This window comes from Astatotilapia calliptera, chromosome 15 (assembly GCF_900246225.1).
Source record: "Astatotilapia calliptera chromosome 15, fAstCal1.2, whole genome shotgun sequence".
NCBI lineage: Eukaryota > Metazoa > Chordata > Actinopteri > Cichliformes > Cichlidae > Astatotilapia > Astatotilapia calliptera.
The window spans coordinates 24,822,253-24,893,950 of NC_039316.1; the positions used below are offsets into that span (position 1 = coordinate 24,822,253).

General features: G+C 42.5%; 3 protein-coding genes across 8 annotated transcripts; all 3 read left to right on the forward strand.

The window, feature by feature from the left end:
* Positions 1-6,403: 6,403 nt before the first annotated feature.
* LOC113006397 (uncharacterized) lies at positions 6,404-10,751 on the forward strand. The gene is made up of 3 exons (XM_026142351.1): positions 6,404-6,772; positions 8,054-8,329; positions 8,487-10,751. The coding sequence occupies exons 1-3, from the start codon at positions 6,643-6,645 to the stop codon at positions 9,158-9,160; spliced, it is 1,080 nt and encodes a 359-aa protein (XP_025998136.1). The 5' UTR covers positions 6,404-6,642; the 3' UTR covers positions 9,161-10,751.
* Positions 10,752-11,564: 813 nt separating this feature from the next.
* On the forward strand, positions 11,565-55,778 carry pex7 (peroxisomal biogenesis factor 7). 6 transcript variants are annotated; one of them, XM_026142410.1, is made up of 11 exons: positions 11,565-11,589; positions 12,239-12,372; positions 12,703-12,760; positions 13,327-13,477; positions 13,545-13,622; positions 13,699-13,807; positions 26,218-26,324; positions 26,563-26,676; positions 30,132-30,187; positions 41,766-41,865; positions 54,757-55,778. In XM_026142410.1, the coding sequence occupies exons 2-11, from the start codon at positions 12,258-12,260 to the stop codon at positions 54,838-54,840; spliced, it is 972 nt and encodes a 323-aa protein (XP_025998195.1). In that variant the 5' UTR covers positions 11,565-11,589; positions 12,239-12,257; the 3' UTR covers positions 54,841-55,778. The 6 variants fall into 6 exon arrangements, with proteins under 6 accessions (XP_025998195.1, XP_025998193.1, XP_025998190.1 ...); XM_026142408.1 differs by having other exon boundaries at positions 11,572-11,631; XM_026142405.1 differs by lacking the exon at positions 11,565-11,589 and adding an exon at positions 11,638-12,058.
* A 3,605-nt stretch (positions 55,779-59,383) lies between these two features.
* Positions 59,384-67,790, forward strand: slc35d3 (solute carrier family 35 member D3). Its single transcript, XM_026143438.1, has 4 exons — positions 59,384-59,912; positions 62,606-62,816; positions 66,786-66,943; positions 67,024-67,790. The coding sequence occupies exons 1-4, from the start codon at positions 59,688-59,690 to the stop codon at positions 67,753-67,755; spliced, it is 1,326 nt and encodes a 441-aa protein (XP_025999223.1). The 5' UTR covers positions 59,384-59,687; the 3' UTR covers positions 67,756-67,790.
* Positions 67,791-71,698: the final 3,908 nt, after the last annotated feature.

The window sequence follows — 71,698 nt, forward strand, 5'->3', positions numbered from 1 at the left end:
TATTTGTATCTGCGCCTAAAAGATAAAAAGTTTTCCATGCTAAAACACAGCTCCACCTCCTGCAGTTCTCCCTCTGAACCACTAGATAACTCTATTATCTAAATGAAGACGTGCAGCACAGCAACCACAGCAGCCTCAAATCACACGAGTCCGGTTTTATGTATAAAAGCATGAAACAGGTGAGACAGGTGGGATCAATATTAATGTTGTGGAAATATATGAAAAAGCAACAGAAGAGCGAAAACATTTTGTATTTCTAGAAAGATCTTTCAGCTCATAGTTGCTCACAGACTGTATTTACAAGTGACAAACTGCAACTCTAAAGTACATCTACAGTATATATCAAATATATTCTGTATTCAAATCTATTGAGTGATGTTTGAAAGTCTTTCCAGGTGAGTTTGATCCAGGAGGATCTGAAGCCAGAGTCAGACAGAGACTGTGCAGAGACTGTAGAAGGACAGAGCAGCAGCAGAGCAGTCCAGATACACTGATGATCCTCTGTCAGATCCAGAGGGACACACAGGGATGATGCTGGACTCTACATTGTGTCTGATAGTGGAGCTGTTCTCAGAGCAGTTCACTCTGCAGCACTGACAGTCATCTGCACTTCTGCTTATTCCTCTGTCAGTCACTGCTGGATGAAGCTCTCCTCTCCACCTCCCAGTAACATGGCCCAGTCAGAGCATCTCTACACACAAGCTGCTGCTGCTTCAACCTCTCTGGATCATCAGGACACAGCTTCTCCTCCCTCAGCACACACACCGTCCTGTTTACCATCATCACCTCCACCTGCAGAGAGAAGAAGGAAGAGCAGAGGAGATAAACAAGTGTTTCCAGATAATCTTCATCAGCAGTCAGTCAGTGATGCAGCACATCCAGTATAAAGAGCAGCAGGGACTTCAGTGCTGGGACTGTACTAGGACTCATTGTTGCTTCACTTTTTCTAATCTTTGGATTTTTATTGAAGTTGATGAAAATGTTTTTCCCTCCTAGTTTGAGTTTGGACTTTCATTCATTAGAAGAACCTTGGTGTGTCCACTGAGCTCTGTAGGAACCCCAACAACAAGCCCAACAATCCAGATGGACGGTTCCAGCTGTTAACTGGAGGAATTCCATCCAAACATCTGCTCTCACTAAATTCTTCCTCACCTACAGACTGTGTTCTTCACTGCTTTAAACTTGGAAATGAATGCAGTCATTGGTCTGCGTGCTGCTTTGTTCAGAGAGCTGATTGGCTGTTGACAGTGTTTGATCAGAGCGTGTTAGCCGTTACTATGGTGACCATAAACTTCAGAAACAGGAAGTTTTTGTGTCCAATCCTGAAGCCTGTCACCATTCTCCTCTCACAGCTTCACTGAGAAGCTGCAGCTTTACAGGAAACACTGGATCTTTGTTTCATACTGACTGTGTTTAGTACAATACTGCTGACAGCACCACCCACTCACTCCATCACTCTACTGACCTCAGAGTCTCCAGTCTGTAGTCTGGACTCTGCTAAAGATCCCACAGCTGCTTCACATCTGGATCCTTCAGGTTGTTTCCCCACAGGTCCAGCTGTCTCAGATGGGAGGGGTTGGACTTCAGCGCTGCTGCCAGACAATCACAGCTGATCTCTGACAAACTACAGTCCATCAATCTGTATAAAGAATGAAAGATGTAAGTTTATTAGACAAAGTGTGAGCTTGAAATCATTCATTGTTTCATCATCTGTTCAGAGCTGAAGAAGGTTCAGAATGTAGAAGTTTAGAAAATGGAAACTCCAAACAGCTGAAGCCAACAGGAAGGAGATTCAAACAAACACAACAAGAGAAAAAACTCTGAATGTTTCACATTAAAGTCTTACATTTATCATTAAAACAGAACATAGATTTTCAAAAGTCGTGTTTTTCCAACCACAAGGCTTCACTTTTAAACGTGAAGTGTGAAAGAAATGGACATATTTGGAGTCACACTTTTTTCCAGTCACATTATTAAAGCAGACAAACTACAAGCTCATTTTCATTCCAACAAGTCATGTTCTGACCTGGACTAACAACACTGGTCTCTGTGTGCAGCTGGCTGTGAGACCAGTGCTCAGGGACCGTCTACAAAGTGCAACACTGAAAGAACATCACACACTAATTTGCTTCCAGCAATTTCACACAACCATCTACTGTCATTATTGTCACCAAACTACGGAGAAAAAAAACATGGGAGAAAAAAAAAAATTAAGACGGACTTTTGCGAGATCTCGCAAAAGTTTTAGCCGCATTCTTCGGCCTTCGACCTCCCGTTAGCTTCGAGCTAACGGGAGGTCGAGACCTACTACAGCCAGGAGGAACACCGCTTTCCCATCACATCGTGCCTCGACCTCCCGGTCGGCTTCGAGCCGGCGTCCGAAGAATGCGGCTAAAACTTTTGCGAGATCTCGCAAAACTTTTGCGAGATCCCGAGTTAGTTTTGTGAGATCTTGCAAAAGTCCGTCTTAATTTTTTTTTCCTCCCATGTCCCCTGTGGGGCTCCGTACCAAACTCTGTGGATCCTTTATTGCAAATTCAAATGGGATTCAAATGGTCAGACAAAAGAGGGTTATGAGGAAATATGATGAAATGTTGTGTATTAGCAGCAAGTTATTAAATCATTTTCCTCAGAAACCAAACAAAATGATTGACAAACATGTTTTTGCAAACTCAGTGTTGGACTTGGATCAGCAGGATAAGCTGATGTTTAAAGGCATTTGAGTCCCGCTGTATGAGAGTCCAGTTATTACTCAATATTTATGGATGACGTTTTTTCAGTGTTGCACTTTGTAGACGCTCCCTGAGCCTCACAGCCAGCTACCCATGGACCAGCTGACATTACCCAGCATTAGAGGCGGGTGTAAAAAAATGGATTCTCCTATTTAAATCTTTTTAATTTGAATAAAGCGATGTTGATTCATTCAATCCTGAATCGATTTTTAATATTAATGTATTTTGCCAGGATCTCAGGTTAATGCTCCCAAAAGTATTTCAACAACAACCAAACAGATAAAACAGTAAATGAGAGCAGCTAAACACACAAAGATGGAAACACAGAGCGTGGATCGTTCACTCGACAGCATGTACACGGACACGCCGTCGGAGCTGAAAGTGGACAGCTCACAGATCCTGAAGCTGCAGGTTTCATCTGTCTCCAACCAAAACTGACCCAACCAGCAGCAAAAGAAGATCCAAACTACGCTTTACGTTTGATGAACATCATCATGAATTCTCTCTGACTTTGACGTTTACTTCCTGCACAGCTCTCTCTCTCTCAGTGTACTTCAAGAACAGTTTACCTTCAAAAATCTGTTTTCTGCATTATTCACTGCTTATTACGCACCAGTCTGCTGTTGTGTTCACTGCTGTCGGCCTCCGAAAACAAAGCCTCATTTCTGCTGTTCAATACTGAAGAAATTTAAACCTTTTAAAATGATGACAGATTACAAACTCTCAGCTGTGTCTGTAATCAAACCTCTGTAACTTTGCTTCACTTCAGCAGCATCAGGTCATGTTCACATGTTGATTCATGTTTGCTTCAGAAGAGGTCTCTCAGTCTGGACAATCCTCATTGATGGCATGGCATGAAACAGCCAGGTCGCTGGACTCGCTGCTCCTGTGTCAGCGCAGAGCAGAGGCACTTTGCTCCCTCTTCCCCCTCCTGTGTTTACATGTTGCGCTGTCACGTGACTTGACTTAGACGCGTTGGGGGTTGTTAAGTTGTTTACCAGGGCCGTGCAGAGAGGTTTAGAGGGGCAGGTGCTCAGAGTTAAAAAGGGGCACATTGAACCAGGCTGAATAACAACAACACACATTCATCAAGAATCTAATATGGGCAACAAGGCAAAGCAAATGTAGCCGATGCTTTACCTGATGGGTACAATGTTGCTGTTGAGGGGTTGCTGTGGATAGTGCTGGAGGGCAGGGCTGTGTTGATCTGAGACTGTAAACATTAAAAAGTCCACAGGAGAGATGGTAGCTGATTAAACAAGTGTCATGAGATAATAACAAAATGCAAAGATTGGTGACAGCGCTTGGAACCATAAGGCAACAAAAAACTGTGAGAAATAATTCAGGCTCTGCCTGTGAATCACTCTTTGCTTCTCTTCTTCCTTCCATCCCATCATTTCATATATCACTCTCCACTTGCTGTCTATCTGAGAACAAGGCACAACTTGCTATTGCAATAAACTATAATCTAATTATCCACACCTAACAACTCCTGCACTTAATCTTTAATAAAATGATGACAGAAAAATGTTATAGCACTGCCTTTAGTAGCCTCACACAGCTCCTGCTGTTTCCTCCTCATGTCCTTACCAGGCATGTCTGGACAATGTTATATCATGAGTAATATTTTTTTAAAAATCCATTTCATAAAACACACACATGCACACACAGTGATATTTTAGACCTTCTTCAGAATACTGTATATACTATGGGCATCATGGTGCTGATCCAGAATCCTTACATTATTATTTATTACTAGAGCTACAATAATAAAGCAATGAGGAGGGGGAAGTAATAAATATGAAATAATGTATTTATGATGATTCCATTTGTTTCACTATCCACTCTGTGCAGGGGCAAAGCTTATTACATTTTTAAACTGTAGCGATACAATAATTTTACTGCTGTAAAATCCAAATTTTGTCTTATTTAAAATATAAATCTAATATAATCTGCTTCTTAATGTATGTTCTTTAAAATACAGCGTGTGTTTTTTAATATATTATAATTATAATAATGCATAATTATGTGGACATGCATATTAGATCGTTTTTTAGTGAAATATAATCCCCCCAGAAAGGCAGGAAAAGCCCTGTAACTTACTTTAAAACTAAATATGTTCTAAATACTTTAAAACTAAATATGCTTCCTAAAACGGTGGACAGAGCTGCAGACCCATGACAGCCAGGTAGCCAGCAGCTATGACAGCACTACTTGTAAGCCCATACTCCTAGGTGGTATACACTACAGTGTACGCTGTACACCTACTTACTGGTTTTGTCGCATCAGTCTGTGTCTCTGAGTTAACTTGTGTTTCTCCTACAGCTCCGGACCGGAAAAAATGCGCGTGCTCTTTGTGAGCTCGTTCCCGGCTCGTAACCAGCACGTTCTGCCGTCGAGGGCGATCATTGGTTAAATGTGATCATGTGACTGATGCAAGCCAGATCCTTTTATTTAGCAAAACTGTGATTAATAGTTAAATATTATTGTTGAGGGGCACAGACAGGACTCCGCACGCACACACATTAAAAAAAAAAAAAAGAATTAAAAAAAAAAAAAAGCCCCTCTAGCTCCCCCTCTGCACGTGCCTGTTGTTTACATATTATTTATATTTTTACCAGTTATTGTTATTGAGAATTTTAATTTTAAATTTTGTATTATAGTTTCTCAACAGTACTTGTTTTGATTTGTTTACTGGTTTGCGCAATTTATTGAAAAATTTTTATTAAAAAAAAAAAAAAAAAAGAAAAAAAAAAAGTAAACTGCCATGGCAGACCTGATGGCATTTTCATGCTTCACAGCATGATTTATTCTTACAATAATCACATGGCTGCTGTAACAGTACATTCTGCTGCAGCTTTCCTGCTGCCAGCTGTACACATCACAATCAACAACAACACAGAACACAGCACAGGTTTTACGCCGGCGAGGCATGATTGTAGATGCCGCTCAGGTAAGTCCATCTCACCTGCAGCGCATCGCAGAACGTACTCCGCCACATACCCCCTTCGCCCCTGAGGCCGAATCTAACCTACTCGCCCCCTCCGCGAGCAGGCAAGGGAATCGGCCCGGATCATCGTCGCCCCAGGTAGCCTTCCATGTGGCAAACAGCCGCGGGGCAGCAGGCATGGAAGTGAGCCGGGGCTCACAGGCAGCTGAGCAGGCGGTCGGCGCGCAGTACTGCGCAGCGTGCTGCCTCTGTTGGAAGAGAGGCTGGACCGGACAGCACGCTGCCCTCGGGTGTGGCAGGACCCCTGCGCACATCTGTCTCCAGCTTGGCAGGTCCCGCTGACGCGCCAGCCTCCGGCTCACCCCAACCGGTCCTTGCCGTGCGCTGTCCACCGTTACAATAATCACACGGTTTCTCTAACAGTACATTAGTACAACCGCTGCAGCTCGCCAGCTGTACACATCACTAACAACAACACAAGTAGAGCACAGGTTTTAAGCCAGCGAGGCGTGATTGTAGACACGGTGCAGGTGAGTCCATCTCACCTGCAGTGGCATCGCAGACCAGCCCCAATAATAAAGCATTTTCTATTTAATTATAAATGTTGTCGTAATTATGTCCTGGGTTTTAACTATTTAATAATAAAAAAGGAAACTTAACAAAAAACACTTAAGGTCATAAAAAGTAATTGAGATTTAGCAATTCAATGACGTATCCACCTTATTTATTGGAAAGTATCGGTATTGATATCGGCGATACTGGCCCGCATTTACTTGGTATCGGATCGATACCAAAATATGCAGTATCGCACACCACTAGCGAACGAAGGACTGAAATCTGGTCACTTTTTATACAAATGAGCTGTGACGCACCGGAAACGGAAGTAGTGTTTCCCCCCATTCGTTCTTTTATTTTCTTTCCAGTCCGGCTCCGCTCTGCCAGAGTTTTAAATACAGGAGAATGGAATACAAGCTGATCATGGCGGTCTCTGGCTTCCCGAGTCTCTACGACATGAACTCCCCGACCTATCGGGACCTGAACATGCGGAGCGACGCGTGGCGGCAGGTGGCGGAGATCGTCGGAGTCCCCGGTGAGTTTCAGAACAGCGCCGAGATCCCGGCGCGAACTTCAGCTCTCACACGGGAGCACTTTCGATGTGGGCGAGAGGGAAAACTTTCAAAACATGTCAAACATTCAGATTTTCATCAGAGAAAAGTTCAAAACAAATACGGTCCGACCCTTATTATGTTCCTACGCTCGTCGCCTCTCGGCTCCAGCACAATGGTTCCTCTTCAGAATTATCAGCACAGATTTATGAAAGAAACACTGTAAGAAAATCTACGACAACTTTAATCAGCAGCTTTTACTCATATATTGTAATTACTGGGAAATAACTGGTCGTAGTGGATTTTTCTAGTAATCAGAACTGGGGGAAAAAGGTGATGACGACCAAATATGTATGTGTGTTTGTAACACAAGTATTTAAGGTTTTACTCATGTAGACAGTCTTTGTTAACTGAACTTAAAAATTTTCAAATACAGTAAATTATGGTTCGCTGAAGAAAAGAAAGGAAAATAAAATAAAATACAGAATAAAGGAGCTGTTAATACGCTTTTGTTATTTATGGGTTTATATGTTTTAACATTAAAAATTAATAATAACATGATAGAAATTACTGACGTTTTAAATTATATTTAAAAGCCTTTAAAATAAAATTCAACAGAAATTTTATTACTTGGATTTTTTTTTAAACAAACAGCCTAATATGTTTAATCATAAATGTATGGAAGGAAACATAATGTAAATTGTAAAAAATATCCCAAAAAATAGTTTGAATGTTTAAAATTTATCTGGATTCTGCATTTGTTTTTGTTTTTTTAAAAATTGGTTGTTATTTTATTATTGCCTTTTTTTGGTCCTTTTAATTAATACTATTTAGTTAATTGTTTGTATTATTTTTAATCATTTTTTAAAATAACCATTGGAAGCAAAAATTATGATTGAAATTCATATTTGGCTAAAAGTCACACAGGAGTTTGGAGCCGTGAGTATTTTCACATGTGAGTAGTACTGTTTGTTATTTTCAGTCAAATTGCTTCAAATGTTGAATATTGTCCAAACACAAGTTTGCTGTGAAATATGACCAAGCAAACAAAAATAGTTCGGTTGTTTGGGAGTTTGTTTTAGTTTTTGCAGAATAAACTAAATTAGAGCAAAGATTAGTTTTAGTTTTTGTATGCAGGTGAAAATAAAGCGTTTAATGTGACTCTGTGTGTGTGTCTCTGGTTGTGGACACAGCAGGATGGTTTAACTGTTGGATTTGATGGTTTTATGGTTTAATTAAAGCAAACTTGTGGTTTTCCACATTAGAGTCGGAGTGCAGAAGGAAGTGGAAGACACTGAGAGACCAGCACAGGAGGGAGAGGCAGCGTGAGAAGGAGCGGCGCGAGAGCGGCATCGGGCTCTTTAACTACCGGCCATGGAGATACTCGTCCATCCTGTCGTTCCTTAATCCATTCATCGATGCCCGGGCAGCCGGTACCAACGGCTGGGCCCTGGACCCACAGCCCTCTCAGGTCCAGGTGGCCGAAATGGTCGGCTGCAGCACGACCACGGAGACGCGGAGCGACGACGACGAGAGCTACGGTTCGTACTGACACTTCCTTCTGATTGGCCAGCCTGCAGTACTTCCTCATCAGCTTTTCCATGTGCAGTCCGAGCACCCGGGTCTCTGATGGCTTTTGATTAATATTTTCTCGTGATTCGACATCGATTTAGTTCTAATTGTTTTGTCTGTTTTCAGGGTTCGCCGTAGCTGACGCGACCACGACGACATCCTCGTCCTCATCCTCAGAGTTCCCGCAGAGGAAGCGGCTACCCTCTGTCGGCTTGGACCCGTCCAGGCCCAAAGAAGCAAAGGTTGAGGTGAACTCAGGCGCCACAGAGACTGACGACGGCCTGCAGACGCAGCAGCACGCCAACATGAAGGAGCTGTTTGAGATGATGATGCACTCGGTGACATCTCTTGCTACGACCTTAGCTTCGTCACGCTCTTCCTCGCAGACCCCTCTTCTGCAACAGGATCCGCAGAGTCATCATCGCAGCCCGCCGCTGTCCTGGACCGTGGCGCGGCTGAACCAGCTGAAGACAGAGGAGCCGGAAGGCGACGTGGACGAGCTGCTCGTCCAAACGGACGATGAGGAGGAGGTGGAGGAAGAGCGCCGCCCCGCTTCTCCCAGGCCGCTCTGGCCAAAGAGGAAGAGCGTCGACGGCCTGCTGGAGGAATTCCTGACGAAGACAGAAGCCAGGGATGCGCAGAGGGAGCGTGACATGGAGCAGAGGGACGACGTGACGCTGTTCCTGCTGAGCCTGGCTCCGGCTATGAGGAGACTGACAGCAGAGAAACAGTCATGGGTCCGAACCAAGATGCAGCAGTTTCTGCACGAGGCCGAGTTTGGCGCCACAAAGTTCCAGTGAGCCCACGAACGTTTTGATGGAAGCTCATTCAAAGGGGAAGGACTGAATCCTCCCTGTAGACTCCACACGTGCCGACTCTTCTTACAGGTGATTCAGGTAGCTCCAGATTTGATGGTCTGTCCCTGACCAATGACTCCAGATACTGGGTTTCTGTTTTCATCGATGACTAAACGGATGTCTGCACAAAGCAGGACTTCGGGCACATCGGGGTCACTGCAGGGTTAGCGCCACGCTTCAGTGTTGATGTCTGATTACTTAATGGGAACTTAAACTTCTGCACAGAGGACTCTGTGCACGTGCACATCCGTGTTCAGCAGCAGGAGACTTTCTAAAGTTTAGATTTCTCACAAGAATCTGTCCAGAAACAGTTTTTCCACGACCGACTTTATTCCTGCAAGAAGGCCGTCTGCAGATGTAAAACCGCTTCATCGGCTTGTAACTGTCAAAGTGGTGATTTGATACTAAAGTGTCTAAAATTTGAACCTTTGTAGATGAAGCCTACATCTGAATACAGAGTATTTATTCTGTCGTCTTACTCAGACGGTCAAACAGCGCAGCCGAGGACAGTAAGCAGACGCCTGTTCTCTGACTGTCTGCGTTTGTCCAGCCGTCAGTTGATCACAGAGCTAAGATGAGTCTGTGATCGAGCACCGTCAGCGTTCATACTCACTAAAGCATTCAGAGCACACACTTTAATACTTCACTACTGTACGTGCTGTACACACACACACAGACAGACATGAACGGGTGCAGCTTGTATCATGTGTTTAATAAGCTGCAGGCTCCGCCTCCTTCATGTGTCCATGTAGCCTGAATCCTGATGCAAGCAGGTAAAGTGATAAAGATCTGCTGTTAAGATCTTTGTAGCAAATTAATTACTGTTGTTAAGTTTGTGGTCCAAAAGTGTCACACGCTACGTCAGGGCAGGTGGTGCACTCCAGCACTGCAGACACACTTTTCCTCCTCTTCTCTGTCCCCGACCAAAATACTTCTTTATCTGACGTGAACAAGGATCTTTTATGACTTTTGAATGATGCGAAGCTCAAACAGAGACGTGTTGGTTCGTGTTCCTCTGAGATCATCTCAGACTGTTAACACCACTCAATGTATTTTATGTACTTTTATTTTGAAAGGCCGGTCACACTGAGACCAAAGTGTGATCTTTGCTTTCTCCTCTGAATCAGGAATTCAGTGATGATCAATGAAATTGTAAATAATATTTGTACCTGTTACCGGTAACCAGTTGCAGCTTTCTCCTGGTTTCCATGGCGACGCAGTATTTATGGAGCTGTGGTTGCAATCACGGTTTCCTCCTGGCTGTGAGAGTGTGAGGCCACAGCGTCTTTGGTTATGTGTTCTGAGTGCAATGCTCCATGTGTGATGCAGAAAAGCACATTTTGTATTACAGAAAAGTTTCTGTCTGTATTTCTAAACAATCATAAGAGCGTGATTTTTCCCAGATAGCATTGAACGCTTCAGCAAAGGATTCCTTTCACTCTGGTTTGTGTTCACTACTCTCCCATGTTATTCAGTCCTGAGTTGGAACATTTTTTATGTTTCAGAGTCCTGCAGCTGATTTTATTTTCTTTGTTTGTCCTGTTTTTGTTTTTTGTTTAAAAACAAACAAACAAACTCTTCTTGCAGTCATTTGTGTTTTTATTTTAAAGTGAATGCTCACAGCTGAGTCATGCTTAGAGTGAACTTCATATGCAAACATCTGAGCAGACTGCTGCAAATATTATTGCACCACTCATAAAGTGAGCTTCAGGAGGAGCCGATTAAAACCTGATTACTGACTGAAAAGAGCTCTTAGTGTGCTGCTGTGAATATTTCACCTTAATTTGAAGTTTTCATCCTTGTGCTGTAACACCGATTCAGCAGGAAACTGCTGCTGCAAGGATGTTTTCTTACATATACAAACTATCATTTTCTGTTCTCTGGAATAACATGTGGATTACTGAACGCGCACAGACTCTGAACACAGTTTGAAGTCAGTTTCCAGGAAATTGCTGTTTTAAAAATAAAACTAATCTTTGGTCATTTCTGAGGAAATGAAAACTAATATTTTAACTGCACGAAGCACAAAAGCAGTGACCATTACTCCTTCAGTGAACGTGCAGATGCTCCATCTCGTAAGAAAAGATGTCATTTAATAGAAAATTATAATTAATAAAATATGAAGTTTTCCAGTTATTTAAAGCTTTTCTTAAATTTAAAAATGAAAATAAATTTTTACAAATGTAAGTAACATTACCTGTCTAGCTTCATTTACCTGAATGTCGTGTTTTTAAAGAATTATAATTTCTAATAAGCACACTTGTTGGTTTTAAGGTAAAGAAATGTCTCCACCTGGCGGCAAACTGTACAACTACAAGTATAAGCACGTTCAATCCGGAGTCAGCTGATCAAAACACGGAAGTGGAGAAGCAGTAAGTGGAGTGAGAAGAGCAGCAGGAGCAGCGGGAACTTCTGTGGGTCTCTGAAGTTTTGAAGCTTTTTTTCTCTCGATCCCACGAGACGACCTGGTTTCTATGAGTCACGTGACAGCCATTTTCAATTTAAATGTGATCAGGGTCCGTGAAGTCACTCTGTCACCTGCAGACCACACGAGAGCAGGTGCTGATCAGACACGGTCTGAGTCATAAAACGTTACTTTAGTCCCGCGTACTTCTTACGTGTGAACAGATTAACAGACTCAGAGCTTCACATCTCTGAACCCCACGGATTATTTGATAAAACACAACAGGGCGGGTTCAGAGCGCAAACGTGGACCGCGTTAACCGGAATCCCCGAGTATTAAGTTTTAATTAAGACCCTATCGCACCTGCTGGAGGACGAACGAGAGAAAGATTAATACGTGTGTGAAAAACGTGGTTAGAAAACCGCCCCACTGTGAATGTAAATGCACTGAATGTTTGTTAGGAAATTTGGCGTCTTACAAGTTTTGTGCACATTAATTGTCATATTTTCTAAAATATTTCGCCTGAGGGTCATAAAAAAGCTTCAAAGTAACAGTACATGCTGTAGTAAATAGTCGATGTCGTCTTTCCAGACTTTTTAAACCTTTCTGTCCATCAGGGTTTCTTTGTATGTGACGATGATGACGGTGAAGGTGTTTCGCAGTCCGGCCCGTCACGGTTACGCAGTGGAAGTGTCTCCGTATATCCCCAGCAGAGTGGCCTGTGCTGCCTCACAGTACTACGGGATAGCAGGTCAGTAGAGTTCAGTGGTCACAGTTTGGAGAACACACCTGGATGTGATAAAGAATGAATGCTCACTGCTGGAGCCTCGTGCGGACGTTAGAGGAACTCCAGTTTGTGGCTCTTCATCACTTCTGTTTCCTGACTTTTGATCCGTATAAATATTCTGAAATAAAATAAGACGTGCTGTTTGTTTCTGAACGTCGACCTCAGCGAGCTGAACAGACCCCGATGACGACGATGATCACGCGGTTTTCACACCGAAACACAGATCTGTGCGTTTCAGCTGTTTTTAAACAGTCAGCTTTCTCATTCCTATCCACTCTGTCTGTGTGTGTACAGGCTGCGGCACACTGCTGGTCCTGGATCAGACCGAGACCGGGCTCACCTTAGTGAGAAGGTAACATCTGTTTCCTCATCTCTCTCTCTCTAACATCTGTTTTTGTCCTTTATGCTTACAGATGATGATTATAAGAAGTTGCAGGAGGTTTAGGGCTCGGTTTCATCTAATTTCAGCACAGATCAGATTATTATCAGACTGCGAGGAAACCAGATAGAAACCCCTGGTTTTATGTGACTGCCACTGACTTCCAGGACTTCCACTGAGAGAGTGACATGGTCTAAAAACTCAGAAAATAATAAAAATGCAGATGATATATACAAATCAGTAGGAGTCACATTCCTCCTCATCTGCATTCTGAATGATGACGCATGTGTGATTATTCAGTAGATATGAAATCTTTGTGTGAAGTGTGCCATTTCTGAGGTTGTTGACTCCACATCTGGGGAAGACTGAAACACAGAGACTTGTCGGAAGCTGCATAGCTCCGTGCTGGAGGCGACTGCTTCACAACACCATTAAACCCCCCCCAGAAATAATCCTTTAAAGTCGAATAAAGGAAACAAGAATTCAGTCAAAGGTCAAAGATTAAGTTTTTATGTCATCCTCGTGTGTGTGTGTCTCAGCTGGGAGTGGAGTGACGGCCTGTTTGACGTGGCATGGAGTGAAGCTAATGAGCACATTTTGGTGGCAGGCGGCGGCGATGGCAGCCTCCAGCTGTGGGATACAGCCAATCACAGTGCTCCACTGAGGGTGGCCAAAGAACACACACAGGAGGTAACGCACACATGCTTACACACACACAGACACACACACAGGTGTTCTGACTGTGACGTGTGTGCAGGTGTACACTGTGGACTGGAGTCAGACTCGAGGAGAAAGCCTGATAGTTTCTGGATCGTGGGATCAAACGGTGAAAGTGGTAAGATGAAAGTTTCTCCTTTCTTCCCCTCTCCGTCTGCGTTCTGTCTTCTTCATGTTAGTTTTATCTCTGTCAGTGGGACCCTGCTCTCAGTCCATCGCTGACCACCCTCAGAGGTCATGAAGGGGTCATCTACAGCACCATTTGGTCTCCTCACATCCCAGGTTGCTTTGCATCTGCCTCAGGTGAGTCGGCTGGCCTGTCAGAGGGGTTTAAAGTGGCTGCTTTCACCATTAGATGGCGTTGTTGTGATGGTTTTTGGAAGCACGTCTGAACGTTTTTTGAACTTTGCTTCAGACCGCTCAGATTCAGCTTCACTTTGGATTTAAAGCTACAAAGGAGGAAATGTTTGATGTCATGAAGCTTTTTCTCGGTGTCTGTCTGCGAGCACGAGTGCACCTGAGCTCTGGAGGTTTTCGTGGTATTCACTCGTGTTGTTTGTTGGAGGTTTTCCTCATCGTGTGCAGTGTAGGAAGTGAGGTGAGTCTGCATGATGCTAGTAAGTATACTACTGAAGGTTTTAGTCTTAGTAGGAATTCATAGTTACGAACGTAAATCTGTAATTTAAACACGACGTGGAAAGAACTGTGCTTTAATAATGTAATTCTTAAAGCACAGTATATTCAATATTCTTGATATTTATAACTGGGTGATTTGCATATTAGTGCTATTTCTTAAATTTGCAAATTCTGTAACATATTGTATTAGTTAATTAGTTTAGTCTGTTATTGTTGCTGCCTTGGAGCAACTGTAACCCACATAATTTCCTTAGAGTTAGTTAGTTCTGATTCTGATTTAAACCTGCTTTGGTGCTGATGCAGACACAGGGGTGTAGTTTGTAGCAGGAGGCGTGTCTCTGTCACTGTGATGTCATCGCTGGGTGCACGAGTCTGCCGTCCAAGATTGAGGTTGCATGTGTTTTTAGATTTTCTGCATGATGCACTTCCTGTTTCCTGTGGCACTTCTGTGGCTAATCAAGCAGTGAAGCATTTTAGGGGTTTTCTCCCATTATGAAGGAGACTGTGGTAATAGGTTGACTGCTTTGGGGATCTCCTCCAAACCTCTGTCACAGTGATTTTTCTCTGTCGTTGTGCTTGATTGTTGAGTGGTGGGATCTTTAAAGCAGTCCTCCTGGCTCTGTTTGCTGCTTCTGCTGTAGCAGTGCGCTCCACAGTGACGTCAGACTGCTGCATGTCTCATTGGGTCATGCTGGAGACATCGCCATCCGCTGTCAGAGCAGGACTTGACAGATTCTCAGAGACTCTGCAACAGCTTGAAACTTAACTTCCTGCTCTCAGACCTACAGATGTTTGGGGTCAGCGACAGTAGACAGTAGCCTGAAGTCTATAAAACTTGTCCCACACGAGCATAAATCAAAGGCATCATCTTTGAAGGATAAGTCGAAGGTGCTGCGGTGCAGGGCTTAAAGAGTTAGTTCCTGGTTGGGTGGAGACTGTGTGGAGCTTTCATGTGTCCTCCAGCAGATGTGCACTTTAGGTTAACTGGCCTCAAGTCTGGATAAAGAGTGGTCAGTAAGACCAGAGAAGCATGTAAAAGTCTGAGAAGTCGCTTTCTTGTGTGTCTGTCGAGAAAGTTTTCATCCACACAGTGATGTGAGTGAGTTTGTAGCCAGAGGGAGCATTTGGATGATCTCCTGGGAGTGTGTTTAAACTTCATACAGGGGCAGCAATTCATCATCCAATCTGCAGCAGCCGCCTTCAGCTCGAGCTCGGTTTGGGAGGTGCTGTCTGTCACGTGACTCGGCCAATGAGTTTGGGTTAATTGGTTTGTGAGCGAGCGGAGGTCTCTGATGAGATTCTCAAAGCAGGAAGATGTTAACCCCCCGCTGCTCACGGGGTAGTCCAGGTCCAACCATTTGACCTTAAATGAGTCTTTATTTTTGATTGAGTGTATATAGAACACACAGCTGGGACAATCCGTGAGGGTCCTAACTGTTGAATCCTGTGTTTGTGTGCTATAAAAGGTCTGTTCAGGTTGGGTTCAGTTATTAGAAGTGTGCTGCAGTGGACTCATGCATGCACCAGCAGTCCTCAGATGTGATTTTTAAGGAAGTTCTGGATGTTTTTCATTTGATTTTTGAACAAATTTCTGAGAATTTATTTTTCATGATGGCTGTGCTGAATTAAAACAAGTAAAATATGGTGTTTGTGTTCAGATCTGAGTTCTGAGTATGTGTCAGTGATCCCTGTGACAGATGTGTGATTAATGGCTCCTTGTTGTTGGCACCATATGATGACCAGTGCCACAGATGAACTTGGAGGCTGTAATTCTGGGGTTTGTTGTTGTGGTTGATGCTTCATATTTGTTTTCATTTGATTTGATTTTTGATCTCTCCGCTTTTTTTTTTTTTTATTGACTTATTCTCAACTCTGGGAACTCATAATATTTTCTGGTCTGTAAAATATCAGGTTACGGCTTCAAACTGCCCAGGACAGTGTCTCGCAGTCCTGACTTACACTAACCGGCTTTAATAACAGCTCTGCAGCTAAATGCTTTACTGAGAGCACGTCTCCATAATGAGACCTTCAGAGTGTCCGTGTCCGCCGCTTACAGCGGTTCAACTCCATGTTGGTCTCGTACATCAGCTCAACCGAACGCACTGCATTTGATATTCTGCCAGTCAACTCGCCGCACGCTCACAATTAGTAAAAACGCACAGTGTTTCTCTTAATGTGGTCCTAAAACACATAAAAGCCTCGGCTTTTACCTACAAGACGTCCATTAGACAACAGATGGTTTGCATGTGTGACAGATTTTCCGTTATTGGTGTCGATATGTGAGAGAGTAGCTTTATTCTGCTCTCACTTCTAATAGGTTCCTGTTATTAAGATCTCCGTGAGGTTCAGCAGTGCAGCAGCTCTGCTCTATAAAGACCAACACACAGAGCTGTAACATGACAGCAAACAAAACACTAATGATGCCCCTTGTCAGGATGATCTCCTCCTCACAGTTTTCTTTTATATCGTCTGATTCCTCAAAAGTTCCCTCACAGTTTTGGTAGATTTTTATCCTTAAGTAACTCTTTAAGGAGTGATGCCATGAAGTTGGAGGGTTTCCATTTTTCAGGATTTTTCCGTAGTCCAAACACTTGGCTGTGGTTTTTCCGAACATTCTCTTTATACGTCTTTGACTTTTGGAGTAACTCTTCTGGTTTCTGAAGCATGTTTAGCTGACCCTCACAGCCAAAAACTAATCTTTAAAGAACCGTTTGAATCCTTATAGATACAAACAGTTATTCAAAAACAGCAAAGAACCAGCCATCACTGACTCCTACAGGGGGTCATAACATAGCTCCCTAAAACGTTCCAGCTTCTGCTTTAGGAAACAGTTTGTAATCCCTGCAGCACTGTGGATTCAAGCTGCTGGAGCTGGAAGAGGAAACACTTTCTACGGCACAGGGATGAGGATGTAAAGCACTTGTCTTATCGGTCCTCCTCTGCGGTGCTGAGTGGTGTCCTCTCACCAAGAGTTAAGCTCAGAGATTTGAATGAGGACGCTCAGGCTCTTTGAAAATGTGTCTTGATCCAAGCACATCGGCGCCAGGACCTCTCAGCCGCGCGTCTGCCGCTAAAAAGACAAAGCCGACGATACCGGCTCAACCACAGAGCCGAACCTGAGGAGACTCGTTCACGTGCAGCTGTACCCCCTATGGTAGAAACAGCTGTGAAGGCGCCACTGTGCTTCCTTGGTGGGCGATGCCTTTTGTCTTTACCTTTGAGCCGGAGGTCACCTGCTGATGTCAGGACTCTGAGCAAGGTGCATGGACTCCATTTGCATTGAGACTTGCCTGTGAAACCCACGCTGAAAATCTGCAGCATTACTGAGCTGTGCTATCAGCACACAGCAGGCTACAGTAAAGGAGCCAGTGCAGTATTTATTTTGGCCTCAGGGTCTCATGAAGCTCTAAATGCTAAACACCTTGTCTGTACTTTTGTGTGCAGCTCTGCCTCCCAGAACCGAAGCAAGTATTTTAATGAAACATGTTGAACTTTATTGCTTTTTTAAGCTTTTTAAAGCTAATTGTGTTGGATGTGTTGCACGCAGGCACAAAAACTGGCAGAGAAGAGTGAAGCCTAACCTAAAAGTGGTCTGAAAGCGAGAGGAGAGTTGCTTGTGTTAAAGCTTTATTTAATGCATCCAGTTGCCAGTTTGTTTACGGCAGCAGCCGGAGGCGAAGCTCTGCTGTGCACCGCTTTCTGACCTGCAGCAGGAGTGATAAAACTCGGCATCAAATTAGCCTCTGCGTTTATCTCTGTGTGCTCCTGCTTCCAGCAGGCGCACTCACGCTCGATCCAGGTTTCTCGGCGTTCTGCTCGTCCTTTTTTCTTTTCTTTAACTTATAGACTTGGTCACAGCTTGCTTCTGCGATCAGGATGTGAGGTGGGCGGTCAGTTGTGGGTTTAATGAGGAAATAATGAGCAGAGCTTTGCTGCAGTTATAAGCTTGGTTATGTAGTTATGTAAAATTTGAGTGATGAGCCGACATTCTGAATATTCATTTAAATTAGAAATGTCAAAGTTTAGGTTGCTGTCAAGGGCTCCTGGAGGATGGTGGTCCACAGGAGACGGGCGATGATTGATGCTGGATGGGTGCGGTCTATACAACCTTTATTTCCCCCAAATAGTGTTGGCATCACCGTGAGCCTGGCGGGTCCCTGTGGGGGCTCTTGAGACATCTGACATGCACAGGCATCAAAGACCAAAAACAAGGCAAGGCTGTTAAGACTCATGGGCCCTCCTGGGCCATGGCAGCATGTTACCTGAACAGTGTGACTCCTTAAAGGTAAGACTGTGTATGATGTGAACCCTCAGAGGGGAGTTTTCGTCATGCATCCATGTTGCCCACTTCCTAAAAATTAAAGTCCAGCTGAGGGATCATCGTGTTTACACACTGGAGGAGATCCAGTATCCTTTGTAGAGGCACACATAAAACAGCCGAGCTAAAAGCTGTCCAGAGGTGCCCGAAAAGATGATCGTGAAGTGGAAATCATCATTTATTTTTTGGGGACGTCTTCTCAGAAGGTTCTGATCATGCCTGTACTCTCAGCACACTCTTAGCAGAGGTTGGAGTCAGAATGGAAGCTCTAATAAAACCTGCAAGCTCACCGCAGTTTAGGAATCAAATATCAAATCTGACATCGCATTTTGAGTTCTGTCACACGCCTTCAATGTTGGAATAAAGGTTATTCAAAGCGGCCGGTGAGAGGTGAAGGTGTTTAAACTCCAGGCCGTCAAGGGCCGGTGTCCTGTAGGTTTTATTATAAATCACCTCCTCAACATATCTTGAAGTTCTCCAGAGGCCTGGTAATGAACTGATCATTTGATTCATGTGTTTTGACCCAGGGTGAGATTGAAAACCTGCAGGACACTGGTCCTTGAGGCCTGGAGTTCCCCACCCCCGCTTTAAAGCGTTAAAGCTGCTTCTGCTTCTGCTTCAAATAAATCTTGACACACATTATTTTTACCCACATTTTCATTTCTGCCTCACAATAACAGATTTATGAGAGTTTATGGTCAATTTCAGTGAGATTCATTTGTAATCACTGATGTACTGCTGAGCCTCTGTGTTCTCCATCGCTCCTCACAGCCTCACCGCCGTGCTCTTGTGTTTTGTTCTCCAGCCAAATGATATTTGCTGCAGGACACTGAAACACACACACACACACACACACGGTTTCATACCGCTCAGTGTATGTGTGTGTTGGACTTTGTGAGCAGGTAGTGTCTGTTTAAATAAGTGATAGCAGGTGTCCACCAGATACAGCAGGCTCTCTGTCTCTGCTACACACACACACACACACACACACACACACACACACACACACACACACACACACACACACACACACACACACACACGTACGTGTGTGCGCGCTGAGCAGTGTTTGGTAGGTCCTGGCCTCAGGGAAACTTTGGCCACACTCGTTCTCTGTATCTGCAAACCTACATTAGGTCATGAGCTGTGATAACAGACACACACACAGACAGAGAGACACACACACACACCGGCTGGTGTCGATGGAGGCGCCGCGTCTTGCTTCAGAGAGCGCTGCTGCAGGCCTGGTCACAGCTGTAATGAGACGATGGCAGCGATCAATGGTGAGAGAGGAGCGCTTGTTGTGATAACAGCATCGTTTTTTTTTCTGAGTCAGTAAGCTGTGAAGAGTTCCTGTCGCACATGCTCAGTGTGTCCTCTCTCTATTTGGGTTTACTCAGGTGAGAAAAGAGACGAGGCGTTACCGAGGTTGGAAACCCAGAGGTCTGCTCACGGTCATATTTATGATGAGAGCAGAGGACAGATTATTCATTTTTTCATGTTTGTAACTGAACAATGTTTGTCTGAGAGTTTCAGGCATCTCAGAAACATCTGAAGAGAAAAGGTTTGAATCATTTTGAAAAATGTGATGCCACTCTGGATTTTGGAGCTCAACACAATTTAATGACGGTGTGTGATGGTGTAATTGTCAGGCTGGTGGAGAACGGCTGAAGTGGGTCCCAGTGGTGTTTCTCAGTGGGTGATCTGACCTTTTACTAGTGTACCTGTGTTCCTGTGATGTCAGCTGTCTCAGTTGAGCTGGCCTGTACACACACAGAGGCTGAGCGGCAGTTTGGAGTTTTTTGTTTTTTGCTGAAGTCAAAAAAAATACTGGAGTTTTTATCATTATTTGAGACTTTACAGTGTTGAAGATCGGTGTTGGCGAAATATTTTAATGGTGCTCATGTTGAAGCCAGAGAAGACTCTGCTCGTGCTCCAGAGTGTTTAAACAGACTGGTGGATGTCAGCACCGTGCCTTCATGGTGAATCACTGGTGGAGCGCTGGATGCTCATAGATCAGTGACCTGTCAGTCAGAAGCTCTGTTTTTTTTTTTTTTTTTTTTTTGTTTAAATGACTTTAAACTCAGCATTGAGACCATCCAACCTGCTGTTTGCAGGGATAACCAATCAGAAGACGGCTGCCTTAAAGGGGGGAGGAGCTAATATCACTTATTTGAGACAGAGGATGAACTGAGGAAAGGCAATATGAGATCCATATGGATTATTTTGACCTGTGAATCATGCAAAGCTACCCTACAACAGGTCGCCTTGGATCATGCTCTCTGTGCATTATTATTATTATTATTATTATTATTATTATTATTATTATTACTTGTTATTAGGGGTTTAAATCAAAATTCATATTTTTGTATTTTCTGTTATAACTTATGAGTCGGATAATAACTGAGAGGGATGGCTGGATGGATGAGTTTTCAAGCACAGCTACCTATGATTAGTGTATGGTGGAGCTTTGCCACCTTATCTCTATCTTACGGCTTCCCCTCTGGTGGCACTTAGTGTTAGCTTGAGAGGCTACAGCCACTCATGACTTTGAAGAGAAAGGAAGTGACAAACCGGGAGAAGCAGAGATACGGTGAAGGCGTGGTGCAGATGGCGTCTCATTCCGATAAGCTTATCTGGGTTTCCATGCTCCTCACTGCTTCTCTCCCTTGCCTCCTCTTTTGTTCCTTGCCTCCTCCTCAGTCCTCTCATTTCTCTTTCCGCTTAGCTCGATTCAGTGGCAGACAAAGATCCCCACCTCCAGCCTGAGAATCAGATGAGGGTCTGTGTCTGTTTGTTAGGCTTCGATCTGCCCTCCAGGTCTCCTCTGGAGTCTGCAGTGCTGGTTAGTCGCTCTGAGCTCTCAGTGAATCAAAGCTTCAGTAATCATCAGTTAAACTCTGACCTTTCAATGAACTGTGTTTAACTCAGACTCCACCTACACGTGTCATTCCTGTTTCCTGTATTTAAAAAAAGGCCCAGAACGACTGAGGTTAAATAAACAATGGTCACTCACGTTCTGTCCATCATATTGACAGAAAGCCTGTAAAATTACAGGTGCGATCAAAAAGTTCAGCCCATGAAAATATAAACTGGATTTAAACTTTGTCTGATCGCTCCTGCTGGTGCACGCTGGATCTACTCCAGTGTATCGAAACAATGATCCTAGAATATGAACAATAAAGGTTTTTTTTTTTTTTTTTTTAAATGAATGAAATTGCAAATCAGTGTGCAAATGGATAATTATCTCAGAGACAAAGTAACCAATGGTTGATAACAACTTACCAATCAAGGCAATTCTTCCTTCAGTTTATTTCCTGGTCATTGCATTAAAGTTTTAAAGGTTCATCTCAGCACTGAGTGCTCATGCTCACATCTCTGCCACTTTTAAACTGGATGTGCATCCAGGGAGCAGCTACATGGACCCATTGTTACCAGAAAGGAGAGAAAATCCTGTTTTCAGTGCACGCTCTGGGTCATGTCCTTCAGATGCTTCAGGATGTTGAAGCAGACTCTATGCTAACAGTCTGACCCGGGGAAGGAAGTCATGGTGCACAACCCTGCGAGTGTTCCTCACCTTCAGGCAGCTGGCTGGATGTTTGATCTCTGCAAGTGTGAAGTCTGTGCTGAAATCCCAAAATGGATGAGTAATGGGCCAAATTAAAAGCAGGTATGGTAGATTTTATGGACTCATTCCACAAACTTGTTGAACTCTGTGCAGCATCCTTCATTTTAATGAGCTGATTGCATTTCGTGGTTTTTACTGGAGACAAAGCTGCTGAGATGCTTGGATTTTTGAGTCAGCGAAGCCCACATTTATTTGTGTAGGTTGAAGGCTTTACATTCATCTACCAGCCACCTCTCTTTGTTGTCTCCTGCACACGAGCACAGCTGTGACGGAAAGTAATCTCAGAATATAAAGAAACTGTTCGTCTGCGTGTAATTCCTCTGCTTGATTGCTGCTGTGCCAGGTCGCTCTGATCAAAGATGCGATGAAACTGCACACGTGCTCGTTTGAACCAGTGGTCGTGGTGCTTCAGATAAGCTCTGGAGGTGGTTGATCTCCGTCTGCTACTGAAAACAATCATGTAAATCTTTGTGTTTGCAGCTCCTCCTGCAGCTTCTTATTTGCACCCTCTTTGCTACAGTCTCCCACACACTCGCTGTGATCACATTAAGCCTGGACTCTGGAAATTCAAGTGAAACGAGAAAAAAGGTTTTAAAATGCAAATAGTAAGGCGTGAAGAGAGAGCAGTGCTCCCCCGTCCAGAGGAGGTTTGGAGCCAGCAGAGATGCCATCAGCAGCTGGAACCAGTTTGGAATCAGACGGCTCTTTTTGACCACCAAGTTCTCCAGAGACCTTTTTTAAGTGAGGTTTAGATGTGAGGTTTTTGTTTAAGCATTTTAACCACCTACATACATTATGTGTATAATAATGCTTATATTAGTGTTGACAGGGGTGTATTCAGAAAACAGTACATGATGACTTTGTGTGTGTGGACCAGAATGATGTACCCACACTGTGGTCCACACAGACGTTCTACACACACAGTTCAACACAAAAGAAACTCTGGTGTTGAAACAAAGACTTTCCTGATGAACTGTAAAGTCTTTAAGTGAGATGAGTAGAGGAAATCACCCCCGCTTTGCTGAGTGTGGATGGACCAAACTCTTCAAGCTTTTATCAGCTGTTGGGCGTCTTGACTCCTCGTTTCTGATCTGCAGCCACAGCAGCTCTCTCTTGCTTGCTCGCTCTCTCTCTCTCTCTCTCACACAGTTGAAGAGCTTGAATTTCATCATCCTTAAGTGAAGGTTTGCTGTGGTTGGAATCAAACACAGAAATCTGTTTCTCATTTATTTATTTGTGTAAATGATCCTCTGTGGCTGTGCTTACAGCTAGTGTCCTTGTTTATTTGTGTGCTACGATCACTTTTGTTACATAATACGAGCTTAAAGCGCAGACTCTCTGCATTCGTGTCCAAACTGGAGGAAGTGTTTGGATTTGTGACTCTTATATAATTATACATGTCCCCCTCTTTACAAAGAGCAAGCGTAATTGGACAGTTGACTCAAAAAAAAAAAAAAAGTGTTAGACGCTAAAACGTGGCTGCAGGTGTGTCTGTGTGTATTAGCTGAACCTGCTGATACAGCAGCGATTATAGGTGTAATAAACCGTGACCCTTTCACAGAAGTCAGCACTGCAGAACACACACACACACACACACACACACACACACACACACACACACACACACACACACACACACACACACACACACACACACACACACACACACACACACACCTCAGAGTGTGAATGAGAAAAAGAACCAGAGAGGAAGAGGATGATAAGGGTTAAAATGTTACTCAAAGAATCGATGAAGAGCCGTGTGGAGGGATGCTGGGGGAGGGTGCAGAGCCATTGCTGGGATTAAAGAGGAGGTGCAAGGAGTGAAGTAGAGAAGGAGATTAATGTGCTGGTCAGCAAACAGGAGGTGAAGCCTGGGAGAAGCGACTCCCCTCGGCCTGCTCTTTAATCAGTCCTGGAGCTGATTATTCAGCCTGTTGGCCTCCAACGGGCTTCAGGTGGCGTTGTTTCAGGAGAGCCGCTCACACAATCCCATTAGCCACATTTATTCTGTTCCCAGATACGTGGCCCCAACTTTTATCCCCTATCCTTGTTCTTTGGCTCTTTGACATTATTACAAATTTAAATAAAGCTCTGCCAGAATAAATGTCAACACTGGGTTTATTCCCAAGCTTCTAAAGCTTGAAACCATCACAGCTGAGAGCCAAACCCTAACCCAACTCTGACTTCACGCCTCAGTCCTTCCATCATTACAGTGACTCAGGAACATGCAGACAACACGTTTGACTTCATCACTTGTGCTGTCTGATAAAGCTGCAGTCCTTCATGTCATGCTGGTCTGGTTGCACCTCTCAGTTCATCCTCTGTCTGAAACAAGCGTTAGGATGCAGCGTTCTTCTGTTTGGACGCTCCTCACAAACGGGTGGATAGCCATCTTGACCAGGTTAAGGACGCCCACCCTCCTTGACATCACTCAGAGCCAACCCATATTGAAAAGATATATAAATCTTGTAAAGTTTGTATCTGTCTTGTGTGAAACTTGTATGAAAAGCATACAAGTGTGAAAACAGATATAAGATCCCTTGAAAAATTATATAAATGAAACTTGCATGTTTTGGATACTTCTTAAAACAATACATGAAAGTAATGAGAAAGTGGCCACTTTCATGAGTAAATCATATAAGCCTTATATGATTCACTATATGATGCAAGTCTTTTAGAAGATTTCTTTTCCCTATGGGAACAGTGGAACACACGGTGTGCAAACTGACTGAAACAGATGTACTGTGCATGACAGAAATAAGGACACAAGCTTTGGGACTTGACTCACGGACCGTCAGCACAGGGAACCAGGATGTAGTCATAGAAGTAAAACTGATATTTCAAGGGTGAAGCTTTCTGAATGGGAGTCGGTTGGAGGTTTTAACTCCGTCAGTTTTATTTGGAGGTTTTTCTGCTGTGGCTTCAGCCTTAGTCTGTGACAGTCAAGTTTTTTTAAGACGGAAGTAAAAAAAACTGCTGCCAGGTCGACGTGAAGAACACCGAGGTCTTCACTGCAGTTTGAATAAACCTCTGAATGAAGAGGAGGAGGAAGAATAGGAGGAGGAGGGGTGTAAAAGTTCTGCTTGATGATTGTCGCAGTGTGTTGGCAAACCCTCAACCTCTGCCCAGAAACTCACTTACACACACTTTTCTGTGTGTGTGTGTTGACCAGTAGGAACATTCTGGTCAGTCTGAGTTTATCACGTTGGGAAAGAGGTTCAGATTTAAAATCAGCTTTTAATTTGGAATTCGCATTTCGTGGAATTTTGTCAGACTAACACACACACACACACACACACACACACACACACACACACACACACACACACACACACACACACACACACACACACACACACCACCTCGACTGGACTGGGTGACAAAATGAGTACACAGATCTGTGTGGATGCCATAATGAGTGGTCCCTGAAATGAGTCCCATAACTCATGAGAGACGATGAAATGAAGGAGCTCATGCGCTAAAATAAAAGCTGACGTCAGCAGGAACTCGAAACACTGGCAGCAGTGTTCCCCTCAATTAACCTCCTTTTACTTTCAGTCTCCACCTCACTTCTTTTAGATTTCTCTTCACATCCTTCTCTTAAATTCTTCACCTCAGAAGTTTATTTCACTTCATGGCTGATGGCGAGTGAGTTGGGATCAGCACATTGATAATGGGACAAATGTAAATCCAGTAGAAGGTCATATTATAAGCCCTCCATTTCCATAGTTTGTCTTCATCATTGAACGTTTTTCAGTGGTATGTGAAGTTTCTGCCCAAATCTCAGCTGTCTGGACGCCTTTTCTTTCTTTTTCTGCAGGAAATGTGTTTTCAGTCATTTTCAGGCGTCCTGAATTGATTTTTTCCCCCCATGTCAGCAGATATGATAAGAGAAGCTCTCAGAAACTCCTGCAGGTTGAGCAGCTCTAACCAAACACTTTTATTGCTGACTCTCAAACAAATAAAGATATATTGGATTGACTGTGTGTGAAATAAAATAGAACAAATACTGAGCGAGGTAAGGCGATAAAACTGAGGAAACACAGAAAAACAAGGCATATTTACACAAAAACACCTGGATATATTATATAAACTCGAATACTCTTCTCTTTCTATTTGTACTCTCAGGTGACGGGACGCTCAGAATTTGGGATGTGAAGGGTGCGGCGTGCAGATTGGCCATCCCAGCGCACAAGGCAGAGATCCTCAGCTGTGATTGGTGCAAATATGACCAGGTACAGGCCCTCCAGTTGGTTAAAAGGTTCCATATATTAAATGGCATATTTGGTTTAAAAGATACTTAAAAACAAACAAACAATACATTTAAAAACCTCTATGCCAGCCTTCATTTATACAGAGAAGTGTGTTTGTTTAAATGCATTTTACTATCTGCATCAAACACTAAAATTACATCTGATTTTGTGACCTTTAACCCGGTTAGCTTTGTAAAGATTAGCTGGTGTCTGTCTGCAGAATGTTGTGGCCACAGGTTCAGTGGATTGTACTGTGTGTGTGTGGGACCTGAGGAACATCCGGCAGCCTGTCAATCAACTGCTGGGACACACGTACGCCATCCGCAGACTCAAGGTACACACACACACACACACACACACACACACACACACACACACACACACACACGTGTTGGGTTTTTATATCTTGTGGGGACATCTAATTGACATAAAGCTTTCCCTAGCCCCTTACCCCCAACCCTAACCATGAAAAATGTTTTCGCGTCACACACAGACTGCATAAACGGAGACTTTCGGAAACAATGACACATTTTAGTCATATGATGCAGTCATGTGACCAATGAAACTAAGATAGCAGAGGGCATTATAGGGCAGATGTTTTGTTTGCTGTCAATTTTGACGACCCTATTAAAGATTAATATCAGTTTGTACTGATAGCTTTTCTTTAAATTCTTTAATTCTCAAATAACAGAGGTTGAATCGTCTTTAGTTTCATGAATGCGCAATGCAGGAACGTAAGCGTTTCAGCCGTTTCAGTGTGGATGAACAAATGTTCTGAAACGACTGAAAATGATAGTGTGGACGCGGAGCATTTTTAGATGAAAACACCGTTTTCAAATTTATCCGGATTAGTGTAGACGTAGCCTAAGTGTGTGCCGCTGAAGCATATTCACTGTAATCTGCATCAGTGTAATGTCCTCCGTGTGTGTGTGTGTGTGCGCGCGCGCTGGTCGAGATGTAGTGTGAAGTCTGACAGCGTCAAAACACCCAACCAAATGGTGGTAATAAGACCTCACTCTGTGTGTGTGTGTGTGTGTGTGTGTGTGTGTGCAGTGATGTATGTGCTGTTCTCACACACACACACGCGCACGCACGCACTCTCTTGGAGGACATTACACTGATGCAGATTTCGTGCAGACTTATTGTGGCATCGTCGCTACGTCGTAACCACAGACCTCTCTAAAACACTGCACGTGCACTTCCCTGAAACATAACCACATGTCGTGCCTCTTCACTACTGTCGATTCTGCCACCTTTTCTCTGTGGTTTTTACATTTATAATAATAATAATAATAATAATAATAATAATGGATACTTTATTGATCCCCATGGGGAAATTACTTGTTTTTCTCTGCATTTGACCCATTCACTCAGTGAAGCAGTGGGCAGCCCACTAAGCAGGCGCCCGGGGAGCAGTGTGTAGGGACGGTACCTTGCTCAGGGGTACCTCAGGGTAGCCGTTAAGTGGATTCGAACCGCCGACCTTCCGATCATGGGGCGACCACTTTACCTACTGAGCTATCCCTGCCCCATTTATCAGTGAGAGAACAACAGGAAAAATAATTATAGCATCAAAATGAGGACTGACCGATGTCATCAGATTGGGTGGAATGGGCATGAGGGAATGTACAAAGAAGTGGAAAAACTAGACGGACATATGGAGAGCCATTCTCCATAATAAAGCATTCATAACACACACTGGGTCACCAGAACGGGGTAAAAAGGAACATGCTGAGATAAAGTCTGAGAATTTCATATCTAACGAAGCACACAGAAGCGCTCCAGGTTACAGGTTAGCATGTTCACAGCATAATAACCATAAACATTCTGCATTCAATAACGCGGAGTCTGCTTAGACTCATTCATTCCCAGTAACTGTGATCCTCATTAGGGATAAACGAATATATTGGCCAAACATGGATATCGGCTGATATCATTCCTGTTGACTCTTGGCAGATTCACTGACATTTAAATGTTCAAGAGTCAAGAAAAAAAACTCAATGACCTGTTCAGATCAGCCAGGCTGTTATTTTAAAGGTTCAGCCCATCGAGCTGCTGCTGTGGGCTTTTTCAGCACAGCTGTACCCCATCGATCGAGGAGACTTGCTCTGAAACTGCTTGTCACCATTTGCAAATCTGTCAGCTTGTATCGATTCTCTGCAGGGAGCACAAACAAGGTGATCGGCAGCAGGAGCGTAACGAGATAAAAATAAAGCAATGAACAGAGGCGGACCGCGGCGCTTCTGTTCGGCTGTCACATCAAAAATTCACGGTGAGCGAGCGAGTTTCTTACAGACGAGTGATCAGCACGTAATGAACCTCTGACAAAAGAGGAATCCCTGTCTCGAAGTACACAAGTCAGAGCGTGCTCAGTCCGTTTTGCGTACTGCTCTGGCTTTACAGGTGGAAGGCTCCTCACTCAAACTCCAGCCAAACCAAACCTGGGGTAAACTATCAATGGATATTTCACTGTGACCTCACTCACTGGTTTGTTGAGTCCTCATTCAAAGCCTTGATTTTTTTTTTTTAATCGTTTTTCACTACATTGTCCCGGTTGGGCACATAAAGTGTAGTCTGAATGAGATAATGAGGGAATATAAACCCCACAGACACACACATCTGCTAACTGCTGCTAAATAACAGATCAGATGGTAGAATGTCACCAGACTTGTGGACAGTCTGTAAGCTACACCCACCTGTGTCGACTTCTACCTGTCAGGTAAAGCGGCCCCGCCTCGATCTTTAAGCTATACTATGAGGACCGACTCACTGCTGCCGGCAGCCTTAAGTGGACGTCATAGGAAGTGCGGTTTTTGGTGCTTCTGTGATGCCTTTACTTTCCAGCCCTGCCAGCTGCTGCTTGGTTAGCAGTTTCTGAGCAGCTTACCTGCAAACCAAACATTTCTGCTGCATCGTCACAGCTGCCTGGGTTTTACTTTGGTAATAAATGTGTTTGCAAGTAAAGCAGCGTTAAATGAACGTGAAGTGCAGTAAAGAGAAGGATGTTAAACGAGGCCAGGACTCGATATGAAAGGTGAAACTGTCAGATGCAGAGAGGGGAACAAATGAGCGAATAAATTAATTTGGGAGTGCGTCGTCAGTGAAATCGCTCTCTGTGGACTCCTCGCAGGCTCTCCGTGTCTCTGCACAAACTGCTGAGCAGAGAAATGCTGCAAACTCTGCTCAGCCTGCCGGAAGCTGTTTTTCTTTCATGATGGAGACGAAAATGTAGTTTTTTTTTGTTTGTTTTTTTGGATGATGGGGACAAACTGGAGCTCAGCATCAGAAACAGTGGCATGTGCATGAAGCACAAACTGAGCAGCGTCTTCTGTTGTTCTGCATATTGTGAAAGGAAAACTGCAGTTATTACTGGCGTTTTTGTAAAACACACACAGTAATTTTTACTTTAAAAGTCTAAAACATTTCAGCACTTTTTCACGTTGTGGTTATTATCTTGTGTGTGCACAGCGGAGCTCGAAGTTCCAACGACACATTGTAAAATGTGTCATTTTTTTCATTTAAACCTTCAAACTGTCAAACATGCCCTACCTCCTTCACCTCCATGCTGATTTAAGGTTAAAAGGTGTGCAGCATGTCCCTCTGGAGGGTTTTTGACTCCCCTTCACATTATTACATATTATTGTTTCTTTGTAATCAGATTATGAATATTTGAGGAAAGCAGCAGGTGTTCGTGATGGAGATTAAAGCTGATAACTTGCTATTCTTCCTTTCTTCCTTTGGAAACATGATCTCAATAAACCGTTTTCCATTTTGTTCCTTTTCCTGCAGTTTTCTCCCTTTGATAAGACTGTGCTGGCGTCCTGCTCGTATGACTTCACTGTCAGGTAAGATCACCTGTGGCGTTTCTCTCTGTTCGACCTGTTTATTTAAGGACCTTTAAACAAGGTTCTCTGCAGCTCAGTGCTGGTAGAACGTTAGGAGCGCTAACAGGCGAGCAAGCATGTGGAACTCATTTTGTTCCACATCATTTTGTGAAAGCTGCTCTACAAGTTTAATGTGTTTGCACAGAGAAATGGAGAGAAAACATTAGAGAGCAAAGCAAAGCATAAACCCCACTGAGCTCATTTACACATTAAACAAAGAAAATAAAGATGCGAACAAATAGTTCAAGATGTTTAAAAATGATGGGCCTGACGTCGCTTTGCTCTTTAGTTATTCAGCTCCGGAGGTTAATGCAGAACATTATTCACAACAGGCGTATTTAGAAATGATTGACGTTGTGAGCTGCAGTGGATGCCAGAAATCAAAAGTTTAATCTGAAATTTGAAACATCTCAAATAAATCAGACTTAAATAAATGAAGAGATCACCTGAGTTCGACGTTTCCTGAAGCTTCGACTTCACTTGAGACAAAATGGACAAAAACACGAGCAAACTCCAACCATCTTCACAGCTCCTTGTGGTTTCCGCTCGTTTTTACCCCCCAGCTGAAAGCCCTGGGTACCAAAGAATGAGTGTGAAAAAGTCCAAATTCCCAGTGAGCCAGTACATCATGTGGAAGAACGAGCATCTACTCTGGACAAATAAACTCCGAGGTCGGCTTTAAGTTACAAAGAGGAATCCAGGTGCCAGCGGTTATTTCAGGGCTGGGGCGTGCAGCATGTGCACGGTGTGGATGACCTACACCTGCAGAGTAATGTTAACATTTCTGCAGAAATGAGTCTCCTCTCTGGGTCTTTAAGATAACCTGTAAAGTTTTTGTCATGCAAATTTGATTCTTTGAAAGGAACTTTCTTTCGAGGTTAAAGGAGCGGCGATGTGATGTGGCCTGCACAGTATTTCTGCTCCTTTCCTTTCAGTTACTGCCAAAGGGAATGGATGGTGTCATCATGGCAGAAGCAACGAGTCAGGACACTGAGGGAGAATTTGCGGTAAAGTTAACCAGTGTGTGAGATGGAGGGACGGACACAGAGGAAGGATGAGCTGCTCCTTTATTGGGCCACAGAGGATGAGTTAATAAAATGTGTAATTTCAAGGGAGACTGCCTCTGTGCTTCTCATGAGAATATATCTGATCCGTCCTCTCTGTCCGCTCGGCTCTTTAAAACCACAGAGGAATCGATGTTGTTCTGTGCGTCTGTCAGGCTGTGCGGGCAGATGATGGATAAACAGATGCAGTAAGATGGATGAAAGGTGAGGTTGCCCTGTTGTCCAGCCTGGAGCAAGACGTTGTTTAACAGTGATTAATCAGTGAAAGGAAAACGAATGAGGAAGCAGTCTGGCAGTCGATGAGTCATTTAAACCACTCAGTAGTTTTTTCTTCTCTAATGTGAGGAATGTGTTTGTTTTGGGGACTGTTGCTCTGACAAAATAACTCATTTGAAGATGTTGCTTCAAGTTCTGAGAAATTCTCAGAGGGGTTCCCAGAGCTGGCCGCAATGTCTTTCGAACCAGGCGGATCACTCTGCCCCGAGATGACCACTTTAGGGTTACGCCCTCTCTGTGACATCATGCAGCTTAACGGGACAGAAACAACTGGTTGACTTGAGTGTTTGGAGCAACCGGAAAGCTGAGGGAGTGTTTAGTTTGCAGGGATGATGTTTTAAGAAGATCCAACGTTGTAACAGTGGATGTACGATGGAAAATGAGTGACAGCGGGTCTCTGCTCATGTTGCTCGATGCATCTCTGTGCTGCACACGCTTAAGAAACGAACAAAAAGCATTCAAACTCTAAGTTTATCTTTAATAAAGACAGGATGTGAAGCTTGTATGCTAATTATGCAGAGCTGCCGGATGGAAGATGATCTAAAATAATTGATTTTTTTTAAGAGACGCAAGCTTCTTTCAGATGCTTTGCTAACAGTGTTAGCATTACATAATGACAGCCAGTGGAGAAGGTGCTGACGTGAGATCCGGTATCTCCAACCGTCCCTGCAGAAGCGATGCTGCTGTGTGGCCTCCACTTATTTTCTCTTCCCTCTGTAGTTTGCGGACAACCTCAGATACGATTATAATAAATACAATGATGATGTTGAGAGGCACAGATGGGAAAGACTCTCATGCTAACATGATATGAAGACAGTTGAATGATTACAAGTATTAAAAGTTGAAATGGGAACTAATTTTAATGCTTTGTTCATTAAATTTATTCTTTATTATACAGAAGATCAGTTTTGGTTGATATGAAGTGTCCTTGATTACAATTATCATGATGAGTGAAGTCTCAAGTTATAAATAAAACTTGGACATAATGACATCCGCCTTTAAAAGTCTAAACGATGTTTCAGATAACACATCTGTAACAAGGTCTATTATGTGGTAATAAGCAGCTGGAGGTAACTAAGAAACCACTATCTGTACCTACAGCATTTTCATATGAAAAATAAATACCAGAATCCGTTCGGACCAAGTTTAGATCGCTTTCAGTCTGGTTTGGCGCTTAATTTTGTCCTTGGCACAAACTTTTCCTTCATGTAGTCTCTCTCTGGTTCCTCTGCCTCTTCCGTTCTTTTCATTTTTTTCTAGTCAGAATCAGCTTTGACCAGAATAAATAAATGATGGATACGCGACCAAGGGAGTTTTTCCTTCCCACTCTTTCTCTGTATTATCATCTTTACAATATAAAGTACTGATGGAGAAACAACGGAGGCAACAGTAGTTGTGATTCGGTGGTATATAAATAAAACTTGTAAACACATTATTTTGGTTTCTTCTGTTTCTTCGTGTGATCCCAGCCCGAGTCCATTATGATTATCCAGTTGTGGAATTGGTTTTGTGCTCTTGGTCTTGTTTTAGATTGACTTTGTTCTTCTTGTGCTTCGCGTCGCCGCGATCAGGGCTCTGTTTGGGTCAGATCGTTGTTCTCGAGAATTTCTTTACGTCTCTGTCTGATTTTGAGTCTGAGTGTCTGCGTAATAGATAAAACATGAAAGTATTTAAAGTGCTTGTATTGCACGGTATAATTTGAGTGTTGAAGTGCTGCTGCCTGTTTGTATTCAGCAAACCTTCCTTGCATATACAAAGTGTTTTTCAGAATTTATTGTCCTAAATCATTTGTAATCGTCACTTTTATGCCAGAAATCTTTCTCTGCAGCCTCGGGGCTTCATTGTAAAGGACGGCAACAGTAAAAACCTTTGTTTGGTGCTTTCTTAGTGTTTCTGTGGATTATTACTGCAGATGCTGACGAGCTCACAGCCGCAAGCAAAAATCTGCTGGAATCTGGCAGGTGTGTGTGTGTGTGTGTGTGTGTGTGTGTGTGTGTCAGGGCAGCCCAGCAGTCTACATAGAGTATCTGAGCCAATTAAAGCTCGGATCAATAAAACACGGGGTCTGACACAGACCCAGCTAACGGCACGTCCCGCTTTGAGCTGTCCGTCTTCCCTTTGGCGTTTTAGCTGTTTTTCCCTCAGTTATGTTTGGCATCTTAAATGTCTGCTGTTTATTTCCGCGGGCTCCCTCTTTCAGCTCGCCACCAATCTTTCCTTTCATCCTTTGTTTGGTGTCTTGTCAGCTGCAGGAGCAATTGAGTCATGCAGAGAAACGTAATTCACCAAATCACGCAGAGCTTAAGATGAAAACACGGCAAAACCAGCAGAGCGGGTCCACTTTGAAACTGTCTTAATACCTGCATGTAATAGGAAAGCAGCTGTTTGTAATCATAAACCCACAAAGAGTGATGAACGGCTCAGCAACATAGAGCTTAAAAGCTCTATGTTGCTCCTAGTTTTGGTATCAAGTCGTTTTTGTAACAGCAGCAGGAAGTAACTGATTGATATCATCCTAGAGGTGATTGATTGACCAAACAGGTGTGTGTGTCTGTGTATGTGTGTGAGCGTGCATTTACATCTTTGGGGGGACCAAAAATTGGAAGTTTACTATGCAAAATCCTGGTCCCCACAAGTTTGAAGACAACTTTGAGACTCAAAATGTGGTTTTATTGACAGAGTTACATTTGGGTTATGGTTAGGTTTAGGCTGAGGGTTAGGCATTCATGTTTCATGGTTAGGGTTAGGAGAAGGGGCTCGGGAAAACATTATGTTAATTAGATGTCCCCACAAGATATGAATACCCGATGTGTGTGTGTGTGTGTGTGTGTGTGTGTGTGTGTGTGTGTGTGTGTGTGCATGTTTGTGTGTGTGTGTGTGTGTGCTTCTTCAATAGCAACGTGATGCATGTTTGTTTTGCGTTGAATACTCCAAACACAGGATATGAAGACAATTATCACCCATTGTCAGCTGTGTGTGTGTGTGTGTGTGTGTGTGTGTGTGTGTGTGTGTGTGTGTGTGTGTGTGTGTGTGTGTGTGTGTGTGTGTGTGTGTGTGTGTGTAAGCATCCCTCAGGTGTGACAGTTGTGGGCTCTAATAACCCCAAAAGGAGGAAACGCCCCTCTTCACATTCAGGTCCACAAGCTCTCACACACACAGCAGTGTGTGTGAGACATTTTCCTCACTTGTTGGTATTTGGGGTCACACTAGAACATCTGTTAGCATTGTTGCTAATGCTCGCTGCGAGCGCTCAGACTGCCTCCATGTCCAAACATTCTGAATTCTGTGCAGGTGTGAATCTGAGCATGAGTTATTGTCTGTCTTTCTGCTGGCCCTCTGTCTCTGGGCAAGCCCTGCAAACTTAGATCAAATAAGCAGTTAAGGATGGATTATGGATGTATACATTATTTATGTTTTGGGCACTCATTGTGAAATTTTAATTATTAACATGTTTCATTAATGTCGTAGTCACGGGGGGGAAACAATGGTTTGAGACCGCAGCATGGTCAAAGTCATTGTCTGAAGCAGTTGCTTTGTAGACGGGGAGCAGGTCTGCTGCTGTCTGCAAAGCAAATTTGTCAAGGCAATAAAATGCCAATAAGATGGATTCAGTTTCTCAGTTTGTGACTGAATGGGGTCAACTGAGTGGGTGAACTGGTTATTACATGCAGTCTGTTTGTGGTGATAAACTGGTGAAAATCGTAAATCTTCATGCACAGATATTCATGTTAATGCCTTTCATTCAGAGTCCAGAGAGAACCTCACAGATCTGAAAGAGAAATTCGAAAAGTCACCGAACTGTCTGAGTCGGACTGCAGTCACTCCGAGTCAGACCGGGATTGTTGGGAGACAGATAGCCTCCCGCCAGGCGACCTGTGGTTGACAGTGGGCGCAGAGCAACATGTTCTCAGCGATTAATGATTTCCCAATCATTAATCGCTTTGGAAAACACTATCTAATACGATTAAGATTGTGGTTAAGGTTAGGATAAAGGTTAGAGTTGGACACGGCTGGAATGCGTGTTACCGCCAGGAGTGTCGTTCCATTGTATGCCATCCACAATCCGGCGCGTATCATAGGGACGCGGAAGGTCACCTTTCGCGTTCCTATGGGATGCCTCGAGACATGACAAATCGTCGGTATGTTACGCGTTGGGAATGAGAACGGTCTGCGCAAAGAGAGATTAAAGGTGAGGCATGTTCAAACTCAGTTTGTTACCGCAGCTACTTGTAATCGTTTTTTTCTAGTCATGGGGCGGTTGCCGTCCTGTCCTGAGCGAGCCATCATACACAAAATATTCACTGATTTGAACCAAAACCATTTTGTTTTCCTAAAGTTAATCAGGTGAATAACTGAAAGCGTTTAAATGCTTGTGAATATTATCCTAAACACACCACCACCACTGCTGCAGCTAAAGTGAACTTTAGGCAGTTTCAGTGGTCAGTACTAAAAAAGGTGCTACGTTAGGTTTGAACTCTGACTCAGTAAACATCCCTGCTTCTGTGGGCTTCCCTTTGTGTTGAGACACGTGTGGAAGCAAACACTCGCCTAATCCACCTGTACACTCACGGATATACATGCAAATATACCAACACACACACACACACACACACACACACACACACACACACACACACACACACACACACACACACACACACACACACACACACTCACATAGTTGTTTTAATCACTTTCTGTCCTGCTGTGCTTGAAGTTTGATTTAGGCTTCTGCGGGAAATCTACGTCCTAACTACGATGTCACCAGAAAATCCTTTTAACCCTATGCTCCAACCTTCCACGCCATTCAAGTGTAATTACATTTCATGGGAGGTGCACATCAGGTCACGTGGAATGTTACGGCGTAGATTTCAGGGATTTTTCTCATCATGAATGTATTAATGTAGTTTAAAATGCTCTGCACAAACACTTTTAGACTCTTTTAGGCCACAGTAAAGTGATGCCAGCCAGAAAACAAGTGTTCCAGTATGTGTTTTTTGTGTTTTCGTGGTTTTTTTTCTTCTCTTCTTTGGTTCTTCAGTTGTATTTTAAAGATTAAGGGGCAGGTAAGCTGAGAGTAAATGCTGTGCTACATTCATATCGCCCTACACATTAATGTCAAATAAATTAGATTAAGATTTGCAAGCTTAGCAAAATTAAGGCTATAAAAGATTTATAATGCAGCTCTGCATTTCAATCCTGTCAGAGAACAATCGCGGTACATTTAATACATGTAATTAATCGTCTTTTCCTTTCTTTTTTTAGGCTTGCTTTATATATTATACTTCATATTAAAGATTGACTTCAGCACCACAATCCAAAATATATGACTTTTAATTAAGCCTTTCTTCTCTGCGGGCTCTTTTGAAACACACAGAGTTGGTGTTTAGTTTGAAACGGAGACTCTGAGATCATGTTTTCCTTTTATAACGTCTCGTGTTTGCTTTAGATAACACAATCTGCCGCGTGCGTGTATTTGTGTGTGTGTGTGAGACCCTTAACATTAATTTCCTGTTTAAATTAAACTGATCAGAGCCATGAGCTTAATGGGAACGTTCTCTTTACATTTCTGTCTCGTTGTCATCTTATCTTTAATGTTGTTGTGTACACGTTCTGTTATTTTTACAGCCTTTGCCCTTTATTTTCGCCCTCGTGACCCCCCTCCCCCCATGCTGTGAGTTAATGAGTTTTATAGTAATGCACAAAGCTGGCAGGTGAATGGATAGTTCTATAGAATAAAACACAAAAGCGGCTAAATAATCACCTACCATGGAAAATGCAGACAAAAGACGGCCAAGCTTCATTTCTCCAAATAACATGTTGTGTTTGTCTAAGTGAGACAGTCACTGGGTGTCACGTATGTTCACACAAACACACAAACGCATGACCTGCTGTCATCTATAACATAATCTGAAGATCCCACTTCCTCTTCCTCACATTTAACCTGATGACTGCCGGTGTCTCGTTTTTGTTGCAGTGATGATCGATTGATTAGTAAGAATGTGCAACTTTATGATTGGATCCCAAAAAACTAGTCATCACTTACAGTACTGTGTAAAAGTCTTGAGCCACCCATTATTCTTTATGTTTTGGCAGGTGGATGATTTATTGAAACATACATGGATATACATATACAGCATATACAGTAAAAACAGAGCTTGTACTATTCTAACGAGCTTCAGAGTGAATATTAAGTATGAGTGCCTTTATTCTTCAGCTCTATGTCAGCTCTGTGAGGATCTTCAGGATCAGTTCTCCAGGGTTCATGAAGGATGTTCAAAGCTCTTCTTTGGATGTTTCTGCCTTTTGTTCTGTTCTGTCAGGATGATCTCACAGAGATCTGGCTCTGGGGAGGCCCATCCATGACTGATAGTGTTCCCCTATATGTTCTTCTATCCAGGTATGATTTAATTATTAGCAGATGCGTTCCAGATGGTGGATCAAACTGACTGTATTTTTCTTCCCTCATAATTCATCTGTTTATCAAAGATCTCCAACATCACAGACTGACCTGCAGCTGAGACCATGACAGAGCAATCTGTCTGAGAGACTGCAGTCAGTCCAAATTGGGCTGCAACTGTTTGGAGACGGGTTGCCTCCCACCAGACAATCTGTGCAGTTACTCTGCAGTCAAAAGACGCTGAGGGTGTTACACGATCAACATCTGGGCCTTTAGTTGGTTGCTGGAATTACTTGCAGTTCGTCATCAAACAAAGAAGAAAATTCAGTGTAATCACGGGACAACCACAGATTAATCTTTCCCTCGTCACAAGGAGTTTGTCATCCTATTTTTACTCTAGTCCGGGGGGGGGGGGGCACTCTAAATTGCGTCCTCAATGTCTTGAAGTTCTCCAGAGGCCTGGTAATGACCTGATCATTTGATTCCGGTGTGTTGACCCAGGGTGAGATCTAAAACCTGCAGGAGACGGGGCCTTGAGACTGGAGCTCCCCACCCCTGCTCTAGTCCAATATGATAAAAGCTATCTTGGCTCGTACTAACTGCTAATGGAAGGAATCCGGTCTTTGGGTGATGACGTAATGAATCCTGCTTCCGGGCCCAAAGTACTCTGTGTTTAATAAGGCTTTTGTGTTTTTTACATGTTTTAATGCTTTGTGTCTTGTTCTATTTAATCTCAACAAGCCCTAAAAACAGTCAGTGATCACTGTCGGCCTCTCTCGGGTTTTATTACCACTAATCATTTTAAAGCTCAGTTTTCAAAACCTTATGATGTAACTGCAGCCCAGCCCATGCAGCAGTATATTAATAACTAACCTCGTATTGTGGTTGGATTATCTCACCTGTTCTCCCGACTGAAGTTCGGTCCGTTTACCGCATCCTTCCATGCGATTGCGTTTGTCCTGAACCTTTGGGAACACCCGCGTTAACTTTGAGTGGAAAAAAGTTAGCGTTCATCGTCTAGCTTCACTGTTTATATTATGCTAACATAGCTGTGTCGCTAGCGATCAAGTAGCACATCATTATATACCAGCTAACCCAATTTCAGTAACCCTACAAACGTCACTGCTATTTTGTTTTCTGTCTTTATTTATGTTGGAAGTGATAGCAGAGCTGTACGTTTTAATTTGTTTTGTAAATCTCTCAGCCACAACATGGTATATTTTATATTTAGATGGAAACTAGCGAGCTAACTCCCTGCTAACTTCTAACTCCGTTACATTTCATAAATTTGGTTTTCATGGATGCCTGGATGTTAAACTTAATTTTTACACCTGGTAGAGCAACAACGCTGATCATTTTATTACAGATGAAAGGAGTTGGACAGTTTTAACTCTCAGTGACGCTGCAGTGATTGTGTGACTTAGGGACCTGCAGCGGAGTTTAGGCCCAGGCACGACTAATGACGTAAGACTTAAAGATCGGATTGGTTGTGGTTCTTGTAAACACAAACCCCAAACATCTGGCATCAAAGCAACACAAATGTGTGACTCCTCCCTGACAGAGGTAACTCTGGGCAGTGTTCAACTTCCCCAAGACAGAGAAGAGCAAAGTTGTCTCTGATGTTCATTCATGCAACATTGTGTTTTCATGCTGTTTACCATTCAAAAATGAAGGATAAACAGTTATATTAATAGTTCGTGATAAAGTGAATGAAACATCAGTTAACTAATATCTGTATGTTTTCATTCATTTTTCATAACCGCAGTGAAGCTTGTGCTTTCTGTGCTCAAACAGATTTATTCCCCCACAGTGCTTCACAGGACAGTTCTGTCACAGAGGTCCCATTCAGTGCATTAAGAGGCAGAATAATTATCTAGCAGCTATGAGCTGACTGCAGTGGCTCATGCTTTTAGATATCGATACTGTGGAAAATGTAGAAATCGAGCTGATTTTGTTTTTATCCCAATATTTGAGCATTAAATCATTAGATGATAATAAGAAAAATCTCATTAAACTGAGACTTTTTATTTCAGAAAGTCTCAATTTTCCAAGAGGTCACACAATGTTTTTAAAAGACAACTGGCTCAGCACCAGTGTCCAGATGTTTCTGTTTTCAGGGTCCTGATGATGGATGAATGTTGGGATGTTGGTTTTTCTTTGGAAACAGGGTTAATAGGTTGAAGCAGCAGCAGTCCTCCTCTGCTTCATGCAGGAGTCTCTGGAAGAGATCGTGGATCCTTTATTTGAAATATAAAGGCACTGGGCCCGGTTCACTGATATATTTGTAGAAATTGTTTTTACTTTCTGTATGAAATAATCAAGATCTCAAAATCTCGGGTGCCGGTTTAGCTCAGCGTGTTGAGCGGGCGCCCGCATGCCATATGGCAGAACGGCCAGCCCAGGTTCAAGTACGACCTGCGGCCCTTTGCCGCATGTCTTCCCCCTTCTCTCTCTGCCCCTGCTTTTCTGTCGTTTCTTCACTGATCTGTCTAATAAAGCTGAAAAAGGCCAATAAAATAAAATAAAATCTCAAAATCTCTTGACTCATCACAAGTGTTGTAAATTTAAAAGCTTGTTTTGAAAGTGCTGTTGTGTTGTTTATTTCAGGTCCTCAGAATTTTTATCTTCATGAGTGTGAATTATGAAAAAAACTCTTGTTAAGCTCGTTAAGTAAATTAGTGTGTATAAGAGCAAACACACACACACAGAAACATGTACAAGTGCAAGAAATTGAGCATGAACAGTGATTTACACCAACACACTCAGCACATAATATCACTAAATGCTCGACTGTCCCCAGATACCTATCACTCTGTGTGTGTGCGTGTGTGTGTGTGTGGGTGGGTGGGGCCTCAGTATTAATATGGGCCTAATGGAGCCCAGTGAGAGCTGCAGTGTTCCCTCTGAAAATGATTTAATTACATTTGCAAAGTGGATAAGTCTGGAGGGAGTGTTTGCTGCGTCAGGGCTTAAACACACACACACACACACACACACACACACTTACAACCAGAAAGAGAAGTAGTCTTTCAATTAGAGTGATTGGCCGCCGTGCCGGGGTCTGGATACTGTGTTTTATTTGCACTTACCTCGCTCGCTCTGTCACGTCTTTATTTTTCATAACCTCATTTTGGAGATTGCTCTCTCACTCACATCTCCTCCTCTTTAAGCCTTTAAAGCATCGACTCTGGTTCTTCCTTTTCTTTTGCTCGTAGTATAATAGGATTTTAGAATCGGTGCACAATAATGATGAAGTGAACTTTGAGTTGGTTTCTGGCATTCTGTCTCCACAGCGCATGCTGTCGGGATGCTTCTTGATCTGAGACCTGGCATTGCAAAAAAAGCTTGAAGGATCCTCTGTGGTCATTAAGCACCTTTTTTATGCAATATGCATCTTACCGTTTTGTTTTGTTATGGATGTTATGGAAGGGAGGGTGGCCTCATAAATAAGAATTATTTTGAACTGTGAATCATGCAAAGTCTCTCTAGTCGCACCTGAATAATAAGTATAGGTGTGTAGTCTATGGCAGAAACATGAATGAATGAATGAATGAATGAATGAATGGTGATGAAATAATGATGCACCATATCTTTAGCTATAAACAGCACAGAGATCACTTGGGGTCGTCGCTTTGGTCCCACTCTGTTACCTAAACTTCTAACATCTTTTTCTCTTCCTCCCTCTCCTCCTCCTCAGCAGTTTGTCATTGCATTGAATGGAAAAACACTGAGCTCTTCGTTTGTCTTTGACATGCTGCAGCTTGAAAATGATCAAATATTTGTGTGTGTGTGTTTGTAGGTTTTGGGATTATAGCCGACAACAGCCTCTCCTGGATACTGTAGAGCATCATTCAGAGTTTGTCTGTGGATTAGACTTCAACCTGCACATCCCCAACCAGGTAACATCACCCACCTGTGCTGTTTGTAATGAGCCAGCTGACTTACTGAGGTAACACTCAAAGGATGAAAGAACCAATGTTTTGTGTGTATGGGTGTATGTGGGTGTTCCTGTGTTAGCATCTGCTGAACAGGTTTTAGTTCTCAGACCAAAACACGCTCCCAGACTCATATTTATCCACATTCATAAATACATGTGTACACTCAGCTGGTTTTTTAAAGGTCTCCATTTTAGAAGTTTTCATGCAAATTTCCCAAACGTTGAGTAATCCAGCTAAAGACAAACCAAATGAGTAATATAACCTTCCTGAGTGTACGTCAGCCTTCTCACCACCATATAAACATAACAGTACTCCAAAATGTCTTTTAGCAGAGGTTCTGGGGACGATCTGTGTCCCCAGAACTTAGTTTAACATTGTGACACTCACTCAGGTTTAAACATTACCAGCGATGCTTGCTGAGAGTAATTAGATGCACAAGAGCGTAAAACCGAGTCAGGTTGGCCTTTAGACTTCTGCCATGAAACTGTGAAAAATGAATTCACTGGATTTAACTTGATTAAAACGGCAAAGAGTGAAATTTACTAACATTTTATTAATCAAGTTTTTGATTTCCATTATTCTATGAATTTGGTATTTTTAATAGACGGAAATGTACCATTTAAAAAATCTGGATCATTCCTTCTTCAGGTATTCCTGCTGACTTCCATATTCAGGCATATTCCTTCTTCTGTTCTCGCCTCATTGTGCCCACTCCGTGTTTCTAGTAGTTTTGAATTGGGGCCATAAATCAATATGTCCGCACAAGGCTAAGTCTTACCCACACACCGAAACGCTCAGCCCCGGTCGCCCGTCACCGTGTGGGGTGCTCTGATGTGTCAGGGTAAGAAAGCAGTGAATTGAAAAGGCCACCGGTGTCCAGTCCTGTTTTTGGACTAATTTTGACAGGAGCTACACCGCGTGGCTCTCAAACTGAAGGAAACATGTGACATCCAGCAGACTCCAGCATAATGCTGCCGGATGAGTGTGTGGGGTATCCTGACTAAAGCTATATTGGGATTCTCATCAGCTGGGAAATTAGTGATGAAATCAGCTGCAGCTGCTTTAGGAAAGCGTGAGCTGAGGTTATCACTCCTACATCACTGCGCCATGTTGAAAGTGTTCTAAAAAAAGAAAAAGGTTTAGCTTAGTTAGCCAAAGTTCACCATAACCCTTAAAAACACCTTCAGCCAGTTTCCCGTCTACTATTTGATGCAGCGATGCACCTTAACCAAGCAAGCTCTGCTTTACAGGATTCAGCCCGTTAACTTTAAGTGATGCAGAAATCCCAGCTGAGCTTTTAACGAACCGCACCAGAAGTCCTGAGATTGATTCCTTACCCTCCGGGTGGCCATCGGATTCACTTCATTTAGGCAGCTGTTGGTTCCTTCCTGTGTCTTATGGTGGATATTTCATGGAAATGCAGCATTTGTCTTTGAGTTTTTTAATAAAACACAATTTTTCATGGAGCTATTTTGACTCTAGATTGACTTAACTTCAAGTCACGACTTGGATCAGCTGCTGCAGACTGAAGCAGAGAAGAAGCAGTTGAAAACTAGCCTGATAACTTTAGGTCAAAAATCCTTGTTTAGCCACTGTTTTTAACAAGGAAGATAAAAAGTTAAATAGTTTTAGCCGATTTGATTGGATTTTATTCTTTGCCTGCACAACCATGACCAATCGAGAAGACTACCAACAAAAACCTGAAAAATTTCAGCTCCAAAAATCGGATCCCTTCTGATTCTCCACCATATGTACATATCTGTAAAAGTGAGCGGAGAAGGGATTTCTGTCGCACTCTTACCTATTTCCCCCAGGGTTACCACAGCAAATGGATCCACGTGTTTGATTTAGCACCGATTTTTCCAGGACAGGAGCAGACTGGCTTGTGAGCCCAGAGGCAGATGTGTTATAACCACTACACTACAAGAAAGTACGAAACTCAGAAACAGACCCACATTTTTTTTTTGGTTGTTTGTTTTGTGGAGGTTTGTGAAGGATGGAAATAATTCACCTCTCTGCCTTGAGAGCATACAAATTCATTTTGTCGGCGTGCACCATCGTCAGAGTTTTCACTTGAAGCCAGAAATAGCTCAAGTGGAAAATCAGATTGAGCAGGATACAAACGGTGACGAGGTGGAAGTGCGTACGTGATAACGGCCTCACGATCCACGGCGTAACCCCACAACGTGATGGTAAACAGTCAGTTACCCACAGCAACCAATCACAGAGGGCAGGCTGTCCCGAACGCCAGAGTTCACTGTGACAGTCAGCGAGCTGTGTGTATGTGTGTGTGAGAGAGAGGTGCAGTAATGAGCTGCAGAGTGTGTGTGTGTGGGTGGAAGCACCAACAGTAATGAGTTGTATTGTTAGCCGCGCTGTTATCAGTCGTGTCATTGTGGAGAAGCAGGCTGTGAAAATGCGAGCCACACTCAGTGACAGTGTGGAGGACACTTGCACTGACGTCATGGATCAGATCGCCGCTCTTATTTTCCGTCTTCCTCTGGGGTCGAGTTTCTCTCCTTGGGACGTCTCTCTGCTCGAATCACATCAGATACTCAGGGGAAAAAAACAAAAACTCTTTTCAGGGATAATTTAGAAGCATTTCTAAATAATTTGAATGAGGAACAAGAATCGACATTCATCTGTCCTGCTTTCAGAGGATGTTTCTGGCAAATAATCGATTAAGTAGAAAGATTAGACTCTAAAAAGTCAGAAAATCGTCTAATAGACGAGGTTAAACACTGCTGAGACAGATATTGCACATGCATTTAAAGGACATTTGAAATCACTAGTCAGTAAAGTCATATTTTACCTGCCAGTGAAACATTAGCTTGTTTACTGTGGCTAATTTTAGCAGAGCTAGCTAGCATTAGAAAATAAGACAGAAGAAGAATACGAATTCTTTTATTCACTTTGTATTTTAAAGTGTGAAAGTATTCAAATAAAGTGCTGACATCAGCAGAATTATAGAGCAATAGTAATGATGCTGAGTAACTTAAATGGAGGTAAAAGAATACAATAACAGCTTCACCTTGTAAGTCTGCAAGAGCTGCACAACACCGTCACACAGAAAAACAACCACCTTTAGCTCTTCCGGTCATACAGACTGAGCGCTCCAGTGATTCTCACCAGCTGCTAGCATCCCCTCCTTTGTCGCCTTTGTTCTTTCTACCTCAAACAGTCTTCTGTAATATTTTACAAAGAGCTGAGCTTCGTTAAAGTAGCTTCTGTTTACGTACTAACATCATGTTCGAGGCTAACGTTCGCCTGGCTTGCCTCGTTGTTGTACTCATGATACAGCTCTGTCCTCCAGTTGATTTCCAAACCTGTTATTTGCCAGTTTCATATGTACTACTGCAGCTGCGGTTCTCTTTTTGCACCTTCCCCTTTGACGTAAAGTCTTAGACCACAGTGTCAAACAAATGGTTTGCACCAAAGGGTCCAGTCTGGCATATTTTATGAACTGCTGTTCTCTGCACCAGGAAAATAGTTTTCAGATAGTTCGGAAGTGGTCATACCATTATGGTGGCTCCAACAGGCCTTGGGCATGTTGGACTTTATGACTCATAAACTAAACAGTCATAAAATTCACCGCCCCCATGTTTGACCCAGCAGCTGCTGCAAATTGATAAAACATGAATAATTAATATAACCGGCTAATATTTCAGGTGAAGTTTGTCTGCAGCTCGTGCGAGACACTGACAGTTGTGACCTGCTGCTTCCTCCACATCACGTGATTGGCTCATTCAGATTTTTGTTCTCTGCATCTCTGTGGGTGGCCGTTGAACACGTGCCTTTCATTCTCAATAAGACACAAGTTGAATGTAAAAGCTATAGAAGACCTATTGACGGGGTCAAAAGGGGAATTCTCCAGAGGAAAACTGCCTGTTACTCAAACGTGATTAAAAACCAGCTCTTTGGTGTTCAGGATTTAAAAAAATAGTGTGTGTGCAGAACTTATTTTCTGTTCTGTTGTTCGAGATGAACAAATTGACCAAATATTTACGTCAGTGGTCAGTCTCGCTGGTGTTGAGCAATAATGTCCACCTTTTGAGAGTTTGAAGGTATGGCAGTGGGGTAAATACGACAGAACAGTGTTTTGGTCTGTTTTCACTTGCTGATTAGTTTGACTCCCACCGAGGGCACGGTTGTGTTTAGGCACTACAATCTAAGATAAGATAAGATAGAACTTTATTAATCCCTCGGGTGGGTTCCTCTGGGAAATTCGACTGCTTGGTTAGGTTGAGAAAATGATGATGGTTTGGGTTAGAAATCCATCCGTCTGCTGCTGAAATGTGCTGCGTCACAGGACTGATACACTCTGTTTATCTGAGAGACTCCAGAGCTTTTAATGAAACAGCTAATAAATGTCTTCAAAGTCTCCTCGACCATCTTAGAGAAGCAGGGACTGACTGACCCAATCACTGACACGCAGGCTGGTTTGTCTCCACGTGTGAGGCTGTGGATAGTTTATGTGGTTGTTTTTTTTGTTTTTTTTTTACTGATTAAGTGTGGACAGTCGAGTGTTCGGTGTGGCTGGTCTTGGCTTTTTGTTCCAGCTCGTCTCTGGGAGGTGAACCATCATCTTCAGGGTTTTTATCAAAGCTGCAGATTCCTCTGATTATCTGTGGCATGGACATTTTATAAACCTGCCTCATAACTGGCAAAAGCACAGTTTTGTTTTTTCCAGAGGCAGAAAGTGTGTCTGGCTCCATCCTTAAAGTATTTTCTTTCGATCATACTGCAGCTTCTGCAGTATACAGTATGGCTAAGCATTAGCATGAAATGGGATTCAACTGTCCTCAGAATGTGTGCGCATACAAAACATGTACAAAGGATCTCTAATCCAGGTAGGAAATGTTTGTGCTGTTAGATTTCTCCTTGCTTTCCCAGGTTTCTGTGTCTTCTATACTAATATCTGCTCTCTGTGACCAAACATGAAGACACGAGTAGAAACAAACTGTCATAAACTGGATGTTCAGAGCAGTCTGAAGGCCGAGCTTGTGGTCTACCGGGACTTTGGCTTTCTCTGTGTTAGCTACCCTTTCCTGCTGGAGGTTTCTTCCTTTTAAAAGGGAGTTTTTCCTTCCCACTGTCACCAAGTGCTTGCTAATAGGGGATTGTGTGATTGTTAGGATCTTTATTACAATTATCAATATCTATAACTAAAACTGAATTGAAGTGAATTACTTGTGCTTCTAGAAAATCTGAAGATAAAACGAAATCCTGAATATGTTTCATGTGAGTATGAACGCCACAGCAGGTTGTGTTCGATGGGGAATCTGTTGAAACAATCTAACATAAAGTCAGGAAACACAGTATTCTGAAGTACAGGTGCTTGTTGTGTGAAGTGGAGCACACATGCCGAGTCGTGTTCCACTGAGCGAACATGCAGACGGAGATTTGAGGGAAATGTTGTGCTGCGTTCGATTTTAGTTGTAAGCACTCAAACTGAACTCGCACATCATTTCCATAAACAAGCTGCCCACTCCGTTAATCCTCGCACGGGCTAATCTACCGGAAACTCGATAAGGCTACACTATCTGTCCTACTGTCCAACGCCATTCATCATCCTGAAGTCTGCTCTTCACCACAGCTTCCATATTTTTCTGGTCTGTTCATGTTTAATATATTTCAGCTCTTGTGTTTTAATTTCTTCCTCTGATAAATGTGCTAACTCATGCTCATCACTTTTGTCGAAATCACTTTCTCTTTTGCTTTGCTTTCTCCGTCCATCACACTGCCTTACCTCCCTCACTGGTGTGGTTTTATTCTGGCATAGCCATGTGTGTCTGATGGATCACCCGCCTTTACCGCGCACACACACAGGGACACACACTGCGCACTGTTTAAGTGGTTATCGTGTGTGTGTTAGAGACAGAGTAAGGCGATAGATCACACAGGACTGCAGGATGACATCTGTTCACTGGTCTGTGGATTGTTGTTTTTTTTTTTTTTTTATTAAAACTCCTTCTAATAACAGCTCAAAGCTTGTACAACTGACCACTGTTATTTTTGTTTCATTGGAAGAATTATTATTTTATTGTATATGTTGTTATATTATGTCTGTTATGTGCACCGTTAAAGCACACAGTCCAATAAAGAAGCACAGACTGCTAACGCGTAGTTAGGTTTGATCAAACAAAGAAAATTTGCAGTAAACCGAGCGAAATTAAATCTCCCACACATGCAAACAGTATATGCACATGATGGACCAGCTGGTCATAATGTTTTGCCTCATCAGTATTTAATATATCAGTAAATAAGTTTTGGTCTTAGTGTATGTTTGTCTTAATGCTATGCTGTCCTTTTGTGGTGTAATACAGACTGAAACTAACTGTGGGGTTATTTCTAACTCGGGATCATGCTTTATACTGAGGATCTAGATCAGGAGTTGGGGAGCTCCAGGCCTCAAGGGCCGGTGTCCTGCAGGTTTTAGATGCGTCCTTCATCCAACACAGTTCATTAAATGGCTAAATGACCTCAACATGTCTCGAAGTTCTCCAGAGGCCTGGTAATGAACTGATCATTTGATTCCGGTGTGTTGACCCAGGGTGAGATCTAAAACCTGCAGGACACCGACCCTTAAGGCCTGGAGCTCCCCACCCCTGATCTAGATGTTGGATATATTCACCATGCTTGTGGCTCAGGTCTGGGCTTACTTGTCCAAAGGAAAAAAGAAAAGGTAGCTCAGTAGCAAACCGTTCAACTCCTCCATTATGCATTTGCTTTATAGATTATAGGAAAACACAATCTTGTCCAAATCTTTCAGAGAATTGCAGTTCAAAGTCATCGAAACCAAAATCCCAGATCCATATACTTAAATAAGGAAATGTTAAATATATTAGCATAAAAACATTAAAAAGCAAGAATTTTTTTTTATTTCGAGTTGGATAACAAGACAAATGAGGTTAAGGTTGTGTTTTTTTTAAGTTTCTTAGTTACCAAAGCTGAAAGTAAAAAGTCTGTTAGCGTTATTTTTACCCCTCAGATCAGAAATGGACACATTTCTGTGGTTCTCGCTGTATTTACTCTTTGTCATCATAAAGGGGATGTCTTTGGTGGGGTGGACATTTGAGGACTTTGCTGCTTTGATATGTCACAGACAAAACAGTGAATGGATTTACTGAACAACTCTTTGTACATTCATAAAGAGTAAGTACCTTGAAGCAGTGCTATTCAACGATTTAATGTGTATATTCTGCTACATAAATGCATGACTTTTGCCTGAGAGTGCCATTTTGCCACCAGCTTATTAGTCTTTTAATTACTCATTTCATTCATGTTTTTCTTATGTTAAATAAAAAATATTTGAGGAGACATGAAACGTTCTTCAGACTTTAAACTATTTCTTCCTGTGGCCTTTTTCTTCTCTTACCTCTCCTCATCACACATCTTTTATTATTCTTGCTTTCTTTGTACATTTTTCCCTCTTTGTGCTTTGCTGCAGTCTTGGCAGCCTTTGCCTTCTTTGCCTTACGACTGGCTGTTAAAGTTGATAAAAGAAGGGCATTCCTCATCTCAGTGGCTGAGTCACTGCACGGCCACTTTGCTTACTCATTCCCTGAAAGGCCATCCAAGCTTGTTAAGTCTGATTCAGATATTCGATGGAGCAGGAGGAAAGCCCGATGGACAAAAGGATGCTGATAGTGTGGTTACTGCGATCACAGTCGAACACAAAAACAGAGTCTCAGTCAGGTTTCAGAGCTCATTGCAGTACAGAAAAAACAGCTTTAGTGAAGGTTACAAATGATCTTCTTACAGCCTCTGACAGTGGACTAGAACATGTTGTAGGTATTACAGGTACTGCGCTGCAGTAGTTTGTATCATATCTATCTAATAGACCCCAATTTGTACATGTAAATGGAGAGTTCCACAGGGTTCAGTGCTAGGACCAATTCTGTTTACATTATACATGCTTCCCTTAGGCAGTATCATCAGAAGGCATAGCATACATGACACCCAACTTTATCTATACATGAAGCCAGATAACACAAACCAATTAGTTAAAATACAGGAATGTCTTAAAGACATAAAGACCTGGATGACCTCTAATTTTCCGCTTCCAAATTCAGATAAATTTGACCTTATTGTACTCGGCTCTAGAAATCTGGATGAATGGATGGATGCCATTACCTTGGCCTCCAGTAACACTGTGAGGAATCTTGGAGTCATTTTTGACCAGGATATGTCCTTCAATGCACATATTAAACAAATATGTAGGACTGCGTTCTTCCATTTGTACAATATCTCTAAAATTAGAAATATCCTGTCTCAAAGTGATGCTGAGAAACTAGTTCATGCATTTATTACTTCTAAAAATTCCCTGAAAAGCATTTCAGACTTTTGCTGCTATGAAACTGTTTCACAAAAGCAATTTGCAGGTATTCAAGTTCAAGAGTGCATCTATGTTTTGTTTTTAAACCTGACCTCTTAAATCCAAATGCTGAACACCTCTTCAAGCCACTTTTTAACCAATCAGGTAAAAACCTCAGCTTAGTGTTATTGGCATTGGGTTGTCAGATGAGTCAGAGATGGCAGGTGAGTGTAAAAATCAGCAGTAGCTGAAACACGCTAAATTGATCAAGTTAAACAATAATATAATCTGAACATGTGTTAACATTTCTTTTGACCATACCCAGCTCATGGCTAATGGTGTGTATGGATTTTTATAACTTTAGGAAGCAAACACGGCAGGTAAAAATAACCAGTTAGGGTGTTTAATTCGCCCTCCATCTCTGTGATGGATTATAACAAATCAAAGGATATGCAAGTTAAACCTGCAGCACATTTACAGAGCAGGATTTCTTCAATCAGTTCTGTTTTTACAACCTCAACAGCACCCAGCAGACTTCATCCCGCGTCTTCTTCACTGTTCAATCCAACGCAAAGCTGCTTCTAACACCTGCAACAGCACAAATCTTTAAGATTCACGAAAGTGAAGCAGAACCAGGGTTGTACTTTGAAAGCTGAAATCATGAGCCACTCTGCAGCTGGGACAGATGACAGTGAGGCAGTGTGTCATTCAGCTGATAGCCTCGTCCATGCTGAGGCATGTCATTCAGATGATAGCCATGTCCTGGCTGATTATAGAGTAAAGAGAGGGAGGTGGAGCTGCAGCTGTATTTTCTCCTTCACTGGATCGTCTGAAAGCTCTGTCTGTGGAAAAAGACTTCAGCCGAATATTTTCAGTCAGGATTTTTTACCTCTTGAGTTTGTTTCAAACAAAATGTTGAATTTTATTTCTTATTGATTAACTTACACTGAATATTTGTATGACATCGTGCAAATTAGGGATGGGTATCGTTTAGGTTTTATCCGATACCGGTGCCAAACCGGTACTTTTGAAACGGTGCCGGTGCTTAAACGGTGCTCGAACCGGTGCTTAAAGAATGGAGAACACAAACTTGGTCCAAAAACCTCTCATGTTCAGCTGGTTTTTTTTGTAAAAAGATAACAATGTTAGCCTTTTCTGTAGCTATGGGGCATATATGGCATCACTCTTGGCTGGAAGCAGTGCTTAAATAATGGAAAAAACACAAACTTTGTCCTAATCCTCTCATGTTTAACTGTTTTCCACTTTTTCTTTGGTCATTTTAGCCTTTTTGGCCAGGGTGAAGGGAGTATCTGCCATCAAACAAGAAGACAGCCACGTAACTACGACGGTGTTTGCTAGTTCACCTTACATGCATTAATTTAATAACGTGGTTAGCCTACTCAACGTAAATTACACACGAACAACATGAAGCTACTCACGCAGAGAAGAACGGCTGCTGCTGCCATCATCATCCTCATCATTTCTGCTACACTGGCAGGGCTACGGGCCAGGACTCTATTCTTCGGGTTCTTGGGAAATGTTGCTCCGGGTCAGATAACAGGCAACCCACGCGCAGTAAATGTGCTCGGTGTGAGGTCTCGCAGCAAGCTATCAAATACGGCGCATTTCTTGGCTTTTAACAAAATGCTATATGTCGCCAGGTGTTTCACCAGATTCGAGGTGTTACCTCCTTTGCACAGTATCACCTTAAAGCACTTGTTGCAGGCTGCTGAGTTTGCATCTTTTGCTGTGAAGTGCAGCCAGACTTTGACCGCTTCGCTTTGGGCATTTTTAATCTGTAGCTCTGCTCTAAAAGAACGTACGTACCTGGGCCCGCCTGCTACACTCGCAAAGGTAAAATGATTGGCTGGAATCCAAAGTGTGTGACATCTCAGGAAAAAAAAAAAGCACCGAAATGTGCGCTGCTTTTCGGTCTGGTTACTACAGTTTATGTCAGAACCGGTACCCATCCCTAGTGCAAATGCTCCAAATGAAAAAGCCTGACCCCTGACATGTGGACTTACCAAAGAGTGTCAAAGAGTGCTAAAAGAGTGCTAAATAAATATAAATCTAATGTTCAAAAAGATGAATTTACGGTTTCTGTATACAGTGGCACTGTGGTGAAGGGGAAACATGATGGAAATGGCAGAGATTAGGGTAAACAGTATTCCTGCCTTATTGGGGGTAACTGTTTTTCCTTCTACTCTTGACGTATCAGTTGTCCTCGAATTGCTGTATTGTGTGACTTACAAACACTATCTGATTTTGTAAAAATGCACCAGCTAAACAACCAAAAAGTATAAAATGAAATTTAAATGTGAAGGCTTTAAAATTACAAAATGTTTTATTAGTTAGCTTCATACAAACTGCAGTAAGAAAGAAATCGGATACAGATACCGTTTTTTTCAAAGTCTTCAGCAGGCAGGTCGTTTAAAATCATCCAGGAGGAATGGGGGAGGGGATGATGGCTCGGTCGTCTGCAGTGTTGGCACTTAGATGAATGAAGTGTGAGTTTTTGGTCTCTGATGTCAGAGTTCCTATATCTTTCTTCTTGAATGTGGTTCCATCACTGAGAATAAGAAGTGGGCTAAAGGCTGAAACAAAGTTATCGATACCCATGTACATACGAACAAGACCTCATAGTCTGCGATGCTAAGATCAGGACTCTTGTGGATGGTGGTTGTTCTTTAAGACTTAGATGTCTCGTTGATGACGCTGTCTGAAAGACGAGAAAAAGAAAAAGTTACATGAAAGTACAGGAAACATTTGGGTGTGAAGAGTTTAACATGACTGACACTGACAAACTGTCCTGTTCTGATTCGAGTCAGTCTGAGTAAATATTCTGGTATCTGGATGGTTGAACTAAGAACTACCTCGACTCATCTGAGCCGGCCGGCTCCACCTTCTTAAAGCGCTGTGGTCACTTTTAACCCAATGAATGAATAAGCTGACAGTCCCAGAAAACTCTAAAACACAAAAATATGACTTTTTTATTTTTATGATTTAGCTCTCAGCTGATGTCGTGACTGCTTTATGTGTTTGTGCTGTGAAAGTAAACCCAAATCAAATGTTATTTCTTAACAGACACTCTTTCCTCTTCATTCATACTGACGAGCTTTTGGGAAACACTCAGTATCTGTGGTTTGATGTAAAACCACCGCAGCTGAGATGAAACCTGGATGACGAAGAGAAAATACTGCAAATATAAAAGCATGTTTTTATTAATACACTCTCAGTCCTGCTCAACCTGCTGGTGAATCAGTGGAGACTGATGAAAGCAAGAGGATGAAGTGCAATAAATGGATTTATGTCGATGGACAGCTCTTAAACTAGCCTTCACAAACCTGAGAGGATGTTCTTTGGAGGCAAAACACAGGAAAGAAAAGAGAGTTTGTTGTGCAGACCTGGAGTCTGCACGCTCTCTAAACTCCTTTGTGCCCGACCTGATAATGGAAGCTAATTCAGGTGGAACACTTTGATGTGTTTGTGAGAGGAGACAGAGACCACACTTAACCCGAACTCCTCTGTTGTCTCAGAGCTGCAGGTAATTTCAGCTGGAAGCTTGAGCGTGATTTAACTTTACCACAGAGAACCAGCTGTTACCTGCCCAGTCACATCTTCTTTTTTTTTTGCTGCAGAAAAGAACATTCAGTTTATTCCAGATTTTCTCTGGATACGTGCTTCACTTTACATCAATCTTCACAAGCTCTATCTTCTGATTTCTAAAAGTATATAAATTGTGAGAGTTTTGGTTCAGACATGTTTCTGTCAGTGATGTCGATGCTTGCTTTATAGTCCTGGATTAAATCTGTGTTTAACCTCGTGTGGTGGAAATGAGCCTCATTTTTCCATCTTTCAGGGACTTCAGTTTTCATTAATATGAATATAAAAATCCAGAAATTTCTATATAATGGGGTTTTCCCATCATTACGGAGTGAAAGCATTAGATTCTTCTCTCACTGTCAGTCATTCCTTACTTGAACCATCGAGGATTGTCAGTAAATGCCGACTCAGACTTGCAGAGCCTCAGGAATCATCTTGTTTGTTCAAGCACCAAAAAACATGATTTTACTGTGATTTTAAGCAGTAAATCCTAAATCCATTAGAAGCTGGAAACAGAATATGTGGCTTTGTGTTTAGTGTTTATTGTTTTTTTTTGTTTTTTTTATGAGTGTCATTAAATAGAAGTATTCCAGATGTTTCTTGCACCGTATTCTGTAAATCGTCAGCCTGACATGTTTAATACGTCTGCATACTGCAGGATGTTTTTTGTTCTATTGATTCACTCACTCGGTTGTTTGTCCCTGTGTGTTAGCCTTGCGACAGACTGGCGACCTGTCCAGGGTGTACCCCACCTCTCGCCCTATGACAGCTGGGATAGGCTCCAGCGCCCCCCGCGACCCTGAAAAGGATAAACGGAAGTGAATGGATGGATGGATGGATGGATGATTCGGTTCATTTGATGCTGCAGGTTCAAATCCCGATGTGAGTGTGAGGTGCTCTTGAACAGCATGTGTGTGGTTGTGTGTATGCAGGTGGTGGACTGTTCCTGGGACGAGACGGTGAAGGTGTACACACCTGCGTGCCTGTCGGTGGGAGCGCACAGTGCAGCCCCTTAAAATGCCCACAGACCTCTGAGGACGATTTCACCTCGGCGCTGGTATTCGAGCACTTCCTCCCGATGAAGCCAGTGCCTCGTCCTGAACCATAACGACTGCTTCGCCGACGCACACCCGACTCTTCACTTCTTCCACAACGTTGTTCAAAATCCGAGCCTCAAACTGTGAATGGTTAAGACACACGCCACTGAGACGTCATTGCTCTGACACTTTGGTACCAAATCGGAGCCAAAATTCTGAAAACATAAGTTTCACAGGTGGCTACTGGACCCTTGTTTCCATAGGAACTGGAAAACACCAGCCATCATGTTTGGGCAGATGAGCTGGACATTACTCGGTCCCACGACTGTGATCGACTCTGTCAGAATAAAGCATGTGTTGGCATGTGTTTGAAAAGCAGATATTTTACTGTGATAACTTTTGTTCTTGGTTTTGTTATTCTGGGCATTTCACATTATCAAACAGTGGCACCCCCGTATTCAATGCTGCCTACTACAGTGGCATAGTGGTGCAGGGGTTGGGTTTGTTGCCTCACAGTGGGAAGGTTTCTAGTTCAAACATTTTTGTGTGTGTACTCTGGCTTCCTCCCACTGTCCAGAGACAGGCATGTTGAGTTATTCTAACTGACCATGGAAGTGTGGTAGATACATGCACACACACGCAAACACACACACACACCCATCATCCGTGTGTTTAGTGTTTTTATTTTTTAATATTAATTGCTGCAAGTTAATTTATCATTTGTTTCTCAATCAGGGATATTTTTGTGTCTGAGTTGAACTTTAACCTTTGTACTCTCTAATCAGTTTGAGTTTAAAACTGCAAATGTCCTTCATGTTTCACACGTCACTGAAAAGTTTACGGTGAGTTTATTTCACAGTCAGTTGAGACGGCTTCAGTGTTTGGCGATGTGCCTTGAATAAAGCTAATTTTAATAGTGTGGATCATTTTTTGTGAAACACGCACATCTGTATCACTGGAACATTTTCATACGGGGAAAATGAAAAGTTAAAGTCTGTCCCTCACTTTGGAAGAAAATGGGGATGATCACACTGACACTGATGTTTGTTTACATGAAGACGAATTCATGTCCAGGAAGATGAATTATTTCACATCATCATTTTACATGCTGTGAGACTCTTCAGTGTCTTCTAGATAAATCTCAAATAACCTTTGAGTCCTTTCAATTTTTGCAGGTTTCACTGACATAAAATGTTGATTATATATAAATTGTAATATTTTTAATATTGATATTTTTCCGCCAGTGTTGAAAAAAAAAACCTGTTCAGTTTAAGTTCAAAATGAAATGAGACATTGTGTACGAGCCCACAGACGGGTGAAACTGTCGCTGGCTTCAGGCGACGTGGTTTCTCATTCCTTCGCCGTGATTGTGTGCTACACATTCATTTGGAAATCCATATTAAAAATGGATTCACGCCTGTTAAGTTCTGTGTTTGAAGTTAAATTACTCGGCCTAATCTATATTACCTATAGTTTCTAGAACAATGCATGCATGTATTTGCAGTTTCCCCTCCTCCCTCTCTCAGCGAGTTCCGGTCTAAATCCTCGGCCCGTTTTCCCAACGTTTGAAAGCGCCTCCGTCTTCTCCTTTCTCCGCGTGTTAATTGAAGCTAATGGTCTGAGCTCGATAAGGGCGGATTTCCCTTCCCTGTGGCCTGCAAACTGATTTTCTGATGAAATATTTCAATTAAAATATTGTCCAAGTCATTTCCACGCCTGTTAGGACTGATGGTGGAGTCTCTGTTTTTCGATAAGGAGGTGGAGGAGGCTTAAAGGAATGAAAAATAGAGATGTCTGTTTCTCCAGGATCATGGCAGACGTCAAAATATACATAGAGGGTTTTTGTTGTTGTTTGTTTTTAGCTCTATCGAAGGGAAATCTTAATAGGCTACTGCAGTAGATAAATTGTTCCATTAAGAAATGATTTTCTGTGTCTGATGCGGAACAACACGAGTTCAGCCTCATCCAGGATCTTCGGGATGAGCTGGTGGCCAGAACACAGGGATGGAAATCCCCGCAGCAGCATCACTTTCTCAGTTCAAGGCTGGAAGCGGGGACGTCACAGAGTCCCCGCCCTGTTTTATACTGTTACACGTGCGGCGATATCCAGGTTTCATCGTCTGTGCATGCTGGGCAAGGGTTAAATTTGATGATCTGAATCCTCTCACACTCACATCCATTCATGAAGGGCTCAAATGCAAGAGGACACACACAAGGGTTATTAATGCTCTGTGAGTGAGAAATTATCCACCAGTTTAATGCTGATATCAGTTATGTAGATGGAATATTTTACAGTAGGTCGCACACCTGCAAACATCGGGCACGCGCTTCCAACAGCCACTGCATTTATTCAGGTGACGTACCCTCCAAAATCCTCCACTCATTCAGCTTCCTGCAGATGCCACAGATGTGAGGTCAGGGGTGCTTTTCTCCAAAGAAGGGCTGAAGATGCGTTACACGAGTATAAATGCAGGTGTATCTTCACATTCTGGCTTGTCGTTGTCCCACGATTGATCAGGTGCCCAGTCTGCTGAGGTGAACCAAGAATGTGTCATTTCATTTCTCTACACACCTGGAGAACAGAGAACCTGAAACCTGCTCCACAGATCCGGGCCGATTCCATGAAACACGGAGTTAATAAAACTCGTTTAGTGCAAATAAATGAGCAGCTCATCCACGAGGTCTTTAATCGAGTAAACCTCTGATTTCAGCGTCTTTAGTGTGAGGATTTTCTCTGGGGGGGTTTTCAGCTGCACTTTCAGATTTTTCTAGCATCTTTGTTTTTTTATTTCTCATATTTTACAGATTAATTAATATATTTCAAAAGATAATAGGCCTACTTCCAGCCCACACTCAGACTCCGAGGCCCTGCACTGAACATGCTGAGCTGCTTCCTGTTAATATCTGTAAAATCTGTTGATTATTTCATCCTATATCCACGCTGTGCGGTTTTCAGCTTCAGCAGCGTATAAATCTATGATCTGTCACGGCAATAAATCTGATTAAGACTGAACTGCAGAAGAGGTAAACACGGCTACAGTCATCTGTACTCCTGCTGAGTCTTTACAGTCGTACTCGTCGGCACTGGCGGCTGTGATCCGCAGCAGACGGAGTTTAGGAGATTATTACACCTCCAAATAAACGTTTTGCTCTCTGAATCAGAACAGTTCAGGTTTTAAGGTGGAAGAAATGACTGCTCAGATATGCCAGATACAGAGTGTACAGGTCTAGTCTTTATCAATCTACCTGGTAATGTTTCGTTGTTTCCTGCATGTATGTAAAGGCTCCCTGCTTCAGACTGGAGACCCACGCTGAATCCCACACCTGAGACAGGTTGTGGCCCCGTCATGACTCTGAGCAAAGGAACAAAGTGGATGGATGCTCATGTAAGCTTTAGCTCTACAACTGTAGAGTTTATCTGGAATCTGTAGCTCAATAATAAGGTCTTTTTCCACCTTTCCCATCAAATTATAGTAATTGGCCGTCACTAAAATCGTAATTCCTCTGTAATTTAATTAATTTCTATTATTATATTTTGAAATTACAATGTAATTATACTTATGTACAATTAGGTAGCTACACTAGAGTAACAGTGACGGCAGATGGCTACCCCTCCCAGAGCCTGGTTCTGCTGGAGGTTTCGTCCTCTTAAAAGGACACCAAAGCGCTTGCTCATAATTGTCGGGCTTTTCACTTTTTTCTGTGTATTATTTAGGTCTTTAACTTAAAATATAAAGTACTTTGAGGCAACGATTGGTGTGATTTGGCACTGTATAAATAAAACTGAACAGTCTTGAATAAGGAGGTAACAAGTTAGATTTGTATAGAAAACAAGGAAATATCTATCTATTTTTCTATTATTTAACTGTCCTTTTTTAACTTATACTTTACTTCAAATTTACTTACAGTATAACTTTTAAGTAATTGTACATAAACATAATTAGGCTACATTATCATGTCAAATAAATCCTGGTTAATTACTCAGAAATAAAGCCCTTAGTCTCAAGCCAAATTATAAAGTGTTACCAAAGACACAGAGACATGTATGTATGGGGTCAAGTACTAACTCTGGGAAAAACGGGAAATAATCAGAAGCCACGAAAACCCCCCACAAAGAAACAAACTACAGAACGCACCAAAGCATGGATAAATAATCTAGTAAATTGTTGTTGACTCAAAAATCCGATGAATGCGCTCTCACTGGTCCGATCCCTGCACACAGAAATGTTTATCATAGCTGGAATTAATATTACAGAGTATTTAATATCTTCATCTTTTGGTTTTGGCTCGTGAGGGTTATTCTCTCTGATGAAGAGGAGGAGGTGCCGAATCAAAGTCATGAATATTTAAACTGCCTCTCAAAACAAAGATAAAGACATTTCCACGCAGACACTCGCGGTCATGTATCCTCCGTGACTTCATTGATGGAGCGGGTAAACACCGCCCCCTGCCCCCCCCCCCCCCCCACGGTTCTGAGCCAAGAGGCTCTGCGGCAAAATGTCATTACAGAGTGCGCGCTCCGAGGAGAGGCTGCTGCGCTGTTTGCGCCGCTCTCCCACTTCTGCAGGACTTTTTCGTCTGATTTTATTTTCCGAGAAAGAAGCAGAGGAGAATGTCCACGGGTGATGATGATTCAGTGGAAACTAAAGTTTGTGTCACGTGCAGCACCGACTCCGAGCGCGAGCTCCTGCTACGTTTCTCCGTCTGAACGCTCCTGAACGCGGACAGCGGGCTTTGTGCAGCCTCAAGTCCTTCCTCTTCCGCGCCTGGCAGCACCCAACCTGTCCACAGGGCTCCCCGACACCGACTCCTCTCTGGCCCCCGTCATGGATGTGTTCAAGAGCCGACTTTTGGGAATTTCCGTGGCCGTGGCGCACGGCGTGTTCTCGGGCTCCCTGAACATCCTGCTGAAGTTCCTCATCAGTAATTATCACTTCGGCTTCCTCACGCTTATACAGTTTCTGACCAGCAGCACCGCAATGCTCACCCTGGAGACCCTCAGGCGGCTGGGGAAGGTCGAGATCCCCCCGTTCAGCCTGCAGCTCGCCAAGGTAACCAGTGTGACAGGAAGTCTCCACAAAGTGTCTTTATTCACTTTATTCATTTAGAGGCTCGCAAAAATGTAATATTTCTGTTATTTAGATCAAAACTTCACTATTCAAAATGTATTCATTATAAATACACAGATTCAAGTATTTATACTTAGTGAAGTAGTGAAATCAGTTTCACTACTTTTTTAACGCATTTTAACGGATTTTTCTCTAAATCCACGGTCACTCATTTAAACTGCAGTTTGTGAAAGTTACGGTTTGAAATAGAGGAAACTGCTTAATCATCGGCTCAGACCTGCCTCAATAAAACTAATGACTGAATGAAATTTGTTTTAGAGTGGAACATTTTTCTTTAATTACTGGCTGATTGACAAGATACATTAAAGAGACTGCAGTGATGGAACGGAATCATAATCTGGAGGAAGAGCGTAAACCTGAATATGGTACTTTTTCATTCATGTCCCCACTACAATAACTGTAAGAACAGACTGTATATTCTGCATGGACTCATTGAGCTGTTACACACACACACACACACACACACACACACACACACACACACACACACACACACACACACACACTGTATAACAAAGATGGTTTTCCTTTAAACCCTGTAAGGTTTAATTCAGCAGTCTCTGGGGACGGGCTCAGTTTTTACTACTTCATCATTAAAAACAATGTAATTAGAATAAATAAATGACACCTGCTCAAAGCTTGTGTTTGCCAAAGCTTTTAGGAATAGGAGCTTTTCAGAAATCAACGACTTTTTTGTTCACAAGATTCTTTTTATTCATTAAAAACGTCCAGATCTGAGAACTGAACTCATCATACTGGATGCTTATAGTCTATTTATCTTTATTTTATTATTAATGTTCTTCTTCACTTCAGCTGTATCTTTGAGTTTAAACACTGTATTGGAGCTGCCATCCTCATCATTCATAATTAATGTGAGTTTTTACATAGAACAGGCCTCCCATATCTCACTCAGTGAAACAGGGTATAAACGAGGCATCAGAACAACACAGAGACACGACTGCGGTCATTCCACCTCTGCTTGCATTTGTACGATTCGCCTCCTCGACAGTGAAAAATGATGACAGTCGATGTACATTAAACAGAGGCTGTGGGTTAGAGTCCACTGAGACCCAAGGCCTGATCCGTCGAACACAACGAGTGTTTCTGGATGAAAGTACAAATACTACACGTTCAGGCACAGCACATTAACTCCAGCTGCACTCACTGCTGCTTTAGGAGGCAGATTTAGCTGAGATTTTTGGACTTCAGTGTAAATCTGAGGCATTTCTGTTTTGCTACATTTCAGGGGAAATGCTGTACTTAAAGTGGAGTTCTGAAGTGTAGCGATTTACTGACACTACTACCATAAAAGTGGAGTTCTTTAGTGCAGTGCCCTCAGTGTTTTGGAGTGGTAAATACTGTGCCGCTCGAATATTATCCAGGTATCTGAATACTGACCACACTGCAGAAGCAGTGTCCGGTATCGTAGCTGTGTCCAAATTCAGGAACCACATCCTCCTGTGCCCGCATTTGTAGGCCAATTACATTACAGCGACACGACGAAGACTGCTCAAATTCGAAGACTCCGACAAATGCGCCCTTCATTTCCCCAGATTTGAAGGATGGGTTGGGTGTATACTTCGTGGCCCAACATATCCCAGAATTCATAGCACGGCCCTGCTCAGTTTCCAACAATGGCGGCAGCTAGTTAGTTTTAATATTACTCTTATTATTCTTTCTGGGTCACAAAATAAACGTTTAACATATTTTCAAGCGAGAATGTAGCTGTGTAAACCTCAAATATCTGCTCAGTTTATCAAGACACCGCATATTTTCAAAAGCGCTCCGACGTTTTCGGAGACGTCCGTTACCCACTAGCTCGATAGCGAGCCGGGGGCAAGGCTCACTAGAGCCGGTGAGAACACCGGACTCCCCGCAAATCGTTTTCAAACCCACCGCCGTCTTTCGCTACTCAGGTTAAACATGATATATAAGTCGCTTAGATAACTTAAAAATGTTATCGTTTGGCTTTTTTTTGGTTTTCATTTGTTCCTGAGTAAATCTGTTTGGCTGAGATTAAAGTTATAGTTTTTACACAGCTGAATAAACGTCAAGCAGACAGCTGATTATCAGAAGTGTGAGATGCTGGAGAATATACTCCAGTGTCTTGTTATATTTTAGAGAGCAAGGAGCAGACGGCTGAGTTTATTAAACTTCACTGAAACAATCTGCACATTTCATTAAAATTTAATAAACTATCATCTTGTCTTTATTTTTAGTTAGCACACACCTTAAACACTTAAAGCTGTAAGCTAATGATAGTTATATAAGAGCAGATGCTGCTGGTGCAATAAGCTGTACGTTTTACCTCCAATGGATGATCTGATTAGTCGACTAATCGCAAAAATAATCGGTGACTAGTCGACTATCAAAATAATCGTTTGTGGCAGCGCTATGTAGATGCAAACAAGTTTCATTTTAGTTGCAGAAACATGGAAACACTTCAAGTCTGTTTCAGGCCTGAGAATGTGTGTTTGCATCAGCTTGAGCAGGAAGGAGATTTCTGTTATTGCTCCAGCACATTCAAGATACTCGAGTAAAGTGGTCAGGTCCTCAGTGAAGTGAATGTGTGTTAATGTGTCACCATGGATGCTTGTCTCTTCCTGTCTGTGCAGGAGTTTGCCTCAGTGTGTATCCTCTCCACGCTGCAGTCCACGCTCACGCTGTGGTCTCTGCGCGGCCTCAGCCTGCCCATGTACGTCGTGTTCAAGCGCTGCCTGCCACTCTTCACGCTCAGCATTGGCGTGTGCGTGCTCAGGAACGGCGTGCCGTCTGTCGGGGTGGTGACCGCTGTGCTCATCACCACCGGGGGAGCTGCGCTAGCTGGTGAGCACAAACAAACACTCACACACTTAGTGACAAACTAGTGCACTGAGGCAGTTTAAGGTGCTCAGGGTTCTGTACTGCCCATAGTCCTGTTTATGTCTTTGTTACTAACGTGCTAACAAGTTTTAGCCCAAGTCCAAGAATATTCCACATCCCATTAACGTGCTGACACACACTACCCCACCAGAGCTGCTTGTCCCATTGTCTATCTTTGCATCAAAATGCTTTCCTTCTTTCTCCCCCTTACACCCTTACCTGGTTGCCTTGGACAGCTGCCCTTATTCAAGTCTGGTTCTGCCAGAGATCTCTTCCTTGTAAAAGGCATTTCTGCATTTCCACTGTCAGAGTGCTATTTGTAGTGGATTGTCTCAATTTTGGGGAGTTAACATTTTAAGGTCTTTACTTTGCAATATAAAGTGCCTTGAAACAGATGTTGATTTGCAAAATTTAAAAAATTAAAGAGTGGAGGAGACTCCAGTCATGTCTATTATTGGCAGACTGGTCCACATAGCCTCCGTCTGATTACTTTAAACACCTTCTTAAAGAACAGAGGTGTTAGGATAGTTGCAAAAACATTTTGAATGCTTCTATATCAGTGCTTGTCAGAGTTTTAACATTTTTGGCTTTTCTTTATGCACCTTGGAAGTTGGTGAAGTTGTGCCAGGAACCTGTTTTCTTCTATTTTTGAGCAGCTCCCACAGTCCTATAAGCTGTTGGCTGGTTGGCTTGTAACACCCACATAGCCAAAGCGATGTGCCGTAAACAGATTCTCAAACAGCTTTTAACTTGTGTTGTGTTTGTGGAAACAATCCCTCACTCTCTTATTCCTAAAGCACAAGTGTTTCAGGTCAACTCCATCTGTCCGTGGTCAAATGTCAAAGGTGTAGTGTGTACTTTTTAAAGAGCCTTCTCTTGCTGTTCATTCATCCCTCTGTTAACTTGTTTACTCTGCCTTTCCATCTTCTTTTAATGTATTTGTTTTTTTCATAAAGGAGAAGAAAATATTGAAGCTGATCCTTAAAAACAACAACAGTTAAAGCTGTTTAAACATTAAGTTATCTGTCTTATACAGATCTTTTAATCATCATTCTCAGCAGTAAATGTTGCCCTTCCATTAGCGATAACGATCCTGAAGTCATAAACAAAAACCTCCACGCACAATTCATTTCCTGGATTAATCCAGTCTGCTGGATGGGGGGTTGCTGGAACATGGACTGTGAACTCTGCAGAATATGAATCTAATGGACAGATTCATCATCCTGGGTTTTAATCTTCATGATAATTACCGCTTCTCGCAAAAAAATGTAAGATGTGCATCTTCCATGCGTCCCTTGTGGATTAGCCAAATCTCTGCAACATTTGGATTGTTTGTCACGTCAACAGTTTGCGTATGAGGCACATCTTTCAGCCATGATTAATATTATGGGGGAGATAGCTTATGACCCCTTCCCCCACCCCAAGTTTAATAAGCCTTTGTGATGGTTGATGTTGTTGTGCAGCGAGTCTTTTGAGCCGAATGTTTTTCAGGGTCTACTTCCTGTTGTATGTTGGCACATACTGTACCTCAGAGCCTTTATTCAGATTTTAAACTTTATTCTAAAAGTTGTAAAAAACATCACACATGCTTAACAAGGGGCAGATGATCACACCAGGAGCACACCTGTGTTTAGTTTGCATGGGGCTTTTATTTTGAAAATCCACTCAATTCTCTCTGCTGAGCTTCTGTGAAAATTATACCTGACCCCATTTTGAATCATATGAACTCAGAAAAGTGCTGGTGAGAATTTTGTGGATTTGTAAGTGCTTAGTGGGCACGAACGGCTTTGATGGCTGCCTGAGATGGAACAGGATCCCCATCCAACTTTACCAGCCCCCCTCTCATCCTTTATCAGGGATGCTACACTCGATTGTAACACCTAGGGGAACAGCTACACCAATTACATTGAGTTGAAAGATAATAGACCAACTGTGGTGCCTTATACGTGGTGAATTATTTTAGAAGTGGATAGTCATCTCTAAATTTGATTTAAAATAATAGAAAATGCAAATTATATATTCTCTCTGAGTTTAAAGGTGTTTTTATGATAACCCACTGAGCAATGTTTGCACATCCATGAACATATAAAGTAGCTTCTAATGGTTGTTTTATGTGCTTTTAGTGACATCAATTTAAGGAACAGCTAAACATTTTAATAAAAAAACGGATTTTATTAAAACAGCTGGTTTTTACAGCTGCTATAATATAACAATATAAAATGCCACAAAGCAACTCTTGTTGTGATTTGGTCCTGTTTAAATAAAACTGAATTGAATTTAAATGAATTGGAAAATTGGTCACATTCACTCTATCCTGGATTAACATCACTGAGGTGAGGAGGTAGTATAAAAATCCTTCCGCCTACCTGCAGGAATAAATCGTGCATCTATGGAGCTTTAAAGGTGCAAATGCTACAAATGGTTGGTGTTCACTGCTGCTGATCAGAGCGCATTCTGCACCATCACCAGTACTGAAGAATTTCTAAAAGGCTCACATAGAAAAGGGGCCGTGTGGAAGAAGAGCAACATTGTATCGCTGCAGATGATGATGATGGGCCAACAGAAGCATGCGACTGCAACAGTGGAAGTCGTTATGAGTCAGAACCTGATTCACTAAAGTTTGTGGTTTTTAAAAATAATTTTAATACCATCTTTCTCAAGTTCCTAATGAGTTTCATTGTAGTTTTTAGTCTTTTCCTGATTTCTACCAACAAGAAGCGTTTCTAAGTAACAACTTCTGACTTGCCAGCCCAAAGCCAATTACATTAAAAATATCCACAGTCACATGTATTATTGTGTGCTTTAAAAATGCAGCAGTTTTCTAACAGCAATGAGCACCACTTTCTCAAACACGAGGAACTTGTGCATTTGTAAGGGACAGTCAGCAGCAGTGGATGAAATCAAAGATGGAATATGTAAAAAAATGGAAGTGACTGCTGTGTGTTTGCCAAATCTGATGGGCAGGTTGACCAAGTGTATTGGTTGGTTTTCACTGACAACACGAGCACTGACATCACGCTGGCAGACGAGGCTTCAGTTAGTGTAGTTTGTTTTCAGTATGAGAAGCTTCCTTGTCAAGCTTCCAGCATACAGGCTCAGCACAGGATTAATTCCATCTTTCCTTCTTTATCATCTGTCCTCATTCCTCAGCTTTCCCACCTACAAACTCCCACAATCTCCCATCTTTTGATATCACAGATATGCTAAAACACAAGGAAACCTCTCAGACACAGAAGGAGAAGCTGTCTGAGAAATGCTGCTCAACATTTCACAGTAACGTTAAAGCTCTAGAACCCAATGCTGCAATGACACAGACAACGTCCAGATCCCAACACGATCGAAATGCTGTGGAATGAATGAATGCCTGCAAAATTCCTTCACAACCACATGAGAAAATAATGAATTCTTCGAGTATTTGTGCCCGAAGTTCTTTTATAAGCAATTTAATTACAGGGTGTACTTAAGCTTTCCCCGGACAGTGTGTGGTTTCAGGTTACTATAGCAAATTACCCATCAAATAAACAGACGTCTTGATGAATAAAAAAAAAAAAAAAAATCATCCATTTAACAAAGCACAAAGCTGCTGGGAATTGCTGTTGTGAAGGGACTGGACCCAGTCTACCATCTCTTCCTGACCGGAAGTTGTTTTGACTTCCTAAACTGATCCAACAAGCCCCGCCCTTCAATGTTGGGACGTAGACTTAGCGGGCATCTGAAGTAAGGTGCAGTTGGCACTCGACAGGGTGCTATTGTTTGTTGCCCTGTTACAAAAAGTTGTATTAATATTGATGTAGGCTGTGGATAAAACATACCATATCCCAGTTATACTGAACTTAAAGTTCAGAAAAATATCATGTAAATAAAATCGAGAGAAACTTTACAGATGTTGAAATAAAAAAATGTAAAAACTTGATTTAAATTCTTTCTCCGCAGGTGCCGGTGATCTCACAGGTGATCCCTTTGGTTACGTCACCGGTGTTTTAGCCGTCATCATCCATGCCTCCTACTTGGTTCTGATCCAGAAAACCAGTCTGGACAGCGAGTATGGACCGCTTACCGCACAGTACGCCATCGCCATCATGGCCTCACCGGTATGGAGTGGTGTATTTTCAAACTTTACTGCCATCGTTATTCTCGCTTCTCATTTTGTATTTTTATCGGCTTCTCTCAGGTGCTGCTGGTGTGCTCCTTCATTTCTATGGATGCCATCAACATTTGGTCATACAAGGGCTGGACGGACCCTCACATCACGGTCATCTTCATCTTCTGCATCTTCATTGGCTGTGCCATGAACTTCACCACGCTGCACTGCACCTACATCAACTCGGCTGTCACCACCAGCTTCGTTGGTGTGGTCAAGAGCATCGCCACCATCACCGTCGGTATGTTGGCCTTCAGTGACGTTGCACCCACCAGTCTTTTCATTGGCGGTGTGGTGGTGAACACCATCGGCTCCATCACCTACTGTGTGGTTAAATACTACGAGACAAAGAAGAAGAGCTCGTATGAGGACCTGGAGGTGGCGGGAAAGGACAACGGGCTGCCGGGCAAGCCTTACAGAGAGAAACCTCCGCTGGACGGGAGCGGTCCCACTACAGGATCTGATCCAGAGCAGCCAGAGACAGAAGGAGTGCCGAGCAGTGACGACAAGGAGGAGGCAGCAGCCACGGCCCATTTGGCTAACGGACAGTTGTGGACGGGAGAAGGTGAGAAAGGTGTCAATTCTCATGTCATGACAGAAAAAGAGGCACTGGAGATGCAGAGGGAGCACCTCCACAAAGAGAACACCACTGCTGCCACGTCACTCAGTGATAGCTATGTCGGAGTGTGGAGGTCCATCAGACATCTGCAGTTCCTAAAGAAAGACCCCTTGATCGAAAACATGGAGCAGCAAAGTCCGTGAGGGTGGGACTAAGAGCCGAACTAAAAAAAAAAAAAGGAAATTAATAAAACGTCAAGGAAACCAGAGAAGAAGAAAATGACTGAACCTCTACTGTATGTACGCCAGGAACCTCTTAGTGCTTACTGAATGCTCGTTGGTCGTGTTCACTGCTGTTGCTTCAATTACCTCGACGAGATCTTTTGTGCCAAAAACTCTGTTTCATCACACAGAAGTCTGAGTGCTTTATTTCTTTGTTGTTTATGAGTGGTGGAGAAAAGTGGATGAAGAGCTTTGGGCAGAGCTGCCCGTCAGTGATAAATCCTGCCTCTCGTGTCCCTCGGCTCAGCGGTGGGGTGGTTGGGGCTAGGCAGCGTGATGTGGATTGCGTCTCCAGCTTGCAGAACAAGAGCAAGCCTTGTAGAAAAAGAGTGCATCTTGTGCAAACTTGAAAATCACACCCATCAGGGAGGAGCTGAACACAACTAAAGGTTTCTGTTTTGTGCTTTGATCTTGTTTCTGATTGGCTGTGGGCATGCGAGCGACTCTATGGCTGTAATCACTCCGGGTTTCTTTGAGTTCGTCCAGCTCAAACTCTGCAGGTCTACGGTCACATTTTACTGCTGGTTTCCTGTTTCTGTGTTTACTTTAGCAACATTAAGTGAAATAATAATCCTGTCATTTCACGCTCCGCTTCTGTCTCATTTTCTTTTCTGTGTCTTTTCCTTAATTTTATATATGCGTTGTTCTTCTACTGGTGGATGTTCACAGAAAACGGCCAAAGTTTCAGAACTAATGTTGGTGTATGTAAAGGTGATCTCTGTGAGAGGAGAGCTCAGACTTCAGAACTGTTTTTTCTATCCTTGGATCTTTATGATGTCAGTGAGCGCAGATATTCCTTGTATGGTCATCTCAGCCTTTCAGTTCAGGCGTTGAGCACAGAAGCCCAACTAGCTATGCTTATGCATTTAACGACAGGGACAGAGAGAGAGAACTAAAAACACTCCAATAGCTTCTTTAAACAGGATCAACTGAAAAACTGCACCATGGCCCAAAAGGAAACACAAGAGCATAATGGCCGTTTTAAACACTTGTATTTATTTTTCATTTTATGCTTTTTTTTGTCAGCTAGGTACATTAAAAAAGGTTTCTTTTTGCTTTATATATTATAAAACAAGATGTTTTCAAATACAAGTAATTACAAGTTTACACAGTATGAATATAATTAAATACAGCTGCAAAAAATGAGACATTATAATTTGAAGCCTTATAGTTCTGATTTCCACTTATTTCACTTTTGAGTCCTTCTTCAGTGACACAATGATTTTAAGTTCTGGTTGCACTAAACAAGCTTTGTGAAGTTCTCATTGTTTCCAGAATTTTTATTTGACGTTTCAAAGTCCGCTGGAGAAATAATTAAAATAATTTTAATGTTGATTTCAGTTCATGTCGAGGCTTGATGTAATTATGGACTGTGATTCAGGTAGCACGCACCACACAGCATAACGTGCTTAAGTGAAAGTACCTTTTCTTCACTTGTCATCACACCAGTGTTATTACAATGACTGGACCGAGCAAGGATGTTCTTCAGGCTAGCTTAAGAAGGCTTTTTCCCAGAGATGTATCTAAGACTATCTAAGACTTATTTATGAGGCTTTTTGTGCCATTTGACTATGACTGGGTGCAGGGTCGGGTGGCTTTAATATTGATGTCTCTTCTTCATCCATAAGGAAGTTTATTTACCAGCAGAGTAGAATGAAAATGAGCAGTTCAGTACACCTAACAATCTGAGATTGATCATCTTGACAGAACACCTGTAATTTGATGACAGCACTTAGTTTTACTGCGGCGCTTCCCCTGAAAAGCGTCTTGGCTCCACAGATCGCACTGTGAATACTTTTTTATTATTTCTACCTCCAGTAGAAATTCTTGCCCACGGGGAGGTCTGTGCAGAGGCATCTGGCACAAAGAAGCCTCCAGTGGCTTTTGTGATATGCATATGAATCCCTTAACACACACCTTGCTGGAGATTATTTCATTCTTCAAGCCTTCCTAATATGTTATTTTGGGACGGGATTACAAATGGCTCGGGAAAAGATTTGTAGGAGGTGTAAGAAAACGTGGCTTCATGATTAACTGTTGTTCGCCAGATTGGCGTGATTGGATTTGAAGAGAATACTGGTTACAAAGAATTTAATATAATCTGCTTTAAAAACACAAACTGTTCCTCTGACAGCCTCAATAACATCATGGGAGCTAGAAAGAAACAGTGACATGTGCCCCACAGTGTCTGCGTGTGGGTTATGGATAATCAACAAAATAAAAACAGTGAAATCATTTGAAGAAAGCTCATTTTTGCAGTCAGTGACTGTTTGGTTGTGGTGTGATTAGCTCTGGCTTTGCAGAGTAGAACAACAAGCCCAACCTTCCACTGCTCAAAGGTTCAGAAAAGAAACTAAGGAAGCAAAACTATCTGGCCTTGGTGCACCAGAAAACTGGAGAGGCTTGCTGCTCTCCTCCAGGCGATTCGCCGACAGTTTCTAATGAAATCGGTGAAAATCAGCCGCTCTGAGGGAGATGTGTGTGCCACTGAGCCGACCACACGTCTCAAGGAATTATTCAAGCATCCTCCACATGTGGGCTGAGCCGTTGTGGGCAGACATTTTAAAGTAGGGCTTGATGCTAATGATCACATCTGTTCCACTAAATATAACAGCAGATACCAAAGTTTAGTTAAATAACCTTACATAATCTTTTTTTTTACATTTACTATTTTATGAAAACATGTAGAAATATTAACAGGAACTTAAAGAAATAGTTTTTGAAGCTCTGTGGATCTAGTCCAGTATCAGTCTCTGTCACGAGGTGCTCAGCATAGCTTATTATTAATATTGCAAGCAGATGGAAACAGCTAGCATCTGCTAAAGCACAGCTCACTGACATGTCGTTTGAGAGTGACTGTGCTCAACATTTTAACATGAACGTGAAGAAACTTTGCCAAAGCAATTTAATTCCCTGTAAAAAATATAGCTTCTGTTTTATTTGTTTATGCTTGTGTAGTAATATAAAAGATAAGATGGTTGTAGGCTGTAACTAATATTATTATTAATAGAAATCCAAAATCATAACTTCTGCTGACGTCTTGTTGTGTTGAAGATAAAAGAGGCAAATCTTTAAACAACGAGACACTAAAGGAAGAGAAAATCTGAATCTTTGTGTAAAAGGTTTATGATACAGTGAACTTTTTCAACACTTTTTGATTATTCTTCCACAAGTTGACTGATTAATCCTAATGTTTTTAAACCACTTGGTTCAAAGGCTGGAAGAATCTTATAAATCTACTAACAACATTTAGCTCGGCACCTGGAGGTGACCTCTTAAAACTACTGACGTCTTTAGAAAGGCACTAACATCAGCACGTCTGTGGTATCACAACATGTTTACTGTTGTGAAAGCTTCACAATCCTTTGGTAAATTCAGCTGCATTAAACACTAACCTGATACTTCTGGTTGAAAGTTTTGTGTTTCTCCTTATCTTCTCTTTTGAGCTTTCCTAGCCTGGATCTTTTCCTGCCTCTGTTGTTTCCCAACAGAGGCAGGAAAGGACTTATAGAAAATGTCTCTGTGACACCTCTAGAGCTGAAAAGCTGCAAAGGTTAGCTTTAACGGCGTCCCTGCAATCAAAGCTGAGCTACAACAGAGACACAAAGACTATTAACACAAACGGGGAGCATTTATCTGCTCTTGTCCAATCTTAGGCTCCTTCACAAAGGAGGAGCTTCAGGCAGGGTGAATTGTGTGAAGAGAAGAAGCTGTCAACCTCTGGTATAGATCGATATTGATTTCTTCCTCACACTCTGCAAACTTCATTTAATGCTACATGAGATGTGATGTCCCCCGGAGCTGCAGAGAGCTGGGTGTGGGCTCTCTGAAGGAGCCTCGCTGAGGTGCCTTGTCGAGATTTAAT

Coding starts and splice junctions, on each gene's coding strand:
- pex7 (XM_026142405.1), top strand. Junction 12,373..12,702: donor ACAGTACTACGGGATAGCAG/GTCAGTAGAGTT, acceptor GTGTGTGTACAG/GCTGCGGCACACTGCTGGTC. Junction 12,761..13,326: donor GGGCTCACCTTAGTGAGAAG/GTAACATCTGTT, acceptor TGTGTGTCTCAG/CTGGGAGTGGAGTGACGGCC.
- slc35d3 (XM_026143438.1), top strand. CDS start 59,688: ATGGATGTGTTCAAGAGCCGACTTTTGGGAATTTCCGTGGCCGTGGCG. Junction 59,913..62,605: donor TCAGCCTGCAGCTCGCCAAG/GTAACCAGTGTG, acceptor CTGTCTGTGCAG/GAGTTTGCCTCAGTGTGTAT. Junction 62,817..66,785: donor CGGGGGAGCTGCGCTAGCTG/GTGAGCACAAAC, acceptor CTTTCTCCGCAG/GTGCCGGTGATCTCACAGGT.
- LOC113006397 (XM_026142351.1), top strand. CDS start 6,643: ATGGAATACAAGCTGATCATGGCGGTCTCTGGCTTCCCGAGTCTCTAC. Junction 6,773..8,053: donor GGAGATCGTCGGAGTCCCCG/GTGAGTTTCAGA, acceptor TTTCCACATTAG/AGTCGGAGTGCAGAAGGAAG. Junction 8,330..8,486: donor CGACGACGACGAGAGCTACG/GTTCGTACTGAC, acceptor GTCTGTTTTCAG/GGTTCGCCGTAGCTGACGCG.